At 44.2% G+C, this 72,089-nt stretch overlaps 1 protein-coding gene across 1 annotated transcript; it reads right to left on the reverse strand.

Moving 5' to 3' along the window:
- Positions 1–6,463: 6,463 nt before the first annotated feature.
- Positions 6,464–56,909, reverse strand: LOC148508617 (G protein-coupled receptor 83-like). Its single transcript, XM_088444200.1, has 4 exons — positions 56,520–56,909; positions 55,255–55,380; positions 44,532–44,665; positions 6,464–7,213 (listed from the first exon to the last, which is right to left on the reverse strand). Exons 1-4 carry the CDS (start codon positions 56,907–56,909, stop codon positions 6,619–6,621), a joined length of 1,245 nt encoding a protein of 414 aa, XP_088300326.1. The 3' UTR covers positions 6,464–6,618.
- Positions 56,910–72,089: the final 15,180 nt, after the last annotated feature.

The raw sequence follows: 72,089 nt of genomic DNA on the forward strand, positions 1-72,089 counted from the left end.
CTTTGCTAATATACATTGCAATGACAAACACCTGTTACTTTGTTAATTGGCTCCCGACATCGGCAGAGGCAGAAACCATCGCCTGCAGTCGCAGTGTTTGAGGTAGACCCTGGGCTCACTCAAGCACTATGAGAAGTAGCATCTTAAAGGCTGCGGTATGACGTGTGCGATGACCCGCTCAGTAATTTATGCACGCCTTTAAATCTCTCTTTTTACAACAGACATGCCTGCGTTCGCTGCGCCACCCCCCCGTTCACATGCACCTTCCCCTGTTACCACCCACAAACGGAACAATCTGTCAATCAGAGCTATGACCAAGTAGTGACTGACGACAGACTCCATATAGCTCACAAGAACTGGCTTCCACACGCGCAATGCCGACTACACGCATGCGCACATGACAAAACAAAATCACTCGTTGCGATCGATCATGCCCTAGCGACCGCCTCTGAATGAGGTCCACTGTCTCTGACTGCCTCCCTTTCATTGCCGATCGATGGGAGGAGACCTCTGGTGCTGCGCTTGACTCCCCTGATCTCCGGTTTGTACAGCCCGTGTCACTGTCACCTCCAATGTCTGTAATATGAGAGCCACACAGCTCCCTTACATTACACTCCCAGCGCAGCACCAGCTCCCTCAGAGGCCCCCTTAGCAACCAACCAACGGCCGTTGAGGTCCTCTACTTAAGCCTCCTGCTCGGGTACCCGACTGCTACCCGCCGGGGACCTAAGTCAATTCTCTTCTGCAGCACACGGTGCTCCAGCTTACTCGATTCACGCACTAGTACTTGCTGCGGCGCGCGTTTCATCTTCTCTTCACCCATGCGCCAGCTCCTGCTGCAGCTCTGCCAGTCCTCCTCCACCTCTGCACAATAGCCCTGCACAAAGGTACTTAACACCAGTGTCCAGGGCACTTGTATAGTTTACCACAGTTGCAAAAAGGGAATTCAATATAACAGTAGGCATCAATATAACTGCTAAAATTTCTCATATTCAGCAGAAACAACTCTCCATCTTGTGAACTCAAACTAAAAAACTACAGAAAAAGGCAAATAAATCACCAATGAGCAGAATTGGAGCATTCGCAAGCAGCCACTCACAAACAGCATCATCACCATCTGCTATTTGCACCTGCCATAACTACCTGCAAGTAAAAAAACTTTCTCAGGTGCATATGCATATTTTGTCACAGTATGCATATGTACGCAATTGTGTGAACACCCCCTTACTGTACTCAGCCTATGATAGAGCACTCCCGTCCTGCCAACACAGGCTGAATTGGCAAATCACATTAATCTGGATGTGGGCATATACGTACTTGCCCAGCAACTGTGGGGGCCTAGAGGTACAACTGTAACCACTACATGCACTGCTGCTACAGTGATCAGCAGGGTGCAGGCATGTACAGGGTCCCTGCTGATCAGCAGCCAGGCAAGCATCGTTTCAGGGTCTGTCCGACAGGGAGCAGCTGTATTGCACCAGCAGTGGGCAGTGCAACAAAGGTTTCTTTGGTTTGTTGCAGGTCACGTGATGACATGACGTCACGCGCACCACACCATGGAAAGACACCCAAGCAGAGGAGCCACGGTAGGCAGACATACAATAAGGTAAGTGTGAGGCATTGAGGGACACTGTGGGGTCATAGAGGGACAATGTGAGGGCATGGAGGGACACGGTGGGGTCATTGAGGGACAATGTGAGGGCATGGAGGAACACTGTGTGGTCATGGAGGGACAATGTGAGGGCATGGTGGGACACTGGGGGCATGGAGGGACAATGTGAGGGCATGGAGGGACACAGTGAGGTCATGGAGGGACAATGTGAGGGCATGGAGGGACACTGTGGGGTCATGGAGGGACAATGTGAGGGCATGGAGGGACATTGTAGAGGCATGATGGGACACTGGGAGCATGGAGGGACAATGTGAGGGCATGGAGGGACACGGTGGGGTCATGGAGGGACAATGTGAGGGCATGGAGGGACACTGTGGTGTCATGGAGGGACAATGTGAGGCCATGGAGAGACATTGTGGGGGCATGGTGGGACACTGGGGGCATGGAGGGACATTGTGAGAGCATGGAGGGACACTGCAGTATATTACCATGTAGAAAACCTAATCCTGTCTCAAAACTCAAAAGTGTAGACTTGGTGTGTCTACACTTTCTGTTTCTGTTTCTATCTTTCTGTTTCCAATTGGAGGTTATGATTACAGATAAATAAATGTCCCTTGGCTTTCACAGAAGAGATAAATTCTGCACATGTGAACAGAACGGATGTAAAGTAATTTGATGCAGGATGGGGGGTGTTTAAAAAAACAGGGACATTTTACCCTTGGGGGGGAGTGTGTGTGTGTGTGTGTGTGTGTGTGTGTGTGTGTGTGTGTGTGTGTGTGTGTGTGTGTGTGTGTGTGTGTGTGTGTGTGTGTGTGTGTGTGTGTAAAACGGTGTATCTTTTACTACTAAAGGGGGGATGTGGCGGGGTACTATTAATAGTGTTTACCTGATCTATGACCACTGGGGGATCTCTTGCCAATGAGGGTTGGAAGGTAAGTTTACAATTGGGGTCTATGGACATGAGGAGGTGAGAGACACTCCCTAGGCATATTTGTTTCTACAATAAAATATTAAAATATATTTTTGAAAATACTTTCAAAACTTTATTAAATTAATACAATAATTATCATTTGTGACTGGTTTGGGGGGAAAAAATTGTCAGTTAAGCCGCTCCCCTTCCAGGATAAAAATTTCAGAACTTTTTAAAACCCAGAAAATAAGGGAGAGATCATTAAAAGTGCTATATCTCTCCCATTCCCACAGACTCAGGGATACCCTTGTTTGAAAGAGAGGAGTGCACTCTTTCACATTCATTTTCACTCAGCCCTCGTAAATAAATACTGATATTGTTAATGGAATATGGGCAGTTCCAAATGTGTCAAAAAAGGCTCAGCAGCGAATGGCTTAATAGCTATACCAGAAAGTGATATGATGCAAGCTAACATGGGTTCTTCAATACATTTCTAGTCACAAGAGAACCTTTAATACTTGCTTTGTATAAAATGCTCTGCATTAGAACATCCCACTTAGGGCCTAATTTAGCAAGGATCGCAGTTGCTTATATGATTATGCACGCAATCTGCCGATTATTTCGCACTGTGCATGCGTACACATCGCAGTGCGCTCGCACGAACCAGGCACCGCGATCGGGTCTACGATCACAGAGGATACGCAGACCCATGTCAGATTGCTTGCCAGGAAGTGTCGTTTGTAGGTGGTGATAGGGGGGCTGGTCGGGTGAACCAGGGCTGCCATCAGAAATCAAGAGGCCCGGGACTACCAAAATAGGCAGCCCCCCCCCTTTCTAGCCTATGTCCCCCTTTCCACCCCCTTGTCTTTGCAGCCTATGTCCCCCTTTCCACCCCCTTGTCTTTCCGGCCTATGTCCCCCTTTCCACCCCCTTGTTTTTCCAGCCTATGTCCCCCTTTCCACCCCCTTGTCTTTCCAGCCTATGTGCCCCTTTCCACCCCCTTGTCTTTCCAGCCTATGTCCCCCTTTCCACCCCCTTGTTTTTCCAGCCTATGTCCCCCTTTCCACCCCCTTGTCTTTCCAGCCTATGTCCCCCTTTCCACCCCCTTGTCTTACCTTTTGCATGATCCTCTGTTAGCTGGTCCGGCGGGTCTCAGTCCCACGCGGTCGGTGGCTCCTCTCTTCAGCAGGGAGCGCGATGTGACGTCACAAGGTCAGCGTCGCGCTCCCGGCAGTCCTTTAGGTAGGAGAAACTCCTGCTGCGCCGCCGAGCTCTATGGTCTTGCTCGGCAGCGCAGCGGCAATTCCTGCTATGTCACAGTAAATAATGGTAATGGGTGTGCGGCGTGGGCCGGCTGGCAGCAATACTAGTAGTCAGGGCCGCCATCAGGGGGGGACAGCCGGGCCTGGAGTCCCGGGCCCGCACACTCAGATAAAGAGGGAGAGCCCGGCTGCTCCTACAACTGGGCCAGCAGCAGTAATCCTTTCGGGCAGTGTTTAGCCTCTTCGGAGCGTGGCTGTGTTCATGTGCAGAAGCACGTTCTTGCTACAGCCCTGCTTCCGAACATGCGCAGATGCTCCGAAGAGGCTAACCAGCTTTTCTGCCCATCTGATTGGCTACAAGTGCCAGGTGCCCTCCGTCTGTCCCCGCGGCGCTGGCTTCCCTCCTGCCGCCCGCACCTATCTGTCCCCGCTGACTTCCCTCCTGCCGCCCGCACCTATTTGTCCCCGCTGACTTCCCTCCTGCCGTCCGCACCTATCTGTCCCCGCTGACTTCCCTCCTGCCGCCCGCACCTATCTGTCCCCGCTGACTTCCCTCCTGCCGCCCGCACCTATCTGTCCCCGCTGACTTCCCTCCTGCCGCCCGCACCTATCTGTCCCCGCTGACTTCCCTCCTGCCGTCCGCACCTATCTGTCCCCGCTGACTTCCCTCCTGCCGCCCGCACCTATCTGTCCCCGCTGACTTCCCTCCTGCCGCCCGCACCTATCTGTCCCCGCTGACTTCCCTCCTGCCGACCGCACCTATCAGTCGCTGCTGAATTCCCTCCTCCGACGACAATGACAGCGCCGCAACACTGGGGGACCCCAAGGAAAAAGCCGGCTGCCGGGGGAGAAAATATGTATGGACTAGCATACAAGGTGAGGGGAGAGAGAATATCAAACATATAAGGAGTGGGGCTGAAGAGTTGTTCGGAGGGGTCAAAGGCTATATATATATATATATATATTTTTTTTTTATGTATATGTGTATATATATATATATATATATGCTGTGAATTATATATATATATTATATATATATCAAATGAACCACATTGACTCCCAGGAATGTATGCCCAGGTGCCCTCCACACAACAAACTTGTGGAAATATAAACCAGGACCGTCGGCTCTCCTAGGACTTATACATGTCATTAATTAATGCTATAAGCGACTCCTTTGTTCTGCATTTCGGTTTTAATCCAAAGCTTTATCCATATTGTTGGAGCAAAGGAGCTGCTTATAGCGTAATTTATTGATGTGTATAAGTCCTAAGAGAGCCGACAGTCCTGATATATATATATATATTAGGGATGTGCAGGCTCGGATTTACTCGGATTTACTCGGTTCTTATCGCCACTTTACCGCAAATTCGGATTTATTATATTGGCTATCCAAAACACATGATAGGCGGTAGCCAATAAAATGCCGTTTTGAGATCCGAGTAAATCCGAGTAAATCCGAGCCTGCACATCCCTAATATATATATATATATATATATATATATATATATATATATTGACAGGATTAATAACCTTCGGTTGCCAGGTGTGTGGGCGAGTATTACACTCTGACCTGAAGCAGGTTCAATGAGACACCACCCCAATTACGGCTGCTTCCAGAAATTTCCCAGGCTGTATGTGTGTGTGTGTGGGGGGGGGGGCCCTGCCTATTTTTTCAGTCCAGGGCCCCACAATTTGTGATGGCGGCCCTGCTAGTAGTGGGCAGGGTCTCCAGAGTGTCCGGCTGCTGCCATGGCTTATGCAGCATCAGGGTTAGGCGCAGGCGGGCCCCCAGAGTTACTGTACGGCCGCGGCTGTGTTAGGGGCGGAGCGGGAGGGCTTACCTGGGCTTGTACTACGGCAAGGGGTAGGAGCGGACGGGCGGGCCCCCGAGTGTCCGGGCCCGGGACTCCAGTCTCGGCAGTCCCCCCCTGATGGCGGCCCTGGGGTGAACGCAGGCGCACCAGTGCATTGGGATGGTGTTGCATGGGCGTGCATAAATTAGCCACTGCGATACCAGTTGCAGCCTGAGGTCTGGTATCGCAGAAGTAAGCAATTTCTGAGTGAGGTCTGACCTGCCTTAACTGTGCGTATGGGTCCAATGTTACTCAATGTTACCGATTATTTAGCAATGTTGCCAAAGTATACGGATATGAGTAAGGGGAAGTGGGCATCATTATGTTAGGCTGCGATCGCAATGCGAATGCAAACATATGCATATCACCGCTGATATTAGCAACTGCGTTGCGTGCGTATAAGCAGAATAGAGATCCATGCTGAATCAGGCCCGTAATTCATTAGTTGCAGTTGTGATAAATTCAATATATTAAAAAAAAAAACATCTTTCTCAACAATTAATTCTCAAGTAGCTGGAATAATAAATTAAATTGTGAGACCTGGAATATAGCAATTTGGCCAGGGTATAAGGAGTTACTGTATGTCAGAAGGTTTGTTATGGAGGAACATTCACTGTGATAATAACTGTTGTTTCTGAACCGAATAACCAGGTTTCAAAAATGTAATACTATTTTTCAGACAGATTATGGATGTTGCTTTTAAATGTTTATTGACAAAACAGTATCCACTCAAACTGTGAACCTTGACCATAGGAATTGAACAGAGCCCCACACTGTGTCTTATATTTCCTACAGTATATTACCATGTAGAAAAACTAATCCTGTCTCAAAACTCAAAAGTGTAGACTTGGTGTGTACTAATCTTTCTGTTTCCAATTGGAGGTTATGATTGCAGATAAATAAATGTCGGTTATATTTGGAGTCAGAGTGAATGACAATGAGTACATTGTTTTGCACATTTCTTTTTTGTTTAAGAATGACTTATAGGTCAGTGTTTACAGTCTGCACATTAGTTGTGGACCTAATGCTTTGAGAGGATGGACCTTGCTTGTAGCTGGCCTGTTCTACCCAGGCTTCTCGATAGGGCATGATAACAGGTGGCAGGGCATTGTCATGAGGCTGAGGAACGTTTTTGCACATGTTTAGCAGAGACTTTAGCTCTAGTCGAAAGCTATCGTTTAGCCAGCAGTATATAAATGGGTTATAGCAGGTGTTGCTCATTGCAAACCAGTGCAAAGCAAAATACAGGGCATTTTTAGTCTTGATGCCCAAGCTGGATATAAGAACCACATAACAATTCAATGGAAACCAACAAACTGCAAACACAACTACCACCAAGATCAGCATCTTAACACTTTTCTTCTTGTTTTTGCGATGTGTAATGTACTGCTCCGTGGTGATGTCACCAATGGCATTTCTCATCCACAGCTTCTTGGCCAGGCGGCTGTATGTTATTGTGATGATCAGAAGAGGCAACAAGTAAAGAAGCAGGAAAGTAGATAGATCCAGGTATTTCCAGAATAGGTCTGCGGGCTCTGGAAAATCTGGAATACACAAGCTTCTTACTGTGGTTTCTCTAGAAAATAAAAATGAAATTGCAGGTATGAAAATCAATTGTATTATTGTGTAATCCTGTACTACTCACTTCTGCATTACATGAGAATCCTGTGCAAGTACACAGATCTCTCACCATTGCCACTAACTAACTAACTAACTAACTAACTAACTAACTATCTAACCTACCTAAACAAAAGCCATTGCCATGGAACCTAAGAGAAAGAGGATTGAAAAAAACTATTTGAAATGTCTCAAGAGTCTATGAATATAGGAGCTTCACAGAAATGGAGAGAGTGTGGTATGATAATGTTAACATACATTGTGTTGACACATGAGAATGTCATCATAGTCATAATGTTGACATTGACCGTTCGACATTCATCATTTCGACATATCGTCCCTGGTGGCCCAGCGGTGACTTACCTGCTCTGGATGGCGCAGTGGCTCCAGTGTGGCTTCTGGGTCTTGGTGGTCATGTGACAGTCACTTCCATGTCAGACATCTGATCCACCAGCGTTCATTTATTTTTCTGCTATCCTTAATCCCTATCCCTTAATCCCTAACCGCTGCCTGAGTAGTCGGTTAAATCGTGAAACTTGTTGCAAAATTCCAAATTAGGGCCGAATTCAATTAGCCGCGAAAAGTGCCAACTGGCGAAAAATGGATTGAATTTGTCTCATTCGCCTGTTTTGACGTAATGTTTAAATTGTAAAACGTGCGAAAACGTGGATAGACGAATGTTTTACAAAGTGAAACTAGTGAAAAGGACATTTTTTGGGGGGGAAATCAGTCTGTACCCCATAAAAAGCTTCAGTGACCCTGGGAATCAATATATAATAGTAGTAGTAGCCCTAATAAAGGTATTTAGTGAACTTATTTTGTTGCAATGGGCTGTTATATGCATATGTGTGGAAAAATTATAGAAAGCAATGTTTGTTCTGAAAAATAAGTACCGAGGTTAAATTTGGGGTACTTGAAAATGGGTACTAGTATATTTTGATGTCTCTAAAATGAAGATTTAAAAAAATCTCAAAAATGTACCTGCAGCAGCCTTGTGCGATCCCAAAAACACCTGTCCCAACCACATAGCCCTCCAAAGTACCAGCCCCCCCACACTATTTTTTCATTTTCCAACACTTTTTTCATTTTTGCCCCAAAAATGACATGTCTTTTTTGGGGTGAATTAAGTAAATTTTTTTTCCCTATTAGTCATTAGCGGGAGGTGTCCAAAGGGTTCTGAACCAAGTCCCCACATCTGTACCCCGAAATATGGATTTTACACTTCTCCTGCCTTTTGCTGGAAAAACTTTTTTGCCTGTTTTTGCCTATGTAGTTTTCGCCTAGGCAAATACTCTGGGGAATTGAATATGGAAATACTTTGAAAACAGGCAAAAAGTGCAAATCGGAGAAAACTTTTCTCTAAATGGCACTTTTCATGGCTAATTTATTACTGCCCTAAGTGAGACTCATTCTGTTTCTCTTATTTTATGTTTTCTCTTTTCTTCCAATTGATTCGCACTTTTTTTAAATGTTTGTACTTTTTAGTGCCAAAAACCTAGTTACATTTATTTTATTTTGTTTTATTAAATTAGTCATTGTCTGTTATAGGAACTGAGGGCCTGATTAAGAGATGTACGTTAATCCGATGAGTAACGTACATCTCCACATGTGCAGAACGGGTCCTGCCATCTCACTTGCAGACCCCCCTAGCCGTAGCATGAATGACATGCTGCGGCGTTCGGGGGCATGTCTGGTCACCGTTCTCAGAAACAGGGGTGTATCGCCCCCATTTTCCATGAGAGGTGAGGCCAGGTTCTGCATCAGTGGACACAGATTCCTCATCTTTTAAGTAACCAGCACCCAGTCAGGCAGTGGGAAGCTTCAGCTCCCATAGCTTGACCAAAGGTGCAACCATCGTGACCATCAGTCACGATAGTTTTGATGGTGATCTCAGCCAGCAACATCAGTAGCAGTGTTGGGATTGCAAATTCAGCAAGGAGGTGTCTGACAACTGCACAGCTCTACAATTCTGTCCATCTCTGAATCAGGCCCTGAGTTCCAAGACATATTTATATCCTACTAGCTGGAGTACCGGGCGTTGCCCGGGATTTTAAGATTGTTTGTTACTTTGTTTACACATCATCCTCCAACCAACCTCTCCTTAGGCAGGCCTCATGAAAAGTGTGACAAACTTCCCCATCAACAGTCCTAAGGTCTTCGAAGGAAGTAGGACCTGTAACAGTGTAAAGCAAACTTCGAAGATAGAAGCATTAAAAATTTGTAGGATTTACAGTGTAAACACGGCCAAGAGTTTCTGTTGCTCTGATACCAGGATGACCATCTACAGCGACTCCCTGTTTTCTGCACAGAAAAACTTTGGGAGAAGCATTCCATGGGTAATATTTTGGTAGCTCACAGTACAGCAGGGTCCTTGCAAAGTCATCATTTTGACACAGTTGGAAGAAAGAAGTAAAAGTTGTTGCGTAATTTGGTATAGTCAGAGAGCTGAGAATGCTGGCAAAGCCTGCTAAAGCTCTCTTCGATAATAAACATTAAGATCATGACAAAACATGAGAACACAAAATGCTTGCTCCGAAGTCCTACCCATATGCACAATGAGCAAAGATTGTGTTTTCAAATTAATTAAAAATTAACAGTAATTAATTTCGATTTCAAATTTTTTTAGTTGCCTCCACCGTGTTTTAATACATTCGTATGTAAAATGTCACGATCTTCGCTTGTAAAGTGTGGATTTGTATAGAAAGACAGAAGTACAGACGGACAAATTTTCGCTTTGATATAGTAGAGAAGATAGAAATAAAAAATAGTAGATAAGCTAATTCCTTTTGTAATTCCATACCTGACCTGTAGAGGGCGAATGCTATGCAAAAATTGTGTTTTTTAATTAATTAAAAAGTAACAGTAATTAATTTCGATTTAGTAGAGAAGATAGAAAAGAAAAAAATTGTAGATAGGCTAAATATTTTTGTAATTTTGTAATTCTGTACCTGACCTGTAGAGGGCGAATGCTATGCAAAAAATTGTGTTTTTTTATTAATTAAAAATGAACAGTAATTCATTTCAATTTAAAATATTTTAGTTGCCTCCGCCGTGTTTTAATACGCTCGTATATAAAATTTCACGATCATGGCTTGTAAACCGTGGCTTTGTATAGAAAGACAGAAGGACAAATTTTCGCTTTTATATAGTAGATATACTGTGTAATTTAAAATAAAACAAATTTCTTTCACACCAAAACTATTGTAGTGGACAACTCTCCTTTCTTGTGCACAAAGCTCATATAAAGTGAGTAAAGAAGGATGTTGCTAATTGGACAGACAAGTGATGGTCATACAGGGTATTATTTATCCATATTTAAAGAGTTTACACAACATTTACAGTATATACACTAAGAGCCTGATTCTGAGATTTACGCATTGCAGATATTAACAGAGATTGAGCGATTGTTAGCCATTGCTCATGCACAAAACCGTACTGCACATGCCCAGCAATTGCATTGCGATTACGCTCAGCCAGAAGATTCACTCGCAAGTTGAGTAACAGGTAGTCAGCGTTTGGGGGAGGTTACAATAACACAGGCGTGTCTGACCATTTAAACGCCATAAATTAGCCATTGCGATCTCCTCTGGAGCATGAAAGCTCAGGAGAGACGCAGTGTTTGAGAGAGGTCAGACTTAACTCAGAGGCTGCGTGGCTGGCCGATGTGTGTCAATGTTACCGCTTTACACTGATGCACGTGTTTGGACAGAAATGAGAAGGCAGCAGTGGGTGTTCCTATGTTCGGGTAAGCTTTCAAAGGCATCAGCATATTTTAGCATTTCTCCGTGAGAGTTCACTTGCGATTGCATTAGCGTAAATCTAAGAATCAGGCCCTAAAGTCAGCGCTGAAGATGATCCTGAATTGTATAATTATTAATTAGACAGCATAGTTATTAGTTATATTAGAGAAATCACACAGAAACCACAGTTTCTGCATCATTATAGGGGCAGAAATTTAAGCTGCTCCTTCCCCTTCATGGAACCTGGGAGCTGCAAGTCGAAACCTTTCCCAGTCCTCCATCATGCAGCTTCCTATTAGTCAGTAAGATGGGAGCTTATCTGGTAGGTCAGTGAGATGGGAGCTTATCTGGTGGGTCAGTGAGATGGGAGCTTATCTGGTAGGTATATTTGGCTTGTAAACACTTTTAACCATTGAAAAAATTATCAAAAACTCTGCTAAGGTAAAGGAGCAGCTCAGCAGGCATTAAACCTTGCCTAATGTCAGAGATGCTATCTACCACTAACAGATTTAGGGCCTGATTCAGACCCACTCGCGAGCGGCTGTCCGCTCGCAAGTGGGTCGATGGTCTGCACTGCGCATGCGCACGACGGAGGGAGCTCCATCGTGAGCATGCGCGAGACTCGACGAGCGAAGGACTTTCCTTCGCTCGTAGTGTCTGATCAAAGGGGGCGTGCTGTCGATGTTGATTGACAGCACGCCCCCTTTGGTGGGCATACCGGGGGCGTGCCTCCCAGACGGAGGCGTTCCCAAGGGAACGCCTACCGTCAGAAGCCGGCCCCACTGACATCACTAGTGATGTTAGTGGGAGTGATTTTGACTCTGATAGAGCCAAAATCATTCCGGGCCTTGCGGTTGAGAAACTCAACCGCAGGCTTCTGCTCGCAGTGGCGATGGTCGCGATGGTCAAGACCATCGCGACCATCATCCTGCACGCTCGTATATGCTGTGGGTGGTGACCCACAGCTATACGAGCGTCCAGGAGGACGCTCCATATTTATGGAGGTGGGCCCTGATTCAGAGCGAGCGCTCTGGTCAGAGCGTCCGGCTCTGAATCAGGGCCTTAGCCCTTATGATAACATAAGTACCACCTGTTAAATTCATGGAAATATCATATATAATATAAAATAAAAATATTGACTCCTTCAATATTCATAGGTATTAAGTGAAGCAACACTGCAACAGCTATATAACACACTTTATAATAAACAAAAACTCTATACATAATAATAATACATCGAAAAAACAATTACTTTATACAGCACAGTGTATCCTCTTAATCAATTTAGATAATTACCATCAGGTGTTTGAGTTACTGTACATAACATGGCATAATAGTGAAAGTAACATTTATTACCTAATTATACCTGAATGTTACTAGTACTACATTTTAAATAAAAGCAGTAGAAAGTGAATGTGCAATATCAGGCATCCTTAGATGGGGTCTATATAAGGTTTATGATTTCCTGATGGGGGCATTTGGAGCACCAATTTGCATTTAGAAACTATCCTAGTCTTTTTCCACACCACCTTTTGCAGTCTCCTCTTCAGTAAATGATCAGTCTTTCTCACAGTGACTGTGGAAAAGGTACTAGATGATCACTTTTGTCGGTGTGACATGTACAGAATAGAATACTAGCAATATCATTTCCCCTGAGCTTTAAGCAGGGAATCGGTAAGAAATACCGCCGGCCGCATGGTTCGATTCCCGGCAGCGGCAGCCCGACACTGGAACAGATCCCGGCAGTGGCAGCCCGACAACGCTGGAAATCCCGATCGTCGTAAGGCAAAAAATGACTAACCTAACCTAACCCCCCTAACCCTAACCCTCCTTAGGGGTGCCTAACCCTAACCTCCCCCCATTTGCCTAACCCTAATCCCCCCTGTAAGTGCCTAACCCTAACCCCCCGCTTCCCCGCTGCCTAAACCTAAGTCCCCCGGTGGGGTGCCTAACCCTAAGTCCCCCCGGGGGGTGCCTAGCCCTAACCTTCCCTCCCCCTAGCCTAAGCCTAACCCTCCCGGGGGGGTGCCTAACCTTAAGTCCCCCCCGGGTGCTCTAAACCTAACCCTCCTCCCCAGCGGCTGTCCGCTCGCGGCACCCGGCATCCCTTCGATCGGGATGCCGGGCGCCGGTCTCCCGGCGTCGGTGAAATGAGCGGCGTCTACATATAGACGCAGGGCATTTCACCCTCGTCGGCATATGACAATCGGGAAGCCGGCTATGGGTATAATGTCAGCCGGCTTCCAGATTGCATCCCTTAAGCAGAAACCAGTCTCCTGGAGATTTTGGAAAAAAAAACTCATTGACTAATTTTTTTTTGCGCCTACATTAAGAACAATTGGTCTAACCTTGAGGTGCATGGATGTGTGCTCAGAATGTATGTGGTACAAGACGCATTACCGTAGGTGCACATGCTCATATTACATATATGTCCCCTTACACTGTGGCTTCAGTCGGGCCAATTCGCCCCTCTTGGTGTTCCAGGATCTGGCTGACTTGGCTGACCGAACGTCTTTCTCACTCAAAATGTGCGTCTTATTCACATATATAAAACAACTGGAAGCAACAAAGTTACATTGCTAGATTACTAGAATATGATGAGCGACATTTGTACATCTGCATGTGACTGAGTCTGACTCCAAGTTCTGTTATGCTTAATCTGTGACTTTGTACGTATGTAAAACCATTTCCTGTATGGTCATTTCCAGAGCCCAGCGTCTCTAGTACACAATGAGCTGATTTTATACTGCATATAAGGCGCAAAATATAAAGAGAAATATGGTACATTACTGCTTATGGAGCGCCTCAGTTGTACCAGGTGTTTCCCACAGTATGGTGAATAGATGATAGGTGTACAGTATGAGGACACATCTGTATGCAAAAAGTACAACTCTAAACGAATCTCATTATGTTAAAAAGATTGTACAAAACTTCATACATGCTCACATCAGAAATGTTATAACAAATCTCAGGCAATGCTGAGAGTCTGGAAGGAATCCAAAACCTGTCGTAAAGTCAATTTCTCTAATGCCACCAAGACTGCTGAAAACTTCAGCAGCTTCCTCAGTGCTTTTCTATATTGTATTTATGCCTTTCTATAAAGTTCAACACATATGTACACAAGTATATAGGGCCATTAAACAAAAACTCTACAACATAAGGTAGAATATTACAATTTAATCATAGAGAACCATCCGTGTAACATGCCTACACAATCTATCCATATGGCTCAAATTTTGTAAACTGTGGTAGGTGAATTGGTCATATTAGTGATGTGTCCTCATACAGTACCTTCTTACTGCCCCTCCTTCCGCGCCAGGTCCTGTACGACTCTGCTTCCGCCGGGTGTCTTTTTCATCCGAAAATGCGTCTAGGGGCCGTATTCAATTAGAGGCGAATAGCCGTAATCGGCGAAAAAGTTTCGCCTATTGCCGCTTTTCACCTGGTCGGAACTTATCTCCAAATTCAATTCCAGCTGGAATTCGCCTACGCGGAAACTCAATGCAATGTAATAGGCTATAAAGATTCGCCTATGATTAGCAGGTGAAAAGAAGTGCAAAATCTTGATTTTGGGGTGCAAATGTGTGGAAACGACCCAGAACCCTTGGCACACTCCCCCAAAGGACAAAACTAGAAAAAAACCTAAGAACACCCCAAAAAATTACTTTCATTTTTGGGGCAAAAAAGTAAACAGTGGGGGGACAAGCATAAAAACTAACAAAATATACTTCTTGGGGGTCTGCAAGGAGGGGTCAGGTGTTTTTGGGATTACAGGTGCACGTAGCAGGTGCGTTTTAGTCATTTTTTAAAAGTTCACTTTAGAAACATTAAAATATGCTAGCACCCATTTTCAATTACCCCAAATTTGACTGGACTACTAATTTTCACCCAAAAATACTGATTTATGCCATTCTTCACCACTTTTGCATAGACACTAATAAGAAGCCATTTTAACTACTAAAGTACCCCAAACACTTTTATTAGGGCTATTAGTACACATCTACATTGACTCCCTATGTTAGTGCATGTTTTTTGGGGATACAGACTGATTTCCCCACTTCTGACAGTACTTTCCGCCTGTTCCGCATTCGCCGCTTTCCATTTTCACCTGGTTTGGAATTGAGTAGGATGAAAAGCAGGGGCGCGCACAGAAAGTTTTCGCCTCTGAAACAGGCGAAGGAGGCGGAAAGTCAGACAGACGAAACCTTTCCGACTTTTCACCTCTAATTGAATACGGGCCTAAGTCGCAAAATTATGTGACTAGGATGCACCAAGAGACTATGCTAATTAAATTGATGTGTGACACTTGTGTATTGTATCTGTGTGCGTCTGAGTCTCTGAGAGTCTATGTACTAAGCCTTGGAGCAGTGGCGTCCCTCCCCACGGTGTCACCCGGTGCACGGAGGATCGATATGCTGCGCTGCGCTGAAAAAGGGGGCATGGCCTCATGGACATGGGTGTGCCCTCGTGGGAATAGGGCATGGCCTCCCGGCCGAACCCCCTTGGTCCTGTTGTTACTGAGGGGTAGGGGGGTGCCGGAGGTGCGGACTGCCCTGTGTGCAGTGCCGGCCAGCTCCCTCCCAGTTGTCAGGAGCCGAATGCTGCACTTAATTATACAGTGCAGCACCCGGCTCCTGTCACTGAGGGGGAGTCTGCACCTTGGTGTCGCCCCTCGGCTGGTGACACCTGGGTGCGGCCCGTACCACACTTGTGATGCCACTGCCTTGGAGAGAGATAAAACAGACGGAGATGAAGGAACAACCAATCAGCTCCTAAATGTCACTTTACAGGCTGTGTTTGAAAAGTTACAGGAGCTGATTGGTTAGAACTTTATCTCTGTCTACTTTATCTCTCTCTCTAAGGCTCAGTACATAGACCCCTGCATCCCTATAAGAAATGCAATGATGCAGCGGCCGCGGCATTTTCCCATGCCACGTTTCGTTGTGCTTCATTTACAGACTCAGTTGCGCACAGATATACAAGTGCCACATATCAAATTAATCAGCACAGGCTCCCGGTGTGTCCTTGTACATCGCATTACGCTAGTAGAGTGGCACGGGACCTGGTGGCTCACTCGCGCCAGGCATCTGGTTAACCTGAAGGTCACTCAGATGACCGATGGTCACGCACAGTGGTCCGATGCTTCATCTTTGGACGCAGCAGATGATAACAGAAGTCGGCAAGAGGTGTCTATTTACACAAGATACTAAAAACGTACAAATCTGAATCAGGCCCTTGGTCTATTATGTGACAAAGGGCTTTATTTACTACAAAAATACAGTGACAAGGTGCAGCGGAATATGTGTGCACTATATAAATAACTGGTAATAAATAAATAATAAATGAACAGATACAAGTGACCATCCTTGTGTAAGCTTTAAGAAAGATTATCAGCCTTGTAACAAAAATGTAGCATTAAATCATGTAAACAGCTGAGTGAGGGTTTAGTCCAGTGGTTCCCAAACTGTGTGCTGTGGCTACCTGGGATGCCATGATGCTTTCATCGGGGTGCCGCGGTAGCTAGGGGCCTATAGAGGCTGGCCAGTGTATTTTTATTTGTAAACTATATATTTTTTTTTCACGAGTGGGAGGGGGGTTGGCGGTGCGGAGTAGAGCGGAGCAGCAGGGGGGTGGGAGGCTGTTGCGATGAGTGGGGGAAGAGCTGTCACTGTAAATAAACAGGCAGTGAATCCTTAGGCTGCCTGTTGCTGAATGGTGTCCTACAGCATAGTGTGTAGAGGGAGATCAGATAGGAAGTGTCTGATCTGATCTGAGGAGCGCTGATGCGCTGATGATCACAACTAAAAGGTAAGTAAGGGGGGGTACATGGAGAGACATGGAGGGAAAAAAGGGAGAGATGTGGAGGTGACAAAGGGAAAGACATGGAGGTGGAAAAGGGAGAGCCATAGAGGGGCAAAGGGAAAGACATGGAGGGGCAAAAGTAGAGACATGGGCCCGTATTCAATTTGAGGCGAAAAGTCCGTATCCGCGATACTTTTTTACCGATGACGTCATTTTCGCCTGTTTTGAGTTTCCTCCGTATTCAATTTGGAAGACATGTCGCCTAGATGGAAAGTCAATGCAATGTAATAGGTGAAAAAGTTTTGCCTATGAATAGCAGGCGGTAAAAAGTGCAGAATTGAGGCTTTTTGGTACAACATTGCCGGAACCCCCGTGCAGCCTTAAGACAGCCCCCTAAAGGTAAACTGCGTCAAAAAAAGTTTAAAAATAATCGGTACACCCCAAAAAAATTATGTTTAATTTAGGGGGTAAAGAAAAAAAAAAGGGGAACAAAGTGCCAAACTATCTAATTAATTCAGGTCGGGTCCCCATGTATGCGGCAGGTGTTTTCTTCATTGCGGGGACAAGCGGCAGGTGCAATTTTGCAGATTTTTAAAAATAACTTTAAGAACTTAAAAAAGCTTACCCCCATCTTCATGTACCCCAAATTTGATAGGAATAGTTATTTTCCCCCAAAAAATAATCTAAATGCTGTTCTTTACCTCTTCTTCATAGCGGCAAAATTGCACCTTGAGCGGCTATTACAAACCCCTACTTCCTTCAGCCGGCAAAAATGGAGGCACTCATAGTGATCCCCCATGTCTGGACATCTTTAGTGGGGTCCCAGGCATATTTCCCGAAACTTCCTGTTTTTTTTCGTAAATGGGGTGAAAGGTCATTTAAAAAAAACAGGGATCACTTTTCAATTAAAAATAGTAGCTGAAAAAAGTGCAGATTTGGGGTTTAGGGGTGCAGACTTAAAAAAAATAGCCTGCACCCTTGGGACTGCCCCCTTAAAATGAAATGTGCCAAAAAAAAAATCAGGACACCCCAAAAAAATTATTTTAAATTTTGAGGTGAAAAAAGAAAGTGAAAACAAAATGCCAAACTAACAAAATTAATTCTGGTGGGATCCCAAATTATGTTGAAGGTGTTTTTTTCATTGTAGAGTAGCAGCAGGTGTATTTTTGAAGAATTTAAAAAATTACCTTTAGGGACTTAAAAATATGCTTACCCCCATTTTCATGTACCCCAAATTTGATGGGACCACTTCTAAACACGAAAAAAAAAATCTGTGCTCTTCTGCATCTCTTCTTCAATGTCGGGAAAAATAACCACCTGCTGCATCTATTTAAAAAGTCGACTTTCTTCTGCAGGCAAAAAAGGGGGTACCCAGAGTGATCCCCGAGGTCTGGACATCTTTAGGGGGGTTCTACAATTATTTCCAGAAAATTCCCGTATTTTTTCACCGATCTAAGTTTTGCCTGTTCCCGATTTCTCCTACTTTGGAATTGAATACGGGGAATAGCGGGCACGTGCACAATACTTTTCCGCCTGGAAAACAGGCGAAGGAGGTGAAAAGTCCAGCAGGTGAAAAGTCTAGATTTTTAGCCTCAAATTGAATAAGGACCATGGAGGTGGCAAATGGAGAGACATGGAGGGGACAAATGGAGAGACATGGAGGGGGCAAAGGGAAAGACATGGAGGTGGAAATGGGAGAGACATAGAGGGGCAAAGGGAAAACATGGAGGGGTAAAAGTAGAGACATGAAGGTGGCAAATGGAGAGACATGTAGGGGACAAATGGAGAGACATGGAGGGGCAAAGGTAGAGACATGCAGGTAGCAAAGGGAGACTCATGGAGAGGGGCAAATGAAGAGACATGGAGGGGACAAATGGAGAGACATGGAGGTGGAAAATGGAGAGACATGGAGGTGGAAAATGGAGGGGCAAAGGGAGAGACATGGGGAGGGCAAAGGTAGAGATATTGAGGTAGCAAATGGAGAGACATGGAGTGGGCAGACAGCGAGACATGGAGGTGGCAAATGGAGAGACATGGAGGGGGCAAATAGAGAGACATAGAGGTGGCAAAGGGAGAGACATGGAGAGGGACAAATGGAGAGACTTAGAGGGGGAAATGGAGAGACATGGAAGGGGAAAATGGAGAGACATGGAGGGGGAAATTGGAGAGACATGGAGAGGGAAAATGGAGAGACATTGTGGTGGCAAATGGAGAGACATAGAGGTGGCAAAGGGAGAGACATGGAGAGGGACAAAAGGAGAGACTTTGAGGGGGAAAATGGAGAGACATGGAGGGGGAAAATGGAGAGACATGGAGAGGGAAAATGGATGGACATGGAGCGGAAAAATGGAGAGACAAAGAGAGGGGTCAATTGGAGAGACATGGAGGTGGCAAAGGGAGAGATATGGAGAGGGGAAAATGGAAAGACATGTAGGGGACAAAGGGAGAGACATGGAGGGAGAAAGGGAGAGACATGGGAGTGCAAAGGAAGAGAGATGGAGGGGGCAATGGGAGAGTGGCAGAGGGGGCAGTGGGAAAGAATAAAACAGGCTTTCTAATTCATTTTTAAATACTTATTACATTATGTTGACCCAACTATTTAAAAAACAGGACTGCTTTGTAATTAGGGGTACCTTGATAAAATTATGGAGACCCTAAGGGTGCCTCAAACTGAGAAAGTTTGTGAACCACTGTATAATCAGTAAACAGGAGGAGCGAGATGCCACACAGCAAAGATTAGGGACGCTTGCCAATTGAATTGCGGGCTATGCATAGTTATGCATAGATGTACTGTAATTGCATCTTGGCGGTAGAGATAGGACTGGTGCATATGTACACGTACAATAATGAAAGCTATGAAATCAAGCATATGGAAAGGGATGGTCTGACCGCCGAGATGCGTAAATATTTGCATACAGCAAATATCTGCATTTAGTTCTGTGCACACAATGAGCGCCTGGTTCAAAGATGGACGCTGTAGCACAACCGCTGCGTCTTTGTACACTGCAGCTGTGCTATAATATGCAAAAGCCACAGGAAGAGTTTTGAGCAATAAGACACCTACTGCCAGCTTCTCTTTAGATGCAGCATTGGATGGCCGTTTATTTCACGATGCCAGGACCACTGAAGCTGCATCCAAGGATGCAGCCATCTGGCCTTGGCACATCCTCACTTTCTTGAATTTTGGCCATTGCTGCCCCTTTCCCGTCCAAACGGCCATAGCATGTGAATCATGCTGCGGCTTGAAGGCACTGCGTGCGATCTCACATTACAAGATCTACACATGCAGGGGTCATGCATCTGTACATTTGCAAATCTTACACCATTGGAGATGTATGTAAACCATAGGGTTTGTGTACATATCTTAATCAGGCCCTGAGTGACCTATTACAGCTGACTTGTGTTAAATGTTGCATCATCCCAAATACCTCACCAATTGCTTTGTTATAATTTGATTTGTTATGGATTATTACTCTCTCTAGTTAATTACATTGTTTGTTAGAACTATTCACACATTGAATACTGTATATTTGAGTATATAAAGTGCTATACAGTGCTATTTTTCAGCAGGAGCAAGCAGGAAATCAGTTCCTGAACCTCTCACTAACTATGTTGTAATGCCCTGGGCCAAAATGTTTTCCATAAGATAAGTTTAATTTTAAAGTCCCTTGTGAGTGTCTTCTAAATACTATATATATGTGTATATAATATAAATGGTATATATATATATCTATATATATATATACACACTGTATATATACTGTATATAAAATTGTTTTTCTATAGCCCCACCCCCAGTAGCTCCACCCACAGTCCCTGAACCTATTTTTCCAGAAAAAATAGCAGTGAGTATTATACGTATTTATACACACATAAATGTATAACAACTCTTGTATAAACTAGGAGAATAATATTCCCTCTTCACTAATATTATGATTTTTTATAAATAACTCCCTTCTATCCCAACTAGAAAAACTGTAGTTAGTGGCGTCCCTTCCCGTGATGACACCCGGTGCAAGGATTGCTATAGTGTGCACAGCGGAGCCATGCGCCTGCAAAAAAGGGCATGGTCTCATGGGGAGGGTGCATGGCCTCGCAGCCTGAACCCCTGTTTTAGTCACTCTGGGGGTCCCCGATATGCAGACTGCCTCCGGGAACCAATTTATTTATTTATTATTATTCCTTTGCGCTTTACAATTGGAAACATAAATAGAACAAAACTGGGTAATAACACACAGATATATAGGTGGGAAGGCCCTGCTCGTAAGCTTACAATCTATAGAGAAATAGGCATTGATACACAAGGATAGGTGCTATATACACTGTATTGCAATTTTGGTCCAGCCAGAATGGAGAGTTTCTTGGTGGGCTGCATGATCCAGTCACACTGGAATGTCAGCTAAATGTCAGGAGGATGTGAAAGAAAGACAATGTGTAAGGTTATGTGTGGACTGTGAAAGGGGTTGTAATTAGATATGGAAGCTATGAAGGTTATGTGGGCGGTTCTGGAATCTGATAAGCTTGCCTGAAGAGGTGAGTTTTCAGGGAACGCTTGAAGGATTGGAGACTAGAGGAAAGTCTTATTGTACGTCTTAAGGCATTTCATAGAGTGGGTGCAGCCCGAAGAAAGTCCTGTAACCGTGAGAGGGAGCAAGTAATGCATGGGGATGAGAGATGCAGATCTTGTGCTGAGCGGAGAGGTCGGGTTGGGAGCTATTTTGAAATGAGTGAAGAGATGTATGTTGGTGTGGTTTGGTTAATAGTTGGGGTGTGCACCGGCCACTTTTTGTGTTTTGTGTTTTGGTTTTGGATCTGGATCTTTCTTCGTGTTTTGGATCTGGATTGGTTTTGCCAAAACCACCCTTCCGTGTTTTAGGTTCTGGGTTTTGTGTTTTGGATCTGTATTTTTTTTTAAAAAGCATAAAAACAGCTAAAATCACAGAATTTGTAGGTTTTTCTGCTCCTATGCTATTATTAACCTCAATAACCTTAATTTCCACTCATTTCCAGGCTATTCTGAACACCTCACACCTCACAATAGTGTTTTTATGTCCAAAAGGTTGCACCGAGGTAGCTGGATGACTATGCTAAGCGACACGAGTGGGCGGCACAAACACATGGTCCATCTAGGAGTGACACTGCAGTGGCAGACAGGATGGCAGTTTGAAAACCAATAATTTCAGCGCCAGGGTCTGCCACACGACTGTGGCTGAAATGATTGGTTCGTTTGGGCCCCCACAAAACAAGCTGGCAATTAATCTGTCCCTGCACAAACTGGCTCTACGGAGGCAAGATGTCGTCCTCATCCTCCTCATCCACCGATTCCTCACCCTCTTCAGTGTTGTGTACATCCTCATCGTCACAGAGTATTAATTCGTCCCCGCTGGAATCCACAACCACAGGTCCCTCTATACGTTCTGGAGGTTGGTCTCCCTGGAATAGTTGATAATTCATTTTATGAACATCATCTTCTCCACATTTTGAGAAAACAACCTCCTACGCCTTTCGCTGACAAGGTTCCCAGCTGCACTCTACACTCTTTCGGAGTACACACTGGAAGGGGGACAACTCAGGTAAAATAGTGCAAGTTTGTACAGGGGCCTCCAAATTGCCTCTTTTTCCTGCCAGTACAGGTACGGACTGTCTGACATGCCTACTTTGATGCTGTAACCGATGTAATCCTTTAACAGACGGACGCATGCTTGTCGCTGCTGCTTTGAGGATGCAGGTGCGGCTACAGCCCACACAATTCACAAAGACAGAGAAAAAAAGAAGATTTTTTTATTTTTTGTGGAGCGCACTTTGAGGGTTACACCACCCTTTAACAGACAGACGCACACTTGTCGCTGCTGCTTTGAGGATGCAGGTGCAGCTACAGCCCAAACAATTCACAAAGAGAGAAAAAAAGAAGAATTTTTTTATTGTTTGTGGAGCGCAATTTGAGGGTTACACCACCCTTTAACAGACGGACGCATGCTTGTCGCTGCTGCTTTGAGGATGCAGGTGCGGCTACAGCCCACACAATTCACAAAGACAGAAAAAAAAAGAAGAATTTTTTTATTGTTTGTGGAGCGCACTTTGAGGGTTACACCACCCTTTAGCAGACAGACACACGCTTGTCGCTGCTGCTTTGAGGATGCAGGTGCGGCTACAGCCCACACAATTCACAAAGACAGAAAAAAAAGAAGAATTTTTTTATTGTTTGTGGAGCGCACTTTGAGGGTTACACCACCCTTTAACAGACAGACGCATGCTTGTCGCTGCTGCTTTGAGGATGCAGGTGCGGCTACAGCCCACACAATTCACAAAGACAGAAAAAAAAAGAAGAATTTTTTTATTGTTTGTGGAGCGCACTTTGAGGGTTACACCACCCTTTAACAGACAGACACACGCTTGTCGCTGCTGCTTTGAGGATGTAGGTGCGGCTACAGCCCACACAATTCACAAAGACAGAAAAAAAAGAAGAATTTTTTTATTGTTTGTGGAGCGCACTTTGAGGGTTACACCACACTTTAACAGACAGACGCACGCTTGTCGCTGCTGCTTTGAGGATGCAGGTGCGGCTACAGCCCACACAATTCACAAAGACAGAAAAAAAAGAAGAATTTTTTTATTGTTTGTGGAGCGCACTTTGAGGGTTACACCACCCTTTAACAGACAGACACACGCTTGTCGCTGCTGCTTTGAGGATGCAGGTGCGGCTACAGCCCACACAATTCACAAAGACAGAAAAAAAAGAAGAATTTTTTTATTGTTTGTGGAGCGCACTTTGAGGGTTACACCACACTTTAACAGACAGACGCACGCTTGTCGCTGCTGCTTTGAGGATGCAGGTGCGGCTACAGCCCACACAATTCACAAAGACAGAAAAAAAAGAAGAATTTTTTTATTGTTTGTGGAGCGCACTTTCAGGGTTACAGCACCCTTTAACAGACAGACGCATGCTTGTCGCTGCTGCTTCGAGGATGCAGGTGGAATCTAGATGGGATTTGGAACCGGGGACACACTACCTCCATCAATTGTCTAAATCCCACTGCACTAATGGCGGATACCGGATGCACATCTAACACCAACATAGCAGTCAAGGCCTCAGTTATATGTTTTGCTTCAGGATGACTGCTGTTGTACTTCATCCTCCTCGCTAAGGACTGTTGGAGGGTCAATTGTTTAGTAAAAGTAGTGGTGTTCCTACTTCCTCTCTGGGATGATGAACAACTCCCAGCAGCATCAACAGCACTAGGAGGAAGTGGTTCTTGATCTTTCCCTATTTTATTTTTAAAATTTATGTTATATTGATATATACGTGCGGCTAAGGCACACACAAACACAGAAAATAATTTTTTATTTTTGTTGGAGAGTAGTGCACTTTGTGGGTTACACCACCCTTTAAGAAATGAGCCAGCTGGCCCTTTACTTATGGGACACAGGCGCACGCTTGGCGCTGCTCCTTTGTTGATGCACGTGTAGCTACAGCCCACAAAATTCACAAACACAGAAAATATTTTTTTATTTGGTTTGGAGTGCACTTTGGGGGTTACAGCACCCTTTAACGGTCAAGCCAGCTGCCCCTTTACTTATGACACAGGCGCACGCTTGGCACTACTTTGTTGATGCACGTGCGGCTACTACGCACACAATTCACAAACACAAAAATATATATATTTTTATTTTTTTTTAAGTGCACTTTGGGGGTTACAGCACCCTTTAACGGTCAAGCCAGCCGGCCCTTTACCTATGACACAGGCGCACGCTTGGCGCTACTTTGTTGATGCATGTGCGGCTACTGCACACACAATTCACAAACACAAAAATTTTTTTTTTTTTAATTTTTATTGGAGTGCACTTTGGGGGTTACAGCACCCTTTAACGGTCAAGCCAGCCGGCCCTTTACCTATGGGACACAGGCGCACGCTTGGCGCTACTTTGTTGATGCACGTGCGGCTACTGCGCACACAATTCACAAACACAGAAAAAATATTTATTTTTTTGCACTTGGGGGGAGTACCCCTGATGGATAGAGCACCCCCTGGACAACACTACAGCACCCCTTTAGGACTGGGACACTGCACCGGACTTTGGAGTGGACACAGCCCCTATGGACAACTGACTGCACAACACAGTCCAGCCAGCCCCTATGGACTTTGGAGGAGTGGACACAGCCCCTATGGACAACAGCAGCACAGCACAACACAGCCAGCTCCTATGGACTTTGAAGGAGTGGACACAGCCCCTATGGACAACAGCAGCACAACACAGCCAGCCCGTATGGACTTTGGAGGAGTGGACACAGCCCCTATGGACAACAGCAGCACAGCACAACACAGCCAACACCTATGGACTTTGGAGGAGTGGACACAGCCCCTATGGACAACAGCAGCAAAGCACAACACAGTCAGCCCCTATGGACTTTGGAGGAGTGGACACAGCCCCTATGGACAACAGCAGCACAGCACAACACAGGCAGCCCCTATGGACTTTGGAAGAGTGGACACAGCCCCTATGGACAACAGCAGCACAGCACAACACAGCCAGCCCCTTTGGACTTTGGAGGAGTGGACACAGCCCCTATGGACAACAGCAGCACAGCGCAGCACAGCACAACACTACACTGCACTACACTACACTATACTACACAGCCCAGCCAGCCCTAACTCCCACCCTCCCTCTTCACTGTCCACAGCCGAGTGAGAAAATGGCGCCGATGCGGGTACCTTATATACAATCCAAAACCCGCGAGACCCGGAAGGCGGGATGATGACGTTTTGCCTCGATTTCAGATCTGAGTCAGGTGGGAAAAGTCGAGCCTTACTCGGATCGGCCTCGGATCGGGGGGGCTCGGGGGGGTTCGGATTTCAGAAATCCGAACCCGCTCACCCCTAGTTAATAGCCTTATGTGTAAGTAAAAGTATTTTATATTGAATACGGTAGAAAACCGGCAGCCAATGAAGGGACTGACAGAGTCGTGCAGCAGACGATGAACATTTGGCAAGGATGATAAGCCTCGCAGCTGCATTCATAATGGATTGTAATTGCGATAGTCTGCTTTTGGGAAGGCCAGTAAGGAGACTATTGCAATAGTCAATGCGGGAAATAATGAGTGCATGGATTAGAGTTTTTGCAGTGTCTTGTGTGAGATATGGTCGAATTTTGGATATGTTTTTTAGATGTATGTAACATGATTTTGAGACAGATTGAATGTGGGAAACAAAGGACAGTTCAGAGTCAAGTATGACACCGAGGCAGCGAGCTTGTGGGGCAGGGTGGATTGTCGAGTTATCAACAGAGGTCGAGAGATCAGCATGGTAACTGTTACTGGCTGGTGGAAATATAATTAATTCTGTTTTAAAAATATGAAGTTTCAGGTGGCGAGATGATATCCAAGATGAAATGGCAGAAAGACATTCAGTGACACGGACCAATACAAATGGTGATAAATCTGGGGAGGATAGGTAGATTTGAGTATCAGTATGAGAGATAATATTGAAAAAATATTGAAAATATACTTAATCCTTTTAAAAGGTGTCTTCATTGTCTTTGTCACCCCTAGTTCTTTTGTATAGTTTCAAACAATGACAGAGGGTTTACTCACATTCAGTGTGCGCTGAAAATGCCCGTAGTGGTTTCTTTTTAGATATCATTCATTGTCCCATCAGTTTGTCATCATTCAGCCATACATCCTCATCATGTAAAGGAAAAGGATGATATATGTAGCTAAACAGCAGTTTATTACAAACGACAAGACATAAAACATAAAGTGAAGGATCAAGACCTGATAAATTATGACAGTGAAGTCCGGAATCCTCTATCTCCTCCAAACAGGTCGACAAATCCAATAGTACAATGGCACAAAAATCTCATAACCAAAGTCCCGTAACCAACGTGTTTCGATCAGTCTGTTTGGATCTTTTTCAAGGTATACACAAGCAGCAACTTTTTATTTGCAGAGTGAGTGAGAGTTAAGGGCTCTTTTGGTGAGGTAATAGGGTGTGTCACTAAAAACACAGGCATGTCGCAACCGTTTTGCAATCCCATACACACAAAACACGGCTCTGGCATCTCATTTCAGACCAGAAGATTACACAAAAGGCTGATTATCGAAGGATCTGCATATGTGGCTGTGTATTAGTAGTGTTACTTGGGTTTGCGATGACGCCTCTGGGCTTCTAAATACAAAACCCACCATCTATGACATTAGCATATTTTTGCATATCCTCTGCTTACAAAATCAGAGCAGCGACAGTAATAGCGTAGTTCTCTGATCAGGCCCTACAGCATGTTTGATAGCGAAAGTTAGTTTTTTTAGACTCTCTTCCCTACAGCCTATACTATGTATCATCTTTAGTGTTAATTATTAATACTGCATTACATATACTATCCAGTATATAAGGACACCAATGTGCACATATATGTTCAGGGACATTGCTAGGTCCTTCTACTGCATCCAGAAAAAATAAAAAAAATCACCTTAGGTGGGCTGGCCCTACTGCTGCATTATTATCTATCACTCCCAACAACTAATGCTTAGACTACTGCAACATACTTCTCTCTGGCCCACCAGATTCTCTCCTTGCCCCTTATCAGTCCATACTTCCTCTATTTTACTCTCTTGCAAAGCCATCATCCACTGCACTCCTTCCTATATCTTAAGCCTCATTTCCAAACACACTCCCGTCCTCCTACTTTGCTCTGCAAATAACTACAACCTCACCTACTGACCCCACTCCCACCTCCCGGATTTCTCCTGTGCTGCTCCAAAACTCAGGAATGCCTTTCCACATTCAATCAGACTTGAATTATCCTCCCAACCTTTAAATATACCCTAAAAACTTATCTCTTCATTCAAGCCTACTCCTCCTCTTAACTCACTTTTGCAACCCTCATCTCTGCCTCCCTCTTTGTGTCTGCCCATATCACCATTAGCATAATGTAAATTGTATATTGTAATTAAGTAATGTATATAAGTAATTTGTAAGCTTATCAGTTTTGTACATGTGTGACTTTGCTGTATGCTATTTCACCTTTGTGCAAGGTTATGGATCTCTTGTGGAGCCATAGAAATAAAATATAATATTAATAATAATAATGATGTGAAATCGTTTAAAAATAATGTTTTTATATGTGGCATAAATGGTCTCAGTGAGCCTTGGCAGCGATAAGTCTCTCAGATATGCTGGTACGGCCCTTGTATTGTTCACCAGATCCCACTGAGATCCTCTGCTGTCAATACCACATGAATTCATAGGGTATGCATGCATTTATCCAGGCCTAATATTTACATACAGTATGCTTATTCTGTGTGCCTGTAATTATTCTGGATGCATCCTCAGAGCTGTACTAAATGACAGCCCAGTAAACCGACTGACTTGTCATTTCTAGCTCATGCTGTTAGTGAGAAGTGGATGTACTGTTCATATCCGTTAAACTGATAAAAGAACACACGGTAAATGCATAAGAAAACCACTAAACAAGATCCTGTATCTCTTGTGCTTAAATGTTCAGATTCAAAGGGAATATTGTATCTTCTACAGTTATGGAGCTAAGCAATGCTTTTTTATTTGGCTTTATTCTATTCTCTGTTGTTATTAATATATTACTGCGCCCTTTTTTCTTTTTGGGTGGAAACAGGATTATGAGATGGGATACAATTACTGTACATCTAAGTACTATATGTTTGTAATTGGTATTTTACTCCCTTAACATTATAGGTTTCTGCTACTCTGACACCAAGCTGAACTCTGCCATTTTGTTGTTAAATAGAATATAGTGTAATAATTATTACAATCATTGCTCTATGATTTTGGAGTCAGATGGACCTTAACACTTACTATAATTTACATTTAGATATTATTGTTAATCCCTTCATTGTAATGATCATAATTTCAGTCACTAAACACAAATAGGAAGTTGCATGTGGGAACTTTCTTTCATACACGGATGCATTTCTCACCAAAATCTCCTCATATTAGATTGATCAGAGCTTCGAAAATGTTGTGTTGGAGGAACCTGCTTAATTGTCAATGAAAGCAGGATAATTGGTCCCCCACCATTCTGTAGGTCCCTAATCTCTCTTCTTTCTTACTTTAGTTTACTAATATTAGTCTTATCGGGCTATAGCCTATAGGTCATACTTGCCTACCATCCCGAAACTGCCGAGAGGCTGCCAAAATTCGTGTGCTGCTCCCAGTGGCCCAGAAAGACATACAAGTATCCTGCAGTGCCCCCCACCACTCGGTACCACCCACTTCCCCAAGTAAAGTACTGAATTGCATCATCGTAGCCAAGTTCCCCGCTTTACAATGCCGTAAATATCGACATATTACAGTGGGGGCATGACCACGGTGACATGATAATGCTGGAACACCTGTGCCATGCCTGCCCCCTCACTCACCCCCTTCCATGCTGGTGTGGGTATGTGGGTAGTCAGAATGTCGGCACGTATGCTATAGGCTTATTGTTGAGATCTGTACTTTTTTATAACTGATGCCCTTTTATTAAAGATGTATTGCTGGGGTATTCATCTATGGGGGTTCTCTCTCAGTGGAACATTGGAGAAAAGAAATTATTTATGTGCTCTGATAAAACACTACCCATGTTATTTGGGATAAAGGCTACACTTGCGACATGTAATACATACACATCATCAATCTCCAACACTATTGTGACATCATTATCCTGCTTATAACCCTTTGTTGGTTTGCATGTAGATATCCTGACATCCAAAATGTATCCTAAACTGTATTGGCAGAATACCACCAACACCCATTACCGAAAAGTGCACTACTAAATGTATGCTTATGCATATTATTGACTTATGGAGATGCATTTTGTGATGTAGCCAACTCCAAAACACACCATTGCGACATGCTATCCGTACTGGGTTGGCTGTCCATCCAAACACAGTTAATCCTTAAAACTTTGTGGACAAATTACTCAAATATCTCAATATACAGTAGGTTTCAGTAGTTATCAAGAAAGTTCTTGAAGCAGGCAAATATTTCCAAAATTCAATATGAAATATGGCTGCTCTGCCCTCTTTTCCTGGGCTCACCATCTCCAGAACAACCTACCAGAATAATTTAAAATTGTCCCTTGTCAAAATCATTTTCAGAGCTTCGCTCTATAGGCATGTTTTCTTATTGTAATGCTTAATGCTTACTGTGTAAAATAAAAGAACCTAAAGCCCCCTCCCTAAGTGGTATATTTACTAAAGTGCGGGTTCATAGAAGTGGAGATGTTGCCCATAGCAACCAATCAGATTCTACTTATTTATTTAGCACCTTATAGAAGATAATAACTAGAATCTCATTGGTTGCTATGGGCAACATCTCCACTTCTATAAACCTGCACTATAGTACTTTAGTAAATATACACCTAAGAGTCTGATTCAGAGGTGCAAGTAATGTCGATGCCGTTATTCAAATGGCTGATGTTTTCATTCTGGGCATGCATCCGAGTTCCACTGCACAGGGCCATAGCTAGGGTGGTGCGATAGGTGCCACCGCACAGAGCGGAGCAGCGCTGAGGGCGGATCACCGGCCGCCCACCTCATTCTATCTGCTGGCAGCGCTGGGCGGCCACTGCAGCACGCCCGCGGCGCCCAGCGCTGTTTAGTATGGAGTGGGACAGTGCAACAGCCTTCCCCTTCATTATGAGACAACCGCAGTGTTATTAAGTGTGAGTCTGCCTCCCGAGTCCCGGCAACCTATTGGGACGGGAGACGCATCATGACGTCTCCCCGCCCAAGGCTCCAAAAGTGCACTGAAGACAGTGAGGAGCTGCTGCTGTGCTGTTGGTCAGCACAGGGACCGGAGGAGCAGAGTGTGCTCTGTGTGTGGAGCGGACACTGGACAGTCACTGCATGACGGGACGGACCTGCCAGGTGAGACACGGGCGGGGAGTGGAGCGGCTGTAGATACACGCGCACTGTATACACATTCATCATTAAGAATCTCATCAAGTTACAGGGGAAGGGACCTCCCTGCCCTAGCCAAATTGGTAAAGTAGCTACTGTACTGCTGGCCTATCTGCATAAGCATACTGGGTTTACTAAAAAAAACAAAACCAGCAGTCTAATTTCATTTTATCTAATAAATGGCTGTCCCATTGCTGTTATCATCATATCTATGGGCCTGTAAATATAGTGATGGAGGTTTCCGGATACTTCATACAGGAAGCCCTTGTAGTGATTAGGGGTGTGCACCGGCCACTTTTCGTGTTTTGTGTTTTGGTTTTGGATCTGGATCTTTCTTCGTGTTTTGGATCTGGATTGGTTTTGCCAAAACCACCCTTCCGTGTTTTGGGTTCTGGGTTTTGTGTTTTGGATCTGTATTTTTTTGAAAAAAAGCATAAAAACAGCTAAAATCACAGAATTTGTAGGTTTTTCTGCTCCTATGCTATTATTAACCTCAATAACCTTAATTTCCACTCATTTCCAGTCTATTCTGAATACCTCACACCTCACAATAGTGTTTTTATGTCCAAAAGGTTGCACCGAGGTAGCTGGATGACTATGCTAAGCGACACGAGTGGGCGGCACAAACACGTGACCCATCTAGGCGTGAAACTGCAGTGGCAGTCAGGATGGCATTGAAAAACTAGGCCCCAAACTGTACATAATGCAAAGAAAAAAAAGAGGTGCAAGATGGAATTGTCCTTGGGCCCTCCCACCCACCCTTATGTTGTATAAACAGGACATGCACACTTTAACAAACCAATCATTTCAGCGCCAGGGTCTGCCACACAACTGTGGCTGAAATGATTGGTTCGTTTGGGCCCCCACAAAACAAGCTGGCAATTAATCTGTCCCTGCACAAACTGGCTCTACGGAGGCAAGAAGTCGTCCTCATCCTCCTCATCCACAGATTCCTCACCCTCTTCAGTGTTATGTACATCCTCATCCTCACAGAGTATTAATTCGTCCCTGCTGGAACCACAGGTCCCTCTGTACGTTCTGGAGGCTGGTCTCCCTGGAAGAGTTGATCATTCATTTTATGAACATCATCTTCTCCACATTTTGTGGAAGCAACCTCCTACGCCTTTCGCTAACAAGGTTCCCGGCTGCACTAAACACTCTTTCGGAGTACACACTGGAGGGGGGGCAACTCAGGTAAAATAGAGCCAGTTTGTACAGGGACCTCCAAATTGCTTCTTTTTCCTGCCAGTACAGGTACGGACTGTCTGACATGCCTACTTGGATGCTGTCACCGATGTAATCCTTTAACAGACAGACGCACGCTTGTCGCTGCTGCTTTGAGGATTCAAGTGCGGCTACAGCCCACACAATTCACAAAGACAGAAAAAAAAAAAGAATATTTTTATTGTTTGTGGAGCACACTTTGAGGGTTACACCACCCTCTAACAGACAGACGCACGCTTGTCGCTGCTGCTTTGAGGATGCAAGTGCGGCTACAGCCCACACAATTCACAAAGACAGAAAAAAGAAGAATATTTTTATTGTTTGTGTAGCACACTTTGAGGGTGTCACCACCCTTTAACAGACAGACGCACGCTTGTCGCTGCTGCTTTGAGGATGCAAGTGCGGCTACATCGCACACAAGTCACAAACACATTAAAAAAATAGTTTTTTATTTTTTGGAGCACTTCGTGAGTTACACCACCCTTTAACAGACAGACGCACGCTTGTCGCTGCTGCTTTGAGGATGCAAGTGCGGCTACAGCCCACACAATTCACAAAGACAGAAAAAAAAGAACAATATTTTAATTGTTTGTGTAGCACACTTTGAGGGTGTCACCACCCTTTAACAGACAGACGCACGCTTGTCGCTGCTGCTTTAAGGATGCAGGTGCGGCTACATCCCACACATTTCACAAAGACAGAAAAAAAAATAACAATATTTTAATTGTTTGTGTAGCACACTTTGAGGGTGTCACCACCCTTTAACAGACAGACGCACGCTTGTCGCTGCTGCTTTGAGGATGCAGGTGGAATCTAGACGGGATTTGGAACCGAGGACACACTACCTCCATCAATTGTCTAAATCCCACTGCACTAATGTCGGATACCGGACGCACGTCTAACACCAACATAGCAGTCAAGGCCTCAGTTATACGTTTTGCTTCAGGATGACTGCTGTCGTACTTCATCCTCATCGCTAGGGACTGTTGGAGGGTCAATTGTTTAGTAAAAGTAGTGATGTTCCTACTTCCTCTCTGGGATGATGAACAACTCCCAGCAGCAGCAACAGCACTAGTAGGAAGTGGTTCTTGATCTTTCCCTATTTTATTTTTATCAGAGAAAGTTTGGTCCTCCATTTATGTTATATTGATATATATACGTGCGGCTAAAGCGCACACAAACACAGAAAATATTTTTTTATTTTTGCTGGAGAGTAGTGCACTTTGTGGGTTACACCACCCTTTAAGAAATGAGCCAGCCGGCTCTTTACTTATGGGACACAGGCGCACGCTTGGCGCTGCTCCTTTGTTGATGCACGTGCAGCCACAGTGCACACAAGTCACAAACACAGAAAATATATATTTTTTTGGTTTGGAGTGTACTTTGGGGGTTACAGAACCCTTTAACGGTCAAGCCAGCCGGCCCTTTACTTATGACACAGGCGCACGCTTGGCACTACTTTGTTGATGCACGTGCGGCTACTGCGCACACAATTCACAAACACAGAAAATAATTTTTTTTTTGGTTTGGACTGGAGTGTACTTTCGGGGGTTACAGCACCCTTAACGGTCAAGCCAGCCGGCCCTTTACTTATGACACAGGCGCACGCTTGGCACTACTTTGTTGATGCACGTGCGGCTACTGCGCACACAATTCACAAACACAGAAAATAATTTTTTTTTTGGTTTGGACTGGAGTGTACTTTGGGGGTTACAGCACCCTTTAACGGTCAAGCCAGCCGGCCCTTTACTTATGACACAGGCGCACGCTTGGCACTACTTTGTTGATGCACGTGCGGCTACTGCGCACACAATTCACAAACACAGAAAATAATTTTTTTTTTGGTTTGGACTGGAGTGTACTTTCGGGGGTTACAGCACCCTTAACGGTCAAGCCAGCCGGCCCTTTACTTATGACACAGGCGCACGCTTGGCACTACTTTGTTGATGCACGTGCGGCTACTGCGCACACAATTCACAAACACAGAAAATAATTTTTTTTTTGGTTTGGACTGGAGTGTACTTTGGGGGTTACAGCACCCTTTAACGGTCAAGCCAGCCGGCCCTTTACTTATGACACAGGCGCACGCTTGGCACTACTTTGTTGATGCACGTGCGGCTACTGCGCACACAATTCACAAACACAGAAAATAATTTTTTTTTTGGTTTGGACTGGAGTGTACTTTCGGGGGTTACAGCACCCTTAACGGTCAAGCCAGCCGGCCCTTTACTTATGACACAGGCGCACGCTTGGCACTACTTTGTTGATGCACGTGCGGCTACTGCGCACACAATTCACAAACACAGAAAATAATTTTTTTTTTGGTTTGGACTGGAGTGTACTTTCGGGGGTTACAGCACCCTTAATGGTCAAGCCAGCCGGCCCTTTACTTATGACACAGGCGCACGCTTGGCACTACTTTGTTGATGCACGTGCGGCTACTGCGCACACAATTCACAAACACAGAAAATAATTTTTTTTTTGGTTTGGACTGGAGTGTACTTTCGGGGGTTACAGCACCCTTAACGGTCAAGCCAGCCGGCCCTTTACCTATGACACAGGCGCACGCTTGGCACTACTTTGTTGATGCACGTGCGGCTACTGCGCACACAATTCACAAACACAGAAAATAATTTTTTTTTTGGTTTGGACTGGAGTGTACTTTCGGGGGTTACAGCACCCTTAACGGTCAAGCCAGCCGGCCCTTTACTTATGACACAGGCGCACGCTTGGCACTACTTTGTTGATGCACGTGCGGCTACTGCGCACACAATTCACAAACACAGAAAATAATTTTTTTTTTGGTTTGGACTGGAGTGTACTTTCGGGGGTTACAGCACCCTTAATGGTCAAGCCAGCCGGCCCTTTACTTATGACACAGGCGCACGCTTGGCACTACTTTGTTGATGCACGTGCGGCTACTGCGCACACAATTCACAAACACAGAAAATAATTTTTTTTTTGGTTTGGACTGGAGTGTACTTTCGGGGGTTACAGCACCCTTAACGGTCAAGCCAGCCGGCCCTTTACCTATGACACAGGCGCACGCTTGGCACTACTTTGTTGATGCACGTGCGGCTACTGCGCACACAATTCACAAACACAGAAAATAATTTTTTTTTTGGTTTGGACTGGAGTGTACTTTCGGGGGTTACAGCACCCTTAACGGTCAAGCCAGCCGGCCCTTTACTTATGACACAGGCGCACGCTTGGCACTACTTTGTTGATGCACGTGCGGCTACTGCGCACACAATTCACAAACACAGAAAATAATTTTTTTTTTGGTTTGGACTGGAGTGTACTTTCGGGGGTTACAGCACCCTTAACGGTCAAGCCAGCCGGCCCTTTACTTATGACACAGGCGCACGCTTGGCACTACTTTGTTGATGCACGTGCGGCTACTGCGCACACAATTCACAAACACAGAAAATAATTTTTTTTTTGGTTTGGACTGGAGTGTACTTTCGGGGGTTACAGCACCCTTAACGGTCAAGCCAGCCGGCCCTTTACTTATGACACAGGCGCACGCTTGGCACTACTTTGTTGATGCACGTGCGGCTACTGCGCACACAATTCACAAACACAGAAAATAATTTTTTTTTGGTTTGGACTGGAGTGTACTTTCGGGGGTTACAGCACCCTTTAACGGTCAAGCCAGCCGGCCCTTTACTTATGACACAGGCGCACGCTTGGCACTACTTTGTTGATGCACGTGTGGCTACTGCGCACACAATTCACAAACACAGAAAATATATTATTTTTTTAGCACTTGGGGGGAGCACCCCTGATGGACAGAGCACCCCCTGGACAACACTACAGCACCTCTTTAGGACTGGGCCACTGCACAGGACTTTGGAGTGGACACAGCCCCTATGGAGAACTGACTGCACAACACAGTCCAGCCAGCCCCTATGGACTTTGAAGTAGTGGACACAGCCCCTATTAACAACAGCAGCACAGCACAACACAGCCAGCCCCTATGGACTTTGAAGTAGTGGACAACAGCAGCACTACACTACACTACACTACACAGCACTAACTCCCACCCTCCCTCTTCACTGTCCACAGCCGAGTGAGAAAATGGCGCCGACGCGGGTACCTTATATAGGATCCAAAACCCGCGAGACTCGGAAGGCGGGATGATGACGTTTTGCCTCGATGTCAGATCCGAGTCAGGCGGGAAAAGTCGAGCCTGACTCGGATCGGACTCGGATCGGGGGGGCTCGGGGGGGTTCGGATTTCAGAAATCCGAACCCGCTCACCCCTAGTAGTGATGGGTCTGTTTTGCTCCCATTAAGAATGCTGAACTCACTGTTGCCTGCAAGCCCATATGTAGATATGATCTGGTAATTATCCATCTTATTATCTGTATCTCCAATGTTCTGCTTTCATTATTGGAATTTTTATGATCCATTTCTGTTATGTACATGAAAACAATACATTTTGTGTACTATGTGTGCCATGTTTTTATATGTGCCTTGTTTTCTCATGTGATGAAACATACCACTTATAACACTGTAATGTTGACATGAAAGATTCTGCAGCCCAGCATTTGAAATAATTAAGGAAAGTACTGTTTTGACATCGTATTCTCTGCATTATATATATCTCTTCCCTGGCCCTTCCCCATGAGGCCATGGCCCTTTTTTGGATGCGCGTCTTATGTCCCTATTTAAAAAATGGGGAGGGGGGGCGCCAATGCTTTTTCTGGCCCAGGGCACCAAAAAGTCTTGCTACGGCTCTGCCACTGCGTATGTGTCCCAATGGTTAAAGCAAGGAGCTGCAGAACTAATTTGGATGCAATTGGGCATTCCTGGGAGGTACAGTAACAGGGGGGTGGCTATTCATATGCGGGATAGAGGCGAGCATGTCGCAGTCAGCAATTAACTAAAAACACAGTTGCACTGGCATAGACGGCCTTGTGCAGAAGGATAATCTGCATCACCATAGAGCTGGTGCAATGTTCCATAGTGTGTCTTAATACACACATCGACAGATCAGCGCTGCAGTTGGTGGGCATCTCTGTATGAATACTATCAGCTGTGCATAAAGCATAAAGAAACAGCCGCCTGTAAATCAGGCCCTAAATCTTAAGCAGCCCAGTGCTAGGTGGTTTGGGTTGGTTTTCACTATAACAATGAGACCACGAGTAGAGGAGGAAATTAATCTCGACTTCCTCTAAATGTACATCAGCCGCAAGCTGTTAGCATGGGAATTATGCTCTTTGGTTGGCTGGTAGCTAATGGAATTTACAATTATTGATGTGAGTAGATGAGTCATTTTTATGGTTAATTTGTTCTTACAATTTGGAGTACAACACTTGAAGATAGAAGACAGAGAAAATAAAGGGCGGCACACACTAGACGATGTCTAGTGTGTACCGACCTTGTTAACTATGGGACCCAGCAGGGTGCCGGCATTGGCAAGTGCGTACACACTTGCTGATGTAAGGAGTGACGGTGCGACAGCGGTCGCTATATCACATGTCAGACCTGCGCGCATTATCAGCGACGTATTGGGTACACACTGCCCGATGTGGACCATATGTCGTCCAATGTGCCAGATCGGACACTATATTGTCTAGTGTGTACCCGGCTTAACACTGAATAAGCCTATCACAAGACTGGGGGCTGGACTGCAGGAAGGTCACATGTTTTGTATTAGCCGTTTAGCATTAAGGGGAGTGGTTCAGTTAATTTAAAGTGACTGCTGCACAGGCATAGGCTTCTTTCTTGAAGTCATTTCTTCAGTGAGATGACACTGTGACTTAAATTTTGAGTTTTACTATTGTCAATTGTGTCTTATTTTCATGATTTTTTTTCTAGTTATCTTATGTTGTTTGCATCTGTTTGCCTTTTTATAATTCTTTGTTTCTGTTTTTTCTTTTCTCTTCCCTTTATTACTTACTGATTCTTAACCCTTCTTTTTCTGTCCTGTGCATATTTCTGTCTTTCTTATTACTCTATTTTTCTTCTCTTACTTATTTTATCATGCCCCATCCCCTCTGCACAGTCTGCCTTCCTGCTTGTTTTATTGATGGGTGCAGTGTACAAGAAGGTTCTCAGTTCCCTGTCATGCCCAGGATGCCGCAGTAAAGGAGGAGCAGTCGGGGTGGTAATGTTATAGCAGGGCGACACACCGTGTGGGGTCTCCCTGCTAAAGCATTCTCAAGCCCCAAGCAGGTCAGCCCATGGCTAGCAATCCTTGGAAAGTGGAGGATCAACTGGCTCTTGTCTGCACCCCTGGTGGCAGTGGGTGCATGGGTTAAATATAGTACTAATATTGTTCTTCACAGTGGGTCTACAGATCCCAGAAAGCTTGGCCTGCACAACTCGTAGAGCCACAAGTGCCAGCAGCCCGCTGGCACCTGTACCCCACTGGTTATAGGAAAATAGGGGGAACCCCATGTTGCTTTTTTCCCTGAATTTCCTGTACCAGAACGAGCTCTGAGATCTAGGGCTGGTTATGTTTTTTTGGAGGGGTCACCATGCCATTTTTACTTTTCATTTTAACTCTTCCTTTTAACTATAACACACAGAATCCGTGCAGTGGTTCTTCTGAACACACTGCTCACAGGCACTTCTATTAATTTCAGCCAAATATGACTGAACTCCCACATGATCAAACACAATTCCATAGACTATCGGAAAACATACTTCAGTCAAACACGATTCTCAGTAAATTTGTGTGATTGATTGGGAAAAACTCTCACATGTCCCAATGATGCCCAGCATGTTTAATCTCAGCCAGAGATGATTCTTAATAAATATACTGTACCCCCTTGTCTTTTGTTTTTTTGGGCAGCAAAGGTGCCCCAGCATGATTAGGTAGTTGGGCTATCGTGGCCTTTCTATGGCTTCCCTGCCCAAATGTTTGCTTGTCCTTTTAGAAGGTAATGACCTAGGGGTCTGGGCATCTTTGGACTTGAGTCTTGCCATTGTTACAGACCTATGTATCATTATTTGTGTTTGGTCTTGTAATATTGTTTATTCCTGTATAGTGCCTAGGCTGTATTGGTATGGTGGTTTTAATTTTGCAGCATTGAATGAGGTTAGGAAAAAGGTCAACTCGGCTGTTTTCAAGTTTGTGCTGTGGTTATTTATCTGTTGTTACAGCACAGGTATCAGCATTTGTACTGCCCTGTTGGTGTATACTTTAATTTATTCATTAAAGATATTTTAGGTGTTTGGTTCAGGTACAGATGTGTCCTCATACACCTAACATCAAAATGCCATATAGAGCTGAACTTTTTAAATGCCAAGTTATGTCTCCATGTCTTTATTTTAGTATTAAGTTTCCCTCCCTGTTTCTTTATTTTAGTTGTGTTGTTGGCTATTCACGTGGTGCAAAGAATGGCAGATATCGGCCTGAGTGCACTTGATCTATTTAGGTGCACTCACCTTGATTTGAAATCTGGATCACCCACCCCCATGTCAGCAACACCACCCTAGTACCTTTTTTTCATGGTAGTGTTTGATACCCTAGGTTGTATTGAAGGAACCCAGGGGCAATCCCAGCGCGCAATGCATGTGCTGTGATTTGAGTTAGTGCATTGATGGGCAGCATTGATTCCTATCTGTCCTTTCTATGCCACCATACAGTTAATTTCCATCCTCACGTTTATTTAATAAATAGCTGAATTATCACTGTATAGTGCATCCTATCCATGCGATGCATAGTAATGTTTTGTAGCCAGGCAGTAATACTTACCTGTCCGGCGACCTCCTCCTATAAATGGCTCCTATGCAATCCCGGCAAGCTGTGCGAAGACTGGCTAATCCAATAAGTCTTCTTCCCACTGCGCATGCGATGACAGTGCCTTGTGCTCCTGTGTCGGCCAACGTCACAGGCAAACACTGGTCACAAGGGGACAGAGCAATGTAAGAGGAGCAAGAGCAGTGAATATCACTGCTCCTCTCGCCCTACTGAGGTAAGCTTCAGCTCATTTCGCCATCTTCCCAAATATATCACTGGGAATATGGAGCCACGGTGTAGGAGGGATCCGCTTTCTGGAGCAAGGTTAGTATACTTTCAGTGCAGGGAGTGTGGTGCGGGGCCCGTGTGCACCAAACACTCTTCACCAATTAACAATATGCCTATGCTGAAAGGATATACTTGCAGGAATTGTTTCCTTATGCTTTTAAAATGTTCAACATTTCTGTTGAATATACACATTTGGTTCATACAATAAATACTGTTACAACTTTTTGATAAGTATTGCAAATATCTAAATATTTTGTGTGCGGCACTCATCAGTTTACTAAAACTTATTAAGTGGCCCCCAGCTGATATAATTGTCCACAAGTGCTATATATTCCCAGAAGGTACATTGTTACATCAATTCACACATTTTTCTACACCGCCTTTGCCCCTAGGCCCTGACCCATTCCTTCACTGAATATGCTGCTCCCTCTCTCATTAGTTTCTGGATCCACCACTGTGCCTGCCCCAAACCTGTATTGTCTCTTGTTTCCCCTCTCATCCACGAATTCTGAACTTTGACTATTCCTGCCACCACCTGCATATATCAAGCCTGTTTGACTATATCCTTCCTGACTACTTCCCTAGATGTCTGATGTCCCTCTCATTTATTTATTTATTTATTTATTTTATTTATTAACAGTTTCTTATATAGCGCAGCAAATTCCGTTGCGCTTTACAATTTGAATCAACATTAACATTTTACTGGGTTGTAAAAGACATACATACATGACATACGTAAGACACATACATAAGGGTAAGAGGGCCCTGCTCATAAGCTTACAATCTGTAGGGAAATAGGTGTTGATACACAAGGATAGGTGCTATATATTGCAAATTGGTCCAGCCCGATTGCAGATGTTCTTGGTGGGCTGTATGATCCAATCACACTGGAAAGTTGGCCTAGGGTTAGAAGGAAGTAAAATTGAAGAAGGAGAAGATGTGATGGGTGTTTACTATAAGAAGAGAGTTAGATATGGAGGCTATAAAAGGTTATGTGGGCGGTTCTGGAATCTGATAAGCTTGTCTGAAGAAGTGAGTTTTTAGAGAACGCTTGAATGTTTGGAAACTAGTGGAAAGTCTTATTGTGCGTGGTAAGGCATTCCACAGGGTTGGTGCAGCCTGAAAAAAGTCCTGTAACCGTGCATGGGAACAAGTAATGCGCGGGGATGAGAGACGCAGATCTTGTGCAGAGCGGAGATGTCGGGTTGGAAGATATTTTGAGATGAGATGTATGTTGGTGTGGTTTGGTTAATAGCTTTATGCGTGAGTGTAAGTATTTTAAATTGAATATGGTAGAAGGCCGGCAGCCAATGGAGGGACTGACAGAGTGGATCAGCAGACACTGAACGTTTGGTGAGAAAGATCAACCTCGCAGCTGCATTCAAAATGGATTGTAGTGGGGAGAGCCTGTTTTTGGGAAGACCAATAAGCAGACTATTGCAATAATCAATGTGGGAAATAATGAGTGCATGCATTAGAGTTTTTGCAGTGTCTTGCGTAAGATATGGTTGAATTTTGGATATGTTTTTTAGATGTATCTAACAGGATTTGGAGACAGATTGAATTTGGGGAACAAAAGACAGTTCAGAGTCAAGGATGACACCTAGGCAGCGAGCTTGTGGGGTGGGGTTGATTGTCGAGTTGTCAACAGTGATAGAGATATCAGGTTGGTAACTACAATAGGCTGGTGGAAATATAATTAATTCTGTTTTGGATATATTAAGTTTGAGGTGGTGAGATGACATCCAAGATGAAATGGCAGAGAGACAGTCAGTGACACGGACCAGCATGGATGGTGACAAATCTGGGGAGGATAAGTAAATTTGAGTATCGTCCGCATACAGATGATACTGAAAACCAAAATAGCTAATTAGCTTGCCAAGAGAGGTGGTATAGATTGAGAAAAGCAGAGGACCTAATACTGAGCCTTGTGGTACTCCCACTGATAGAGGTAGCGAAGTGGAGGTAGAATCAGAGAAGCGAACAGTGTAGGAGCGATTAGATAGGTAGGATGAGAACCAAGAAAGGGCTGTGTCTTGAAGACCTAGGGATTGTAGTGTTTGTATGAGAAGAGAGTGGTCAACAGTGTCAAAGGCAGCAGAGATATCTAGAAGAATTAGAAGTGAATAATGGCCTTTAGCCTTGGCAGTGACCAGATCATTTACTACCTTAGTCAGTGCTGTCTCTGTGGAGTGTTGGGAATGAAAGCCACTGCTTCCCCATGATGCCTGGTACTTACTGAGGGGAGCCATGACCTACTGATCCCAGGAGAGAAAGCAATATCTCCTTGCAAGGGTAGCTGGTAAAAATCTACATTGCATTTAGACTCCACACCCTCACAATAAGTGGTGCCAAACTGGAATGAAGAAACCAAAGGTCATTGGTTCATCCGCCATTAGTTAGAACCAATGGCCGATGCTTACTGCTGTCGGCCACTGTCGCCAGTGAGCTGAGCATCACTCTGTTGCCCAGTTACGTTTTTTATTAATTGCCTGAAATAAAACTTTACATTTGCAATGAACGGCAATATAAAAAAATTAATATCAGCCTTGTTAAATAGACCCCTTAGTATTCTTCTCACCTGCCACTATTCTTATCACCAGGCTTCATTTATAAAAAGAGATTTCTGTGACCAGTGTTAATTATCCTATTGCATCACATTTTATCGAAGAGATATTTTGTGAAGCATGTTGGGTACGGGAGCCTGCACTGGGGATCCCAGCGGTCATAATCCCGATGCTGGCATCCCAACAGGGTTAGCATACCGACACTTGTTGGTCATTATGCTAACCCGTCCCCTCTCCCTACCCTAACCCTAGCCCTCCCTGGTGCCTGACCCTAACCTCCCCCCCAGCAGTGCCTTAACTTAACCTCCGCCTCCCCACACCCTAAACCTAACCCTCCCCCCAATTCCGCTACTTACCTTCGGTATCCCGGCAGTCCGGATGCTGGCGCCGGGATTCTAACCAGCATCGGTATTCTGCTGCCGGGATGCTGAACGTATCCCTTGTGAAGTCTAGTAGTATTTCATAAACAAATACCTTCCTGTGTCTCCCAAAGTGCTGCATTATGTTGGTCCCCCTGCGAACTTCCCCAGGACTTTTCTCCAATCACAGTCTGTTTTCCAGGATAGCGCATGTGAGGGCAGCAAAGCCTGTACATTCTCAATTAATTGTTGCACTTGTATTTATACTGGGCTTGCATGAGTCGATCATTTCTAAAATGCCAAGTATACACTTTAACTTTCATCAGTGTTGCGCAGTACTACTTTTACCCAAAATCGCAGACAGGTAAGTAGAACATAGCACTATTCGAAATATTTTTTTTTATCTAAAACTGCCGTAAGTGCAGTTTACTAATGAATTTCTAACGGGTTGCTTTCGCCTTACTTGTGTGGGGAAGCAAAATTATTTGAAACTTGGGGGCCTAATCGTCAACACTAAAATAACGTTTTTAAGGAAATTTTCCTTAATTACCGTTATTTTAGTATTCATGAAGACACTTAACACAGGAGATATCACTGATATCTCCTGGTTAAGTCCGCCTGCGTTAATTTCCACACTCCCCATATATTAGTACATTAGTATAGGGATATGGAAATTAGGCTATTCATCAAATTCCAAAAAGTATGTATTTTCGGAATTTGATGGTGTAACTATACACCACTATCATGTATCGTATAGCAGGTTACACTTACCTGCTGTCAGCTGGGCAGGTCCTTTGCCGGCTCCCTCCGTCACTCTGGTCGCTTCTCAGGCTCTGTCTGCTGTGCTGACACTGTGTTCTCCGGCAGAACACAGTAAAGTTTTGAAAAACAAAATATTTTTTTTTCTAAACTTTACTGTGTTCTGCCGGGAGAACACAATGTCAGCACAGCAGAAGGAGCCTGAGGCAGCTACAGTAGCCAGGTAAGTGGGGGACAGGGGGGAGGTGAGCGGAGGGGGAATGGGGGAGGGGTTGGGGGTTGGGGGGGGGACAGAATTACCGCAGCTGTAGGCAGTGCTGCGCATGCGCTGCTTTTACAGATGTAACAGCAGAAATGACAGCTTTTCGGAATAGATACTTATGGAGAGGAGGAATTATGAATTTCTCCGGTAATTAGGTAGAACTCATGCGAGTTCTAAACCTAATTACCTCCAGAGAATGTTAAGTTATGATGAATAAGCCGCTTGGTGTGATGCTGAAGAAAACAGAGATTTCTCTGCAGTAACCTGCTTTTTGGATCGCACAATACTGTGAAAATCCCTTTAATCACAAGCGACAGATCATGATAGGGGCTCTAGGGATCTGGATTAGACGCAGAACACCACTGCATGCAGTCACATTCTTCAAATCTGATTTTGCACTAACCCTTATATCAGTAGTCCCTGAATTACACTCATAGAGTATTTATACATTGGATCATGTCTTATGAAAGATAAAATAGGAAGAAAACTACAATATTCATGATAGATAAATAGGTTTGAAGTAAAGATAGACAAATTAAATAGCAACAATACACTTCAAATATCCTATGCTAATTTGAACCAAAAATACTAGCTATGTATCTTAATTATATGTACTAAGTGAGATGCTAAATGACAGGCAGAAATACAGTGAAACTATCACTAGCTCACCTGTAATTGTATTGGAATAGTTTCTGGTATATAGCATGAGGCAGGGAGAAGCATGCTGCCATAACCCAGATAATAGAGATGCTGAGGACTCCTTTGCTGACAGACATCCTTGGCTTCAAAGGGTTCAGGATGACCTGGAATCAATATATTTAAATTTAGTCCAATGACAGAGATGTCTCTAAACTACTATAAGCATTTGTAACAAATGACATTGTGAAGTGTAACACTGTGATACTACTGTATTATATCAGCAATTATACCAATTTGAAGCACAGTAATTGTCAAACAGACCAATACCCAGTGCAGAGCGATGTTCAGCGCTTCCTATAATGAGATACACAATGTCAGATAGAACATATACATTTGAAGATTTCACATTATCTTTTAAGTGGAGCTGGCTTGAGAATTACAAAGCCTAATGCACTGATGGTATATTAATAGGTATTATCATTTATATTTTATGTTTGAGTTGTCCTAAAAAAGTAGTTAAAGGACACACAGGATGTGATTCTGAGTGGCAGCCCGTATGCAGTTCCGTCTAAGGAATTTCACAAGCTGCTCATGCGCTGTAGCGCGCATACAGTATGTATCTTTGCACATATCCAGGCATTTCTGAGTCATATGGATCTCGCCCATTTCTCTCTGTACATGAAATTGGTGTTTCAGGATATCAAATGGGTGGCAATTGGGAGTATACACGACAGAGAGCAATCTCATGGGAGTGCAAAGGGAGTGTCGCAGGTGAGTAGCCAGAGTGTCATCCTATTCTTCTGAGTGGTGTATATGCTAAGGGGGCACCTCTTTCAGATGGATCTCATGCACCCAGCATAGAGTAGGTGTAAGTTCTGATTCTTGTGATGAAGGCTGCATCAGCGAACAGAAAACAGTGGGAGGTGTGATATGTAGGAATGAAGATGTATATATACTGTAGTCTAGGCTGGATTAAGGGCCACATGGGCCTGGGGCAGAAAATGTTCAAAGGCCTATACTGAGAAGGGGAGGAGCTGTGACCAGTGCTGGGTGGGTGTGGCCAGAGTCACATGTCTGTACACCGCCTACACTATCAGCCCCACTGTCTCCCTAGATATAGAGAAAATAGAATAATTGCAACATTTTGTGAGAGAAATAGAAACTATTTTAATACTTATGCTGTATAGCTGACTGTGTGCCAGCTAGGCAGCTGGTCATCATCATGATGATGGACCTATTTTTTTGTGGAGGACTGGAGCTGTAGCTCCATCCGCCCCAATTTTAATCTGGTCCCAACTGTAGTTAGCTTTAGCTACATATCTGCATTCCGAATGTGGCCGTATACGGAGCATTATACGGCTCAGAATCATTCCCATGTTTACTTAAAATGCATACATGATATTTCTTAGTATACCCACAGAAGATGTATATTGCTATGGTATATAATGATCTATTGTGGTTTTTCAATTATAAACAGGCAAACATATGGCTGTAAAACACATTTTTCCATGGTTATTAAAGAATCACTTTAAGTTAATTGGTATAACCTCTGAAATGTGATCCTCAAACGAATTAGCTAATTCACTTGTGAGATACTAAAACTAAATATGCATGTTGTACACATAGGACCCATGAAAGTATAAAATATGTTTTCCCCTCATGAAGGTATGAGAGCTGTGCGCACTAAGGGCCTCATTCAGAGGCGGTCGCAGGATGCAAGTGGTCGTTCTGAAACAGGGCGGCCGCTTGCATCCTGAACGGCCGCCTCCATGACGGTCGTTAGGCTGTGGGTTAACACCCACAGCTCTAACGACCGACAAGGGTGATGGTCGCGATGGTCAAGACCATCGCGACCATCGGGGCTTACGACGAGACCCTAAGGTAGGGTCTCGTCAACCTTAAGCCCCAGGGAGCTTCCTGCTCTGATCGAGCAGGAAGCTCCCCACTGACATCACTGATGATGTCAGTGGGGCCGCCCCCAAACGGCAAGCGTTCCTACTGGAATGCCTCCGTTTGGCCAGGCATGCCCCCGGCCCGCCCAGAAAACGGGGCGAGCTGTCACTCAACATCGACAGCTCGCCCCATCTACGACGAGACCCCTAATGACGGATCACCTGTCGTTAGCCGGGTCTCGCGCATGCGCACGACAGAGCCAGCTCCGTCATGTGCATGCGCTGTGAGGCAACATCGAGTCGGTCATGAGCGCTCAGAGCTCACGACCGACTCTGAATGAGCTCCTAAGTTTGGGAGCAAATGGAGATTGGAATAGAGAGGACAGGGATGGCTTGTGGGTTAAAGAACCCATGTTGAGTGCTGTGTATTGCCGAGCATAACAGCCTATAGAGTGGCTGCATGATAAAATGCTTCAACACTACAATTTTGGCAGGGCAGCTATCTAAGTGGATAAGCTCTAAGGGAACCAGATAAACATAAATGTAAAATACATTGAACAGAAAGCAGAGTAACACATGTATATAATCTACTAGCTCCTTCTACAAAGTGATTTTTAGCTGTTCTGTTTAGTCTGATTCATGGAGTTCCACAGGTAGCTTTGTGTTCAAATTCTCTGTGGACAGTCCCCGTTTTTACCAACCAAAATCTTCCACTGACAGTGTTTATTTCCTATCATTTAAACTCCTGATATATCCAGAAAATAACTGATGTGTAGGGATATGTTCCTATGTAATGCGATTGAAATACCGCCGGTTCAAATCCCGACAGTGACAGGCCGACAGGTGAAGATGCCGACGTCCGGTGGTAAGTATGCTAACCCTGCCCTCTCACCCCCCTAACCCTAACCCTCCCTTAGGAGTGCCTAACCCTAACCTCCCCCCCTAGTGCCTAACCCTAACCTCCCCCCATGGGTGCCTAAACCCAACCCCCCTCCCTGCACCCTACACCTAACCCTCCCGGGTGGGTACCAAACCCTAACCTATCCCCCTAGTGCCTAACCCTAACCCCCCCTTCCCCTAGCCTAACCCTAACCTTCCCTGGGGGGGTGCCTAATCCTAAATCCCTCCGGGGGTCCCTAAACCTAACCCCCCCATCCCCGGGCTAAGTGTATACTTACCCGGCAGAGAGGATGATCGGTTCAGCATTCCAGCGTCGGGATTAACACAGGTGTCGGTATTTCGACACCTATGTTAAATCCCTTGCTGGGATTACGCTGTCGGAATTGAGACCGGCGGCCATGCGGCCGTCGATCTCATAACTATATCCCGTTTCTATGATGGTCAAATTTCGTCCTGTTTTTAATTTCAAATTGATTATTAGCTCCCCTTACCTAACTTTTTCCACCTAACCAGATTTTAATCTGTTTTATGATTTACAGTATGGCTCACATTTTCATCAATAAGGTAGTTCAATCACTTTATTGCTGACACCAATAGTAAGAGGGTCTTTCCTGACCACCACTAACAAATCATTAGCCATAAAAAAAAATACCACCACAATCCCTATTGCTCTGACCCTTCACAATAAAACATAAATACACGTGGTGTAAAGTTTATGGGTATATGGAGTTTTTTTGCATCCTGTAAAATATAAAACATGTGTGTCCACTACTTTCAGCTGTTGGCGTGATAACTTAGCTCAGGCAGTGCTGTTAGTCACTACATAAACACAACTACTGTACCTAAAGTCTGACTAGGCAAATAAAAATGCACTCCCAGGGTCAGAACTATGGGGGACAATGGAGGCACCTGCCGCCAGGCTCCAGCTCTGAGGGGCACCTCCTCCATTTTCCACAACATATTCACCCCACTTAGGGCTGTTACTATGTACCCGGAGTGTTCTGTCATGGCCGCCCAATACATGACACCCCTTCCCGCCATCTGAGAAGCCACCATTCACTAGTGGAGAGCTCCATGTCAGACCATCAGCTGCCAACTTTGTCTGTTTATCTATAGCCTGTCTGCATGCAAATTGATACATTGCAGTGTCAGCGGCTGCGACAAGGTGGGGGCACCAAATTATAACTTGCCTCCGGGCGTCTGGGATGAATTTACGCCACTGTGCAGTCCATCTTGATAAATGTTGCTACTAAAGTCAAAAATCTCCTGACTATGCTGAAATGAAAGATTACAGTCATATCACCAGAGCCGTAACTAGACTTTTTGGTGCCCTGTGCCAGAGAGAGCATTGGCGCCTCCCCCCTATTTTTTAAATAGGGACATAAGATAGTGCACCTGAAAAAGGGCCATGGTCTCATGGGGAAGGGCCAGGGAAGAGATAGGGGAGGTCAGGAGATGCTGGGGATAAAAGAAGAGGAAGCTACAAGTAAGAATGATAATAAACAGGAAAATTGACAGGCCCCTGCAGAACCCTGTGCCATGGTCGCAACACCCTGCATAACACAACTACAAACAGAGCTATCTATCTGTCAGCTCAATAAAAATATATAGTTAAAAATATAGGACCTCATTCAGAGTCGGTCGTAGCAGCCGCACGGTCGTACGGGCTACGACCGCAAAATCCGATCGTACGGCTGGTCGATCGTAAACAAAGTGACGCCCATTCGTTAGCACTGCACCTCCTCTAGCTACTGACTGATCTGATCGAACGAACGAGACAGTCGTAGTCAGGCGCTATCAGTCGCTGTATGCTAATTATGTTCTGATGTTTGCGGCCGTATGTGTTGTATTGATGGTCACATATCATGTTTACATGGACTATCGATCAGCTTGTTATTAGCTTGTTGTCAATTATCTAATTAAGAGTGTTTAACTCTTGCTGTTATTTTTATTCATTTTTTTTTCATGTGTCAGTAAACTTTATTGTTTTTTTTTGTGGGTGTTTTCTCCGTTCTCTTTTTTTTTCTAAATTTCCAAAACAAAGTAATGTTTATTATATGTGAATGTACTGTTGCTAATTGTGTTAGCTTTAAAAATGCATGTGCATTTTGCGTTAGGATCATTTGCACTCTTATGTTTGCAATTGCACACTGCGTGTTTTATCCGATCAAATCTGACCTTATTTTTCAGGTCACATGATTAAAGGATTGGCCAATAGTGTTTTTTTTTAGGAAACTGAGTAAATATTTTAGCCAATCATCTTTATTTTACCCCATGTATATTTCATGTTTTCTAAAAAATCGGCCATTGCCATCATGAGAGCCGCGGCCTTTACCCGTAGAGAATTATTGATTCTCGTTAATATCATGGACAGGCGGATTACGAACGCCCAGCCTCCAATTTCCAGTTGTGACTTGTGTGCAGTGTCCCATAAAGGCTGTAATCCTAAAGAGGTGCTGTAGTGTGGTCCAGGGGGTGCTCCCCCCAAGTGCAAAAAAACTATTCTTTTTTTTCTGTTTGTGTGCGCTGTGGACAGTGAAGAGGGAGGGTGGGAGTTGTGCTGCTGTTGTCCATAGGGGCTGTGTCCACTCCAAAGACCATAGGGGCTGGCTGGGCTGTGTTGTGCTGCTGTCATAGGAGCTGGCTAGGCTGTGTTGTGCTGCTGTTGTCCATAGGGGCTGTGTCCACTCCAAAGTCCATAGGGGCTGTATACACTTGCTCCCCCAAGTGCAAAAACAGCATTTTTTTTTTCTGTTTGTGTGCGCTGTAGCCGCACGTGCATCAACAAAGTAGCAGCGCCAAGCGTGCGCCTGTGTCATAAGTCAAGGGCTGGCTGGCTCGTCTGTTGAGTGCTTGTGTAACCCTAAAGTGCTCCAAAATATATAAAAAAAAAAAATTCTGTGTTTGTGACTTGTGTGTGCATTAGCTGCACGTGCATCAACAAAGTAGCAGCGCCAAGCGTACGTCTGTGTCATAAGTCAAGGGCCGGCTGGCTCGTCTGTTGAAGGGTGGTGTAACCCCAATGTGCTCCAAAAAATGAAAACATTTTTTTTCTGTGTTTGTGACTTGTGTGCAGTGTCCCATAAAGGCTGTAATCCTAAAGAGGTGCTGTAGTGTGGTCCAGGGGGTGCTCCCACCAAGTGCAAAAAAACTATTCTTTTTTTTCTGTTTGTGTGCGCTGTAGCTGCATGTGCTTCAACAAAGTAGCAGTGCCAAGCGTGCGCCTGTGTCATAAATCAAGGGCCGGCTGGCTCGTCTGTGGAAGGGTAGTGTAACCCCCAAAGTGCTGGAAAAAATAAAAAAAAATATTTTGTTTTGTGTTTGTGACTTGTGTGCAGTGTCCCATAAAGGCTGTAGTCCTAAAGAGGTGCTGTAGTGTTGTCCAGGGGGTGCTCTGTCCATCAGGGGTGCTCCCCCCAAGTGCGCACATTTTTTATTTATTTTTTCTGTTTGTGTGCGCTGTAGCCGCACGTGCATCAACAAAGTAGCAGCACTAAAGCTGGCCACACATCTAAAGATTATCTGTCCAACCAGCCATCTAGTTGTTTGGTTGGAATGAAAATCTGGTGAGGAATACAATCAGCAATTTGCTCCCAAACACTGGAAAATGGATCAAAACTGCTGTTTGAACAAATAGTTTAGATCAAACATTTAACAAGCTTGTCTAAACGACCATTTTCATCTGTATTCTGGCATTTAGGAGCAAATTGCTGATCATCAGTTACTCCCATACGTTACCAGATTTTCATTCCAACCAATCAAGTTGGCTGGTTGGCTGTAAGTTGGTCTAGTGTGTGGCTAGCTTTAGCGTGCGCCTGTGTCAATCAAGGGCCGGCTGGATCATCTGTTGAAGGGTGGTGTAACCCCCAAAATGCCTAAAAAAATATAAAATAATCTTTTTCTGTGTTTGTGTGCGCCTTAGCCGCACGTGCATCAATATCACATAAATGGAGGACAAAAATTTGTCAGATAAAAATAAAATAGGGAAAGATCAAAAAACACTTCCTCGTAGTGCTGAAGCTGCTGCCACTAGTCATGACATAGACGATGAAATGCCATCAACGTTGTCTGCCAAGGCCGATGCCCAATGTCATAGTAGAGGGCATATAAAATCCCAAATGGCAAACTTCAGGAAAATTACCTTAAAAAATAAATTTAAATCGTCTGAGGAGAAACGTAAACTTGCCAATATGCCATTTACAACACGGAGTGGCAAGGAACGGATAAGGTCCTCCCCTATGTTCATGACTAGTGGTTCAGCTTCACATGACGATGGAAGTCCTCCTCCCGCTACAAAAATCAAGTGAGTTAAGCTGGCAAAAGCACAGCAAAAAACTGTGCTTTCTAATTCTAAGAAGATATCACAAATCCCCATTGAGAGTCCAAGTGTGGTGACGGTTGAGATGCCTGCCCTTTCCAACACTGGACGGGAAGAGGTGGCTCCTACCACCATTTGCACGCCCTTTGCAAGTGCTGAAAGGAGCACCCACAGTCCACTTGCTGATATTCAAATTGAAGATTGTCACTGTTGAAGTACAACAGGATGAGGATATTGGTGTAACTGGCGCAAAGGAGGAAGTTGACGAGGAGGATTCTGATCTTGAGGTGGTTTGTTTACATCAGGCACCGGGGGAGACAGTTGTTGTCTGTGGGATGAAAAAGCCCATCACGGTCATGCCTGGGCAGAAGACCAAACATTCAACCTCTTTGGCCTGGAAATAGTTCTATCCAAATCCGGACAACAACTGTCTTGCCATATGTACCATATGTAAAGGTGGAATAAGTAGGGGTAGGGACGTTAACCACCTATGAACATCCTCCCTTATATCTCACCTGCAGCGCGTTCATAAAAATTTACTGTCAAGTTTAGAAACTGTGGCTAAGACCGTAAGCAGTCCAGGGACACCTATATCCCTTTTTCCTGTTGTATCCAAGCGCCTGCAAACCACACCGTCAACTCCCTTCTCATCAGTTTCCTCCTCAGTCAGGATCGGAAATAGTCCTGCAGGTCATGTCACTGGGATGACTGACTCTCCTCTCTGGGATTATCCTGCATTGCTACGCCAACTGCTGCTGCTGTTGCTGCTGGGAGTCGTTCATTATCTCAGAGAGGAACTAGGAATACCACTACTTCTTTTACTAACCAATTGACCTTCCAACAGTCCTTAGCGAGGAGGATGAAGTACGACAGCAGTCATCCTGAAGCAAAGTGGATAACCGAGGCCTTTACAATTATGTTGTTGTTAGACGTGCTTCCAGTATCCGCCATTAATGCAGTGGAAATTAGACAATTGATGGAGGTAGTGTGTCCCCGGTACCAAATCCCATCTAGATTCCACTTCACTAGGCAGGCGATACCGAGAATGTACAGAGACATCAGAAAAAGTGTCCTCAGTGACCTAAAAAATGTGGTTGTACCCAATGTCCACTTAACCACGGACATGTGGATGAGTGGAACAGGGCAGGCTAAGGACTATATGACTGTGACAGCCCACTGGGTAGCTGTATCACGTTACGCAGCAACAACAGCAGCGGCACCAGTAGCAGCATCTCAGAAACGTCAGGTCGTTCCAAGGCAGGCTAGGCTGTGTATCACTGGTTTCAGTAAGAGGCACACCGCCGACAACCTCTTAGAGAAACTGAGGTAAATCATCGCCCAATGGCTTACCCCACTTAGACTCTCTTGGGGATTTGTGATATCTGACAATGCCACCAATATTGTGCGGGCATTACCTCTGGGCAAATTCCAGCACGTCCCATGTTTTGCTCACACAATAAATTTGGTGGTGCAGAATTTTCTGAAAAACAACAGGGGCGTGCAGGAGATGCTTTGGGTGACACGAAAAATTTCTGCCCACTTTCGCCATTCAGAGACTGCGTGCTGAAGACTGGAGCGCCAGCAAACACTCTTGAACCTGCCCTGCCATCACCTGAAGCAAGAGGTTGTGACACAGTGGAACTCAACCCTCTATATGCTTCAGAGGATGGAGGAGCAGCAAAAGGCCATTCAAGCCTATATATCCACCTATGACATAGGCAAAGGAGGGGGTATGCACCTGACTCAAGCGCAGTGGAGAATGATTTCCGTGTTGTGCAAGGTTCTCCAGCCTTTCAAACTTGCCACACGTGAAGTCAGTTCAGACACTGCCAGCTTGAGTCAGGTCATTCCCCTCATCAGGCTTTTGCAGAAGCAGCTGGAGAAAGGGAAAGAGGAGCTAAGACAGAGCGATTCCACTCGGTATGTGGGACTTGTGGATGAAGCCCTTCATTCACTTTGCCAGGATTTGACGGTGGTCAATCTGTTGAAATTAGACTACTACATTTTGGCCACTGTGCTTGATCCTAGGTTTAATGCCTACGTGGTGTCTCTCTTTCTGGCCAACACAAGCCTGGAGAGGTGCAAAGACCTGCTGGTGAAAACACTGTCAGCTGAAGCGGAACGTGACACGTCAACAGCTCCTTCTTCATTTTCTCCCACAACTGGGGCTGCCAGGAAACAACTTAGGTATCCTAAGCAACCTGCTGGCGGAGATGCAGGGCAGACAGGACCAAGTTTGGACATCTGGTCCGGACTGAAGGACCTGCCAACAATTTCTGACATGTCTACTGTCACTGCATATGATACTGTCACCATTGACAGAATGGTGGAGGATTACATCGGTGATAGCATCCAAGTAGGCATGTCAGGCAGTCCGTACCTGTACTGGCAGGAAAAAGAGGCAATTTGGAGGCCCCTGTACAAACTGGCTCTAATTTACCTAAGTCCCCCCCCTCCAGTGTGTACTCCGAAAGAGTGTTTAGTGCAGCCGGGAACCTTGTCAGCGAAAGGCATAGGAGGTTGCTTCCACAAAATGTGGAGAAGATGATGTTCATCAAAATGAATTGTCAATTCTTCCGGGGAGATCAGCCTCCAGAAAGTACACAGGGACCTGTGGAGGTGGATTCCAGTGGGGACGAATTAATACTCTGTGAGGATGAGGATGTACACAACACTGAAGAGGGTGAGGAATTGGTGGATGAGGAGGATGAGGACGACATCTTGCCTCCGTAGAGCCAGTTTGTGCAGGGACAGATTAATTGCCAGCTTGTTTTGTGGGGGCCCAAATGAACCAATCATATTCAGCCACAGTCGTTTGGCAGACCCTGGCGCTGAAATGATTGGTTTGTTAAAGTGTGCATGTCCTGTTTATACAACATAAGGGTGGGTGGGAGGGCCCAAGGACAATTCCATCTTGCACCTTTTTTTTTCTTTGCATTATGTACTGTTTGTGGCCTAGTTTTTCAAACTGCCAGTCTGTCTGCCACTGCAGTACCTCTCCTAGATGGGCCATGTGTTTGTGCTGCCCACTTGTGTTGCTTAGCATAGGCATCCAGCTACCTCGGTGCAACCTTTTTGCCTAAAAACAATATTGTGAAGTGTGAGGTGTTCAGAATAGACTGGAAATGAGTGGAAATTAATGTTATGGAGGTTAATAATAGCATAGGAACAGAAAAACCCACAAATTCTGTGATCTTAACTGTTTTTATGCCTTTTTCCCAAAAAATACAGATCCAAAACACAAAACCCATAACCCAAAACACGGAAGGGTGGTTTTGGCAAAACCAATCCAGATCCAAAACAAAAACACAAAACACGAAAAGTAGCTGGTGCACACCCCTAGTTTAAACTTTTTTAAAAGAAAGTTTTAAAAGAATTCACTGGAGGAATAGTTTGCATCAAGTACAAGGTTCTCTAACGCCTGTCTCTTCACATGGTCATGGGTGAGGTTATTTAAAAAATGCGGAGGAGAGTGATTTTCATTGTTAAATGTTTATCATGTACTGTATCTATTTGTTGGCTTAGAGCAGGAATCTAGCTGATTCCTGTTTACTGGTCATGTCCTTCGAAGAATAATACACAGTGCTAAACTTCTAGATACACTTTTAATATTAGTGGAAATATCATTCTAGTCCTACAGTACCTGGTGTCGGTCCAAAGCTATTGCAGTAAGTGTGAGAGTAGATACATGCAGGGAACAATACTGCACAAAGCGGCTGATGTGACACATATCCTTCCCAAACACCCAGGTGCTGTTCACAAAACGAACCTGATAAGAGGAAGGTGAATAATTAATATGGCAACTAAAACATTCCACATTACAAACTCAAAAAAAAGTTTTCTTTGCTGTATGCAAAACAGAATATTCACTCAGTTTATATTTTGTGCTTATACAAAACATTTACATAAGGTTTGGTTGGCCTAATCGTGTTCATATCTCCAGTCATAACTACTCCAATGAATATTATAGACCAGTGGTTCTCAAACTCGGTCCCCAGGACCCCACACAGGTCACGTTTTCCAGGTCTCCCAGCAGGTGCACAGGTGTATTCATTACTCACTGACACATTTTAAAACATCCACAGGTGGAGATAATTATTTCACTTGTGATTCTGTCAGGAGATATGGAAAACATGCATTGTGTGGGGTCCTGAGGACCGAGTTTAAAGCTAGCCACACACTAGACCAACTTACATCCAACCAGCCAACTTGTTGATTGGTTGGAATGAAAATCTGGTAACGTATGGGAGTAAATGATGATCAGCAATTTGCTCCTAAATGCCAGAAAACAGATGAAAATGGTCGTTCAGACAAGTTTGTTAAATGCTTGATCTAAACTATTTGTTCAAACAACAGTTTTGATCCATTTTCCAGCGTTTGGGAGCAAATTGCTGATTGTATACCTTACCAGATTTTCAGTCCAACCAATCAACTAGTTGGCTGGTTGGACAGATAATCTTTAGATGTGTGGCCAGCTTAAGAAACTGTGTTATAGAGTGATACAGGAAATTTCTTCATTAACAAGTTCCCGACACTGGAACCAGGACAATTTCAACAAAGTGTTCTTTGTTAGAAGTCAGTTTTAGAGAAAAAAATAATAATAATAATAATGCAAACATTATTTGTCCCATATAATCATATTTATCTTTCTTATAAGTTTTATATTTATGAGTAGTAAGAAAAAATAATTGACTAAATATTCTTATGCATCAAAGTGGGTTTACCAAGCTACAGCTTCATACCAACTCAAGTGCAGAACACACTCCATATTCAGTACAGGAATTGCAAAATAAATACTGATTTTTTTAACACTTTACCAAACTAGGAAACTCCTCTTACTATACAGTATTAGTATTTTACACACCATGTCCATTCGCAACAAATATGAATATTCAGTAAAGATCTCACCAGAGTGAACGGTGTATTGAGCAAGGTGATCATGATATCTGAGACAGCTAGGTTGGCAATGAATAGGCTTGTCGCAGAGTGCACTCTCTTGTTCTTCATAACCACATGGCAAACCAACATGTTGCCAAAAAGTGACATAAAAATGATAACAGAGTAAGCAACAATTAGCAGGGCTTTCACTGTGGGCTTCTGGGAATCAGGCTCATATTTTGCCAGCTCCGCAAACCTTTCCCACTCGCCAATCCTACTATCTGTCCAGTTGAATGATGTTCTCTTCATGGTTTGAAGTTTGGATAACAAATTCCCAAATGATGAGTTAATGTTGTGTTCCTTCCAATTTATTTTGAATCCTGGAATTTCTTCTAAGGACGGAAGTAAAAAGTGACTCATAGCTTCTTCAGATGGACCAAGCTCAAACACATGTAACCAGTAAAAGCGATAAACAACATATGTCACCCAATAGTTTCAGAACTGGGCTTGGCAATGGGGTTAACGGGAACATTTCCATTGCTGCAAATATACCCGCAGATATATCAAACTCATTTTGCAAGAAAAAACAGCAGTGAAAATTCTTGATATTAATTGAGAAGGTTTTAGCTGTGATAATCCATTGTAAATGTTAGGTACTGTAGCATCAGTCTGACTAAACTATAAAACTTCTTTCAGCTATCAAGTGGCAGTAAACAAGCCAGACAGTGCCTATTGGCTGTACATAAGTATTATTGCATCTGCATCTTGTCTGTAGTGTTTTCTGTTTCATACTATTCAACATACTATTCAGCAGTCATGACGTATCAGGATTGTTCTGAGGATTATTCTTGGAGTAGGTTACTTTGCTTTCATTGCCCAATCCACTGTAGAGGCTCACCCTCTATTCTCAGATGGTAGGCCATCTGTCTGAGTAGCCTGATTGATAGTTTTGTTATGCTTGCAACATTTTATCCCCTGGATTCAGCATCTGTCAAAAGCATTAAAAGATTATTAAGATTGGAATAGAGCAGTCATGGAGAAGTTATTGTGTGGGTCTTAGTTCTTTAAAATAAACTTAAAAACTTGACTTTTGATTTTAAATAGATAATTCCTGCAGAGTCAAATTTTTGTCTGTAAGGATGACAAAATGCAAACATTTATGAACAGAATTGACTGTTGCCATAGATTGCAAAGAATGATACACAATGTTCCCAGCACATGCAGACATTGATGATTTAAATCATGCAAGAAACGGGTTTATTTAATAAATCAGTGCAAATAGCTCTAATCCATAGCAATCAGTTTCTGTAAATTTTGTTGTATAGCAAAGAATATGAGATACTTTCCTTACCTTTATATAGCACCAACCTATTATACAGCACTTTATATAGTATGTTTATTCATTCGCATCAGTCCCTTCCGCAGTGCAGGATATAGGGGCATAATTAATTGTCCACTGTTAACTTGCCTATCTCACAGTAATTTCACGCAGCGTGGTGTGTGCACTCACGCTCACCTCCAACTCCTATTGTAATAAGTGGTCATTTTTTATGACGTTGGCTACAGTAAGTGTGGGGACAATGAGAAAAACCCCCAAAAAGTGCAAACTAACATTGTATAACAGTATGGAAGTATATCAGTGGTTAAAAATAAAGTAATTGGGAATCTTAAAAGGTGTTTTTTGCATTTTTTAAGCAAATTCACAAAAAAGACAGAAAGCAAGTGTTTTTCTGCAAATTCAATGCTATAGATTCATTTTAGGTGCATAAAATGCCTGAATATTGATTTTTGTATCTTTAAGCCACTTTTAAGAATGTGTTAAAACCTGCAAATCTTAAAAACACCTATCCCATCTATACAGCACCCCCATATACCTGTCCCACATTTTGCAGAATATCACCCCACCAATTTTACTTTAAAATAGTTTATTTCCCAATCGTCTCACGTGCCCAGGGACTGCTAGAATTAAGCAGTGTTAAATTCTATGGAAAGTTAGTGCAACTAAATTTGAGTGGCTAATTGTATAGCAAAAAACTCTCAGCCAGGCGCGTTAAATTGTATTTAGCTAATTGAATATGCCCCATAGTCTAAACTGTACACTACATAACTTGACATAAAACTACCACTAAATTTACAGACTGTGGAACAAAACTCCCAGAACTGAATAGAATCCACGACCCCAGTACAATTACTGTCCAATAACTTAATAGTAGTTTGAAATTATCCTATGTTGTAGACAGCGTAGTCTGCATGCTTCATTGTGCCATCATGCTGCGAAACTTCTGGTTAGTTGTTCTAGTTTATAGCACATCTATGTATACAGTATACAGTATAGCACTATGCTATAAAACAATAACACCTACTAAACTACCTGGTGTTGACAAAACAATTGGATGTATTTAGAGGTCTATCTATATAATATTCTTGTATGTAATCACTTTGGCATGACAGTTGGTATAAACTTTCACCCCTCCCAGCTGTTCCAATAATGTTTTGGCATAACACGCATCTACATTTTCCAAACATTTCTGTAATTTCACATACTTACTCATCAAATTCCACCTTATAATGGAAACAAAGACACTCCAAAACATCAATAAAAATCGACATAACAAAATTTATAATACCTGTAGTATAAAGGCCACATATAGAGAAATAAAAGGCAGGCTTTCCCAAAACGTACAAAAATAAAGATGAAAAGAATAAAGATAATGATGCAGATAATATATGTAATAAAATCATTGGCAAAAATAAAAGAGCAAAACAGAGGAGGCATGAAGAGAGAGAGGAGGCAAAAGAGAGACAGAGTAGCAGAAGAAAAACATTGGGAAGAGTGTCAAAGAGGAAAAAGAAATAGAGAAGGAAGAATAAGAGAGACAGGGAAGGGGAATAGGTACAGAATCCCGGCCCTCGGGATCCCGGTGGCCAGAATCCCGACACCGGCATCCTGACAGGGTTAGGATACAGACACCAGTCGGTAGGTATTCTAACCCTCTCCCTAGCCTAACTCTCCCTCCCCGGTGCCTGAACCTAACCTCCTCCCCTAGTGCCTAAACCTAACCTCCCCCTCCACGCACCCTAAACCTAACCCTCCCCCCTTAGTACCTAACCCTCCCCCTACTGCCTAACCCTAACCCTGCTACTTACCTTCGGGATTACGGCGGCCGGGATGCCAGGATTCTGACAGGTGTTGGGATTCCAGCACATGTATTCTGACCACCGGAATCTCAACGGTTGGGATATTGACCACATCCCCCATGGAAGGTTGTTTTCAAATCATTCTAAATCGATGTTGTGTTTCTGGGGCTAAATCACACAATTTCTAACAGACTTTTCATTCTTTTTTTAAGTTTTAGTAAATGCGTGATTTAGCCCCAAAAACACCACAAATCTATTGAAATCGACCTTTAGTAAATATTCCCCTTAGAGTAAGAGGTGGAGAGAGATGAGGCACAAAAGAGGGGGTCACACTGAAGAGAGAGAGAAAGAAAGAGACAGACTTGAGAAAGAGAAAAAACCTAGGTAGTAACTGGGACAACAGCTAGTTTGCCATACACCCTAGATACTGTGAAAATACTGCTTTTCCATATCTAAGCCCAGCAGCCTGCACAAGCTATGAATACTTTCAAGGTGAAGCTTGTGTTTGCATATTTTGCATATTTAACAAAAACAGGAACAGTGCGTGAACAGCTTCTGTAGTTCTTTTCATAGTCATGACAAGACATTTTAGCATTCCAGGCAAGAGAAAACACCGGCACACACCCCCACCCCCATTTTGGTGCACTCATGGTCATGGGAGAAATTGTTTTACTCACATTTTATCCACCTTATGGGCTGTGTTTATCACAATCCGCATCTGCTGATCTCAGATGCAGATGTAAAGTGATAACATTGCCAGTATTTGCAGTATTATTTGAATTAATTGCAAGGATGTATGAAATTTTTCATGCAAGGACAGAGCTTGTAAGAAAGCTCTGCCCCTGCAAATCCTCTTTGCACACTTTTCAGGATATTTTTTGCAAAAAATACCCTGACAGCATAACTACACATTCGCTGCCACTCTCACACCCCCCTGTGTAATCACCTCCGCTATCTCAGTTTACCCCATAGAGCACGCTAACTGGAGTCACAGAGCAGGTTCCCAGAGAACAGCTGACCAGAGTCCCACAGGACCTCACTGGAGCACCAATCACCGGAAAGGTAAGGGTGAGCTTAGCAGCAGCGGCAGTCGTTTTTTGTGAAAACTACTCCAATTGCCCTTTCATACATTTAGGTGAAACTAAAATAGTGTGAAAAGGGTATAAAAACACCCATTTCCACATTATTTTAGTAAAAATAAAATAAATGATAAATAGGGCCCCAAGAGTCAAAATGCTATGTCTGTAAGAACCCCTTATATATGTATGTTCTGTAATTTTCTCACACCCCCATATCATATGAATTGAACTAAGATTCCCCCTCTCCATCTATATGTTCTGAATTACAGTATGATACTAGAGATGTGCACTGACTCTCGTGTTTTGGTTTTGGATCTACCCTGGTTTTGGATCTGGAGGGGTTTTGCCAAAACCTCACCTCCGTGTTTTGTTTTTCGGTTTTGGTTTTGGATCTGGATTTTTTCTTAAAAAATCATAAAAATAGCTGAAATCACATTTTTTTGTTCCTATAGTATTATTAACCTCAATAACATTTATTTCCACTCGTTTCCAGTCAATTTCGACCACCTCACAGCTCATAATAATGATTCTTTTCATCTAGTTAAGGGCCAAACGGTTGTATCCAGCTAGCTGGCTCAAAACTGAGTGATAAATAGAGTTGAGGACTGTGCAAAAATGAGGATTCAAGAATTGATAATTGGTGTAGCCCCTGGCTGAAGAATTAATAATTGGTGCAGCCACTGGCTGAAGAAATTAATTAATAATTGGTGCAGCCCATGGCTGACTGAAGAATTGATAATTGGTGCAGCCTCTGGCTGAAGAATTGATAATTGGTGCAGCCCCTGGCTGAAGAATTGATAATTGGTGCAGCCCCTGGCTGAAGAATTAATAATTGGTGCAGCCCCTGGCTGAATTGATAATTGGTGCAGCCCCTGGCTGGCTGAAGAATTGATAATAGGTGCAACCCCTGGCTGAAGAATTGATAATTGGTGCAGCCCCTGGCTGAAGAATTGATAATTGGTGCAGCCCTGGCTGAAGAATAAATAATTGGGGCAGCCCCTGGCTGAATTGATAATTGGTGCAGCCCCTGGCTGAAGAATTAATAACTGGTGCAGCCCCTGGCTGAATTGATAATTGGTGCAGCCCCTGGCTGAAGAATTAATAACTGGTGCAGCCCTTGGCTGAAGAATTGATAATTGGTGGTGCAGCCACTGACTAAAGAATTGATAGTTGATAGTTAATTGTTGATGCAGCCTCAGGGCTGAGTAGTAGTGGAATACAGAGCTATGATTAGGAAGGAACCAGTCCTGCAACAGCCTTGAGGCCTGGAACTCTTGGCAAGTTGTGGCCATTACAGCCTTGGGGGCTGGTGAGGAGTGAGGACAGGTGGCCTTTGGGCCGCGAAGCAGGATGTGGCCTTTGGGCCATGTAGCAGCCTTAAGGGCTGAGAACCCTTGGCTGAATGTCACTGTTGTGCGACTTGTGCCATTGGGTTGATACAACAAGCAGCAATTGGTTCAGAATTTTCTTTTAAAAAAATGAAAGGGGCATGCAGGAGATACTGTCTGTGGCCATTACAATTTCTGGACATTCATAAACCATAACATTAAAAATGTCAGGCAGCAATGCCCAAACCAGTACATAATGGAAAGGAAAAGGGTGCAAGATGGAATTGTCCTTGGGCACTCCAACCCACCCTTATGTTGTATATGAAACAGGACATTCACAGTTTAACAAACCAATCACTTCAGCGACGGGGACTGCCACTTGCGGCTCAAATGATTGGTTTGTTTGGACCCCCCACAAAACAAGCTGACAATGCGCAGTGGACATTGGTGGCAATGATCCCATACACAAACAGGCTTTACAATACATTAGATGTCATCATCGTCATTATCATCAGTGTGTGCATCCTCCTCTTCTTCACACAATATGAATTCGTCCACGCTGGAATCCACCATTACAGAGTCAGACGCTTCTGTATTTTTTGGACTTAAGTGCTGGTAAAGGTCTTTCTCGTGGAATTTGTAATTCATTTTGATTAACATCATCTTTTCCACATTTTGGGGAAGTAACCTCCTATGACGATCACTGACAAGGTTTCCGGCTGTGCTGAAAACTCTTTCAGAGTACACACTCGAGGGTGGGTAGCTTAAGTACAGCAAAGCCAGTTTGTGTAAGGGACTCCAAATTGACTCTTTTTCCTTACAGGAGTGAAACAAAATGTCTGACATGCCTATTTGAATGCTGTCCCTAAAATAGTCATCCACCATTCTCTGAATGGTGACCGTATCAGACAAAGTCACGGTAGACATGTCACTCATTGTAGGCAGTTCTTTCAGACCCAATCAGATGTCATTAGATTTTTCTGACTGATCTCCATCACCACCAGCAGTGGGTCTCTTAGGAAAATGTAGTTGTAGCTGTAGAAACTGGAGGAGATGCTGCCGTGTCACATTCCGCTTTAGCTGACAATTTTTTCACTATGCATCTTTTCAGATTTATGTCCAGCGGAAAGAAAGACACAAGGTATTACTTAAACCTAGGATCAAGTATGGTCACCAAAATATAGTGATCTGATTTCAAGAGATTGATGACTCTTGGATCCTGTCGAAGTGAATGAAGGGCTTGATCTACAAGTCCCACATACTTAGCGGAATCACTCTGTTTCAGCTCCTCCTTCAGTTTCTCCAGCTACTTTTGCAAAAGTCTGATGAGGGGAATGACCTGACTCAAACTGGCAGTGTCTGAACTAACTTCACGTGTGGCAAGTGCAAAGGGTTTGAGAACCTTGCACAACACGGAAATTATTCTCCATTTCGCTTGACTAAGGTGCATTCCCGCTCCTCTCCCTATGTCATAGGCCATAGTATAGCTTTGGATAGCCTTTTTCTTCTCCTCCAAACGCTGAAGCATATAGAGGATATAATTCCACATAATTACTACCTCTTGCTTCAGCTGTTGGCCGGGCAAATTCAGCAGTTCTTGCTGGTGCTGCAATCTTCGACACTCTGAATGTCGAAAATGTCCAGAAATCTTTCATGCCACCGAGAGCATCTCCTGCTTGCCCGTCATTTTTGAAAAAACATTGCACCACCAGATTAATTGTGTGAGCAAAACATGGGATGTGATCGAATTCGCCCACATGTAATACTCGCACAATATTGTTGGCATTGTCAGAAATCACAAATCCCAAGAAGAGTCCAAGTGGGGTAAGCCATTTTGCAATGATTTCCCTCAGTTTCTCTAAGAGGTTCTCAGCGGTATGCCTCTTAGTGAAACCGGTGATTCACAGAGTAGCCTGCCTCTGAATGATCTGGCATTTGTTGGATGCTGCTGCTGCTATTTACACATTTGGAGGCAATATACCTACCCAGTGGGCTGTCACAGTCATGTAATCTTTAGTTTGCTCTGTTCCACTTGTCCACATATCTGTGGTTTAGTGAACAGTGGGCACAATGGCAATTCGGAGGACATTAATAAGATTTTTTTTAATTCCCTTGTACAGATTGGGAATTGCTGTTCTAGAAAAGTGGAATCTAGAAGGCACATTGTAGCGGGGACACAGAACCTCCATTAACTGGGTAAAACCTGCTGCATTAGTGGTGGACACTAGACGCACATCTAATACCAGCATAGCTATTATAGCATCAGTAATCCGCTGTGCAGCTGGGTGTTTGCTGTCATACTTGTTCACCAATGCAAGGGACTGTGTGACAGTCAAATGTTTTGTTGAACTTCCTGAACTACTAAAAGTAGTCTATTTCCTGGTCCCCTTCTGGGATGAAGATCCACTTATAGCAACAGCAGCAGCAGGCATAACAATCAAGGATCCTTCTGAGGAACAACGGATAGGAGAGGAGTCAGACCTATGATATTGGATGCAGGACTACTTCTGATCACGAATGAGGATGTCGATGATGATGCAGGTGTTGGTGGTGGATATTGCAGGCTTGGATCCAGATAAAAGGGAGCAGTTTGGTGACACTGGACTGATTATTGTTGTTGTTTTTTTCCCCAAAGTTTCTGCACCCTTTCCGATTTGATGAATGCATTTCATGTGACGTAACAGGGAGGAGGTTCTAAGATGGTTATGGTCCTTACCTCTACTCACTGTTACTTGGCAACAGTTACAAATGGCTTGGCAAAGGTTGTCCGGATTTGGGTGGAAATAATTCCAAACATGAGAAGTGGAAGTGGATTTTTCGTCCTTTGCCCAGGCATGGCAACAATGGGATTTTTCCCACCATGCTCAACAACTGTTGCCTGATTTACAGTTTTTACACAAACATCCTTGCCATCAATATCCTCATCATCATCATCCTTGTTGTTATCGCCAACTACATAGAAACATAGAATTTGAAGGCAGATAAGAACCACTTGGCCCATCTAGTCTGCCCCATTTTTAAACTTATTGATCCTTACTTCTTCTGAAGGATATCCTTATGTCTATCCCATGCATGTTTAAATTGCTCTACTGTCTTAGCCTCTACCACCCCTGATGGGAGGCCATTCCACTTGTCCACTACCTTTCTGTGAAGTAATTTTTCCTCAAATTTCCCCTGAACCTACCACCCTCCAGTTGTAGAACATGTCCTCTTCTTCTAATACTTCTCTTTCTTTGAAGAATGTCTCCTTCCTTTACCTTGTTAAAACCCTTTATATATTTGAACGTTTCTATCATGTCCCCCCTATCACTTCTCTGCTCCAAACTATACATATTAAGATCTTTTAGTCTTTCCTGGTACGTTTGTGGTTTAGAACTTGCACCATTGTAGTTGCCCTTCTTTGTACAGTATCTAATCTATTAATATCATTCTGGAGATATGACCTCGAGAATTGAACACAGTATTCGAGATGAGGACGTACCAATGACCTATACAGTGGTATTATCACTTCTTTCTTTCTGCTACTGATTCCTCTCCCTGTGCAACCAAGCATTTGACTTGCCTTCTTCATTGCTTTGTTACAGTGTTTGCTTGCCTTTAAGTCACCTGAAATAGTGACTCCTAGATCCCTTTCCTCTTCAGTACTTTCCAGTATAGTGCCATTAATACTATATTTAGCCTTTGGATTTTTGAGACCCAAGTGCAAGATATTGCATTTTTTGGCATTAAACTGTAGTTGCCACGTTCTTGACCATTCCTCTAGTCTACCTAAATCATCAATCATTTGTTTTACTTCTCCTGGATTGACAATGGGGTGGCTGGAGCTACAGCTCCAGGCCTCTACCCTGTTGCATACCTTTGTGTCATCTGCAAAAAGGCAGAGGGCCTGATTCAGAGCCGCTCGTAAGTGGCCGCTCGTTCGCTCTGAGCGATGTTCGCACATCTGCGTATGGTTTGTAATACGCATGCGCAAACCAGTCAGTGCGGTCAGAAATCGTGTGCTCGCAAAATAGCGAATGCCTGCTAATTTGAGTGACAGGATGAGGCGTTTGTGGGTGGTAACAGGGGAAGGTGCTTGAAAACGGGGAGTGGAGATCAGAACGCAGGCGTGCCAAACGGTCAAAACGGGCGTTTTAAGGGTGTGCATAATTAACAAAGCAGCGTCATTGACCACGTCCCTTGGTTGTTTTTTAGCCTGAACTGCTCGCATGGTTGCGGTAGGAAAATGCTACCACAAGAATAGCGAGCAATTCATACGCCGTTCGATGTACTCGATTAATCTAATAAATAGCGGAGATGACGTATGATGCGAGCGGCCAGGGGGCGTTTTTTTCAAAATATCGAGCGCATGTTTTGTTCGCTCGTTCAGACATAGAGGCGTCAACAGACAGCAAAGAGCGAGCGCTTAATTTAAATATCCGGCCCCTTTTTCAGAACGAGCGTCCGCAAATAGTGTTCGGCTCTGAATCAGACCCATAGTTTCCCTTCAATACCATTTGCAATGTCACAAATAAAGATATTAAAAAGCACTGGTCCAAGTACAGATCCCTGAGGTACTCCACTGGTAACATTTCCCTCTTGAGACTGCACTCCGTTTACTACAACTCTCTGGGCCTGATTCAGATTGTAATGTTTTTTGTTCCTCTCCTACAAGCAGAGGTGCTTAAATTATCACTAGAACCATCAGTTATATACACAGGCCAATGCCTTATCCTTTCCTTGCCACTTCGTGTAGTGAATGGCATATTGCCAATTTTTTGTTTCTCTAAAGCTGACTTAGCTTTAAAATTTTTTTGCTTTAACAGGGTAAAAGTTGATTTTTTTAGCCTGACTTTCTGGCCTGACTTAAGCCCTGGTACATCGGCCTTCATAGATGACATTGATGGCCTTGCATCGTCATGACTGCTGCTGGCAGCTACAAGACTGGTATGTGGATCCTGCTCTCCGGTCAAGTGACTGTCCTCCATACTCACTATGCACACAACCACACACAAAAAAAATTGTTGGTTTTATTTTTATTATTTTGGGCAGTAGCCCCTCGACAGACAGGAGCACAGCAACCCTGCGCAGCTATGCCCATGACAGTGACAGCCAGGTGTGGCTGATACGCACATAAAAAAATTGTTTATTTATTATTTTTGGCAGAAGCCCTTCAACAGACAGGAGCACAGCACCCCTGTGCAGATACGCCAATGACAGTGACAGCCAGGTGTGGCTGACATGCACACAAAAAAAATTGTTTATTATTTTGGGCAGCAGCCCCTCGACAGACAGGAGCACAGCACCCCTGCACAGCTATGCCGATGACAGTGACAGCCAGGTGTGGGTGACATGCACACAAAAAAAATTGTTTATTTATTATTTTGGGCAGCAGCCCCTCGACAGGCAGGAGCACAGCAACCCTGTGCAGCTACGCCAATGACAGTGATAGGCAGGTTTGGCTGACACACAGGGCTGGATTGACAATGGGGTGGCTGGAGCTACAGCTCCAGGCCTCTCACTGGAAATAGGCCCACAAACACTGATGTAGCAGAGGCAGGCAGCAGCTTAGCCCATCCTCCCACCCCATTGCTCCCCTCCCCTCTGCCGGTAGACGCCTACTAGATGGCCGGCGAAGCTCCTAACAAAGCCCCGCCCCTGGTTCAAAACAAAGCCCCGCCCCTAAGCGACTGAAGCTCCTCCCCTGACTAGTCTGCTGAAAGCTGTGTCCTGTCCACCATACCATACAGACGCCTAGCACAGGAGGGAAGGCAGGCCAGATTTCCAGATTAACCAGCCACAGGTCAGTGCAATGTCTGGCCCCTTTGTATTTATATATATATACTCTGTGTGTGTATATATATATATATATATAATTATAGTATAGTAATTGTGCCAACCTATCACAACTCTCCTCTACGTAATATTTAAAATATGAACTTTACATATAAAACAACCACACTCCCTAAAATAAAAGGTGTCTGCTAAGCAACTGGTGTAGGGCAATGGGTTATTTGCCCTCAGAAAAACATGTGTATGTGTAGTTACATCACGCGCCTGGTGTGTTGTTTAGCAAATAATAAAGTGAAATAGCCGTATAAAAATCTTTGTGAATCAATAATTGTGTACATACAGATACAAAATAGAGTGTTCTTTTTAATACAAGTGACATTTAAAACAATTTATTTTGACATATGACAAACATATATATAATTTGAACAGTGGACTTGCACACACAGCAAAAAAAACTCTGTTGTGAAAAGTATTGCTATAAAGTGCCGTGTACTGTGTAAACATATACAATAAATAACTGGGTAGTTCATACAATAAATAACTCAAGTTATATAAATATGTTAAAACTCAGATATAAAACACAGAGAAAATAATTCTTAAAAATAGGATAAAAACGATTTTTTTCTAAAAACAATGCTAATCTGAATTGATGGTAAAAAGGTTCAAAGTTCATCAGGCAAGAAAAGGCAGCTTCCCAACGCGATTCGTCCTTCTGGGACTTTATCAAGGGGTACTGCTATCAGAGGGTAGCTCCTACTCAAACTCCCATAAATTAGGACTGATTAGATTAGTGGCGACATCACTTCCGGTTTGTGATTTGCACAAGTGGTGTCCTATAGATGTTTAAACCAATTCTAATTGGTTGCTGCCTCAAACATCTATTTATTTGCAGATGGCACCAAACATCATTCTTTTCAAAGTTGTTAATACTTAAATGCTGTAATGTACATGATCCAGAGTGCGGGACCCACTTCCGGGTCCACACGTCACTTCCGCCCACACGCCGTTCACATACGCCCGGCTCCAAAATCAGCTGTGCGCATGTGCGTCAAAGTTTCCTAGCAGAAGCCGGGCGGAAGCAACACACAGCAGCGTAGCGGGGCTGGCTCAGGAGCGCCTTGTGCCGGCCTTACCCACATCCCATAGCGCAGAGAGGGTGTGGTCATTGGCACCTGGTAGTGCAGCACTGCCCGGAGTGTCCTGAGGACGCTACACAAACTGCAGAGTGTCTGCCTGACACTACTGCATCAGCATACTGTCTGCACGGAGCTGTTCGAAGCATCTTTCTCGCAAGTAGCAATGGCCGTGAGGCAGCAACGTTGCCGCAAACAGAGCACTGCACTCTGTTTAGCATCACTGGTCGCACACCTCTAGTTTGGCACAGTATACAGTCAAAAAAGACGGCACTCAATGTCACTTTCACGATAAATGATTAAAGCTGGGTACACGCTGACAGATATATTGGCCGATCAATTGATCGACCAATATATCGTGCCCCCGTCGGCCAGTGTGTACCTGCGATATGTCTGTGAACAACGTCGTTCACAGACATATCGCATTGGCTTACGTCATTCACAGACATATCGCATTGGCTTACGTCATTCACAGACATATCGCATTGGCTGTGCTGCACAGCCAATGGACACATATGTCTGCAGATATATCTGTCCATCTGCAAGTGTGTACGGGGGGGTCTGCAGACCGCCCGTACACACACAGCGACGGAACAGGCACTCACCGCGGGACCCGCGGACAGAAGCAGGCCACTGGGCCCTGCCCCTTGTCCACCAAGACCTGCGGACAGAAGCAGATGATGGCCATTCAGTGTGTAAGACCGATCATCATCTGCAGATATATCTGTATAGTGTGTGCCCAGCTTAAGAGACAGCTAAGGTCTGTGATCAACGTTTCAGTCCTCTGTGGACTTTTATCAAGAACACCCCAGAGGACATAAACATTCATTCATTGATTGAGATATATTATAATATATATAAATATATATATATATATATATATATATATATATTAGGGGTGTGCACCAGCCACTTTTCGTGTTTTGTGGTTTGGTTTTGGAACTGGATCTTTCTTCGTGTTTTGGATCTGGATTGGTTTTGCCAAAACCACCCTTCCGTGTTTTGGGTTCTGGGTTTTGTGTTTTGGATCTGGATTTTTTCTTAAAAAATTAAAAAAAACCGGTAAAATCACATAAAACGGGCCTTTTTTTGTTCCTACGTTATTAATAACCCCAATAACATTAATTTCCACTCATTTCCACTCTATTCTGAACACCTCACACCTCACAATATTGTTTTTAGGCCAAAAGGTTGCACCGAGGTAGCTGGATGACTATGCTAAGCGACACAAGTGGGCGGCACAAACACGTGGCCCATCTAGGAGTGGCAGTGCATTGGCAAACAGGAAGCCAATCAGCGTTATGGTGCCCATTTGCATGTAGCACGGATCCGGGAGATCCGTGCTACATGCATCTGTGTGATTGGCACAGAGCAATGACAGGTCCGTGAGACCCGTCTGTGCTGCTGTGGTAAAAAAAAAAAAAACCTGTGTAATAAAAGAAAAAAATGGCGTGCCCCCCCCAAAAAATGAGCAACCAGCCCCGGGCATTAGTGACCCAGTGCTGGGTGTGCTTAAATACAGGGGACAAACGACGTAGGTGTCCCCTGTACTTAAGCACAACCAGCACTTGGCTAGTCAGAATCAGCACTGGTTGCCAAAATACGGGGGACAAACGACGTAGGGGTCCCCCGTATTCTGCGCAACCAGCACTGGGCTCTGATCCGGTCCTGGTTCTGGAAATACAGGGGAAAAAAATTAGTAGGGTTCCCCTGTATGTTCCAGAACCAGCACTGGACTTTTTCTAGCGGGGGGCTGATGCCACAGCCAGGGGAGCCCTTTCACCGGGCCCCCCAGTCGCAGCATCAGCCCTGACCGCTAGTCAGCCCAGGTCGGGGATCCCTGGAGAGCTGGGGACCCCCCCAATAAAGGGGTCACCCTCTCCAGGGCACCCCAGGCTGATAGCCCGGGGCTATCCCCGCCACCCCTGGTGGCGGTGGGTGGCGGGTTGATAGTGTGGTGTGGTGTAAATAAAGAATATCAAACATTGTCTTTACAAGTAGAACTGCAAATCCCAGCAAGCCTGCCCCGCATGCTGGTACTTGGAGAACCACAAGTACCAGCATGCAGGGCATTAAGGACCCACTAGTACCTGTAGATCACCTGTAAAAAAATGTTTAAAAAAAACACAGGACACACACACCGTGACAGTATAAGTTTATTAAACATACATACACACACACACACACACACACATGTACACGTACTCACCTATGTAACCCTGTAGCATCGGTCCACTTGTCCGGTAAAGTATCCATAGGGGACCTGTGAAAAAAACATACTCACCATCTCCTATGCGAGGTTCTGTCCTCTTTGTCTTTGACTACAATGGAGGGAGCCGTTCATTGGCTGAGCGACGGGAGATGACCTCTCTCAGCCAATGAACGCTTAGCAGCGGGGTTTCCATGGTGCAACCCTGCCGCTCTCATTCTATAGAACGGTACTAAGTTCGTGGATCGGGTTTTCTTTTTTTTGCCAAGTCTGGGGATGCCAACTTTGGAACAAAGAGGACAGAACCTCGCATAGGAGATGGTGAGTATGTTTTTTTCACAGGTCCCCTATGGATACTTTACCGGACAAGTGGACCGATGCTACAGGGTTACATAGGTGAGTACGTGTACATGTGTGTGTGTGTGTGTGTGTATGTATGTTTAATAAACTTATACTGTCACGGTGTGTGTGTCCAGTGTTTTTTTAAACATTTTTTTACAGGTGAACTACAGGTACTAGTGGGCACTTAATGCCCAGTATGCTGGTACTTGTGGTTCTCCAATACAGACAGTGGTGGTTCTATACAGACAGTAGAGAGCTTGCAGCACTCACAGGTCTTGGTCATTTTTTTTTTTGTTACCATAGCAGCACAGATGGGTCTCACGGACCCGTCAGTGCTCTGTGTCAATGACACAGATGCAAGTAGCACGGATCTCCTGGTCTGTGCGTGCATCTGTGTAATTGAAATACACAGCAGCACAGACTGGTCTCACTGACCCATCTGTGCTCTGTGTCATTGTCAATCACACAGATGCATGTAGCATGGATCTCAGGAGTCCGTGCTACATGCAAATGAGCACCATAATGCTGATTGGCTGAGAGCCGTGACAGACGGCTCTGTCAGCCAATCAGCACTTTGCCCATCAAAGGCAAAGTCATTT

The sequence above is a fragment of the Taudactylus pleione genome, unplaced genomic scaffold (genome assembly GCF_031769625.1).
Source record: "Taudactylus pleione unplaced genomic scaffold, aTauple2 ptg000352l, whole genome shotgun sequence".
Taxonomy (NCBI): Eukaryota; Metazoa; Chordata; class Amphibia; order Anura; family Myobatrachidae; genus Taudactylus; species Taudactylus pleione.

Bases quoted from the DNA above. Each gene is read 5' to 3' on its own strand.
- LOC148508617 (XM_088444200.1), bottom strand. From the start codon at position 56,909: ATGAGTCACTTTTTACTTCCGTCCTTAGAAGAAATTCCAGGATTCAAA. The intron at 55,381-56,519 runs GTGAGATCTTTA...TCCTCTTATCAG, and splicing joins TCAATACACCGTTCACTCTG to GTTCGTTTTGTGAACAGCAC. The intron at 44,666-55,254 runs GTACTGTAGGAC...TATTGATTCCAG, and splicing joins TAGCTTTGGACCGACACCAG to GTCATCCTGAACCCTTTGAA.